This window comes from Pinus tabuliformis, chromosome 9 (genome assembly GCF_031772625.1).
Source record: "Pinus tabuliformis cultivar Carrire ecotype Pingquan chromosome 9, CPIR1, whole genome shotgun sequence".
NCBI classification, from domain to species: Eukaryota; Viridiplantae; Streptophyta; class Pinopsida; order Pinales; family Pinaceae; genus Pinus; species Pinus tabuliformis.
Genome location: NC_142307.1, coordinates 132,824,316 through 132,896,404, shown reverse-complemented (window position 1 = coordinate 132,896,404; position 72,089 = coordinate 132,824,316). Strand labels below are relative to the sequence as shown.

General features: G+C 37.8%; 1 protein-coding gene, 1 long non-coding RNA gene and 1 pseudogene across 7 annotated transcripts; 1 reads left to right on the top strand and 2 right to left on the bottom strand.

Annotated features, from left to right (window-relative positions):
* The first annotated feature begins 44,703 nt into the window (after positions 1-44,703).
* Positions 44,704-48,426, top strand: LOC149147455 (putative pentatricopeptide repeat-containing protein At3g13770, mitochondrial pseudogene; annotated as a pseudogene).
* Positions 48,427-48,816: 390 nt separating this feature from the next.
* On the bottom strand, positions 48,817-54,127 carry LOC149147454 (cold-regulated 413 inner membrane protein 1, chloroplastic-like). Of its 3 annotated transcripts, XM_089445647.1 has the most exons (9): positions 53,972-54,121; positions 53,390-53,831; positions 52,567-52,662; positions 52,397-52,461; positions 52,202-52,271; positions 51,950-52,117; positions 49,695-49,788; positions 49,525-49,589; positions 48,817-49,399 (listed from the first exon to the last, which is right to left on the bottom strand). In XM_089445647.1, exons 2-7 carry the CDS (start codon positions 53,509-53,511, stop codon positions 49,758-49,760), a joined length of 552 nt encoding a protein of 183 aa, XP_089301773.1. In that variant the 5' UTR covers positions 53,512-53,831; positions 53,972-54,121; the 3' UTR covers positions 48,817-49,399; positions 49,525-49,589; positions 49,695-49,757. The 3 variants fall into 3 exon arrangements, with proteins under 3 accessions (XP_089301773.1, XP_089301772.1, XP_089301774.1); XM_089445646.1 differs by having other exon boundaries at positions 49,525-49,788; XM_089445648.1 differs by lacking the exons at positions 49,525-49,589; positions 49,695-49,788; positions 51,950-52,117 and having other exon boundaries at positions 48,817-49,247; positions 49,332-49,355; positions 52,216-52,271; positions 53,972-54,127.
* A 246-nt stretch (positions 54,128-54,373) lies between these two features.
* LOC149147453 (uncharacterized) lies at positions 54,374-58,322 on the bottom strand. 4 transcript variants are annotated; one of them, XR_016263659.1, is made up of 4 exons: positions 57,925-58,322; positions 56,024-56,963; positions 54,640-54,890; positions 54,374-54,443 (listed from the first exon to the last, which is right to left on the bottom strand). It is a non-coding gene; the product is annotated as an uncharacterized LOC149147453 (long non-coding RNA). The 4 variants fall into 4 exon arrangements; XR_016263657.1 differs by having other exon boundaries at positions 56,873-56,963; XR_016263658.1 differs by lacking the exon at positions 57,925-58,322 and adding an exon at positions 57,381-57,918 and having other exon boundaries at positions 56,024-57,220.
* Positions 58,323-72,089: the final 13,767 nt, after the last annotated feature.

Below are 72,089 nucleotides of genomic sequence, written 5' to 3'. Positions count from 1 at the left end.
CTTTTCCCAAGTTGAAGGTCTCCATCTCCAAAGCATTAAGGAGCACTTACTCTAGCAGAAGACTCCAAATTCTTGCTAGATTTGGAAGAGTCTCGAGAATCACACTAAACAGTCCTTTTGTTGGTGGCCTTCCTTAAAACACCACAGGTTGTCGACCTCCCTTCTCTAGGTTTAAGGTCTCCCTCTTCAAAGAATTAGGGCCACTTCCTCTAGTAGAATATTTCAGCTTCTTGCTAGATTTGGAAGAGTTCTGTGAACTTCACTAAGCATTCCTATCTTGGTGGTCATACTTAAACCACCATCAGTTGATACCTTGAGTTCTCCCACCTTATGTTATCATCCCAGAGAGCACATTTGGCTTATTGTTGTCATGCATTCTTGTATTTTTGTGTTAGAGCTCTCTTCTTGGACTTGTATATATCCCTTCAGATTGTGGGTGGGGGGGATGTTGGACACCTAATCCGATAAGGGTTGGTGTGGAATGTGAACAATCACTGAAGTCCAAGATACCACTTGGTATATGAAAACCAAGGGTCACAAGGATGTAATATAAATGTACATCTTTGTTAATAGAAACGTATTCACATTTATCCTATTTGGTTTTCCACATTCCATGTGTGTTTAACACTCTCAATCTATGTGATTGAGATGTTGGACATTAGTGAAAAGGGGTTTTAAAAGAGTGGTGCAAAGTTCGGGAAGGACGAGAGGGGTTGTACATATTTCAGTGATAAATCAATTGGGTTGGATTCTCAAGATACATTTTCTAGATTGTTTGTCAATACTTTTGATATCATGTGGTATATTTGTGTCCCAAGATCTTTCGATTTCTTTACAAGTTCTCAAGGTACCAAGGGAAAGATTAAAATGACCGACAAAGATATTATTGTTAGATCTAAGATTTTTTGTGATCCATAATGTAGATAACAGCTTTTGAATTAAGCACACCGTTAGGATTAGGTCAACGTTTCGAACCAACTAATGTGGTTCATCCTCAGGACAAGGTGAGAAATCATTGGATCTGAAGGAATAAATAGCATGGACGCATCATTGGCTAGAGTTAGCCGCTGAGAACTAGATGTTGGTTAATTTGTTATTGAGTCAAAAACTAGTTGTTATGTGATAATAAAATATTTTATTCCGGTAAATAGATTATTTAATAATATCAAATTTTACGATAATAATTTTATCTAAAAATAATTAATTATAATTTTTTAGGGTTTGACTTATTTAAGTTGAATTTGAAAATATTTTAGATTAAAATACTATTACTTTCTATAATAAGAATTTTATTAGTTAAATTGTTTGATATTTAGTTAGGCATTAGCTGCTATGTAATAATGAATAATTATTTTATTTTATAATAATAATTATATCTAAAGATAATTAATTATAATTTGTTAGGGTTTGACTTATTTAAGATAAAATTGAAAATAATTTAGATTAAAATATTATTACTTTCTATAATAAGAATTTCATTTGTTAAATTCTTTAATATTTAGTTAGGCATTATGTAATAATGGATAATTATTTTATTTCGATATTGTAAATTAATTAGTTTAATAATATTAAATTTTATAATCATTTTATCTTTTAGGGTTTGACTTATCCAAGGTAAATTAGGCCTAGGAATGATTCAGATTAAGGTATTTAGATTCATTATAAGTAAATATTATTGATTTCGTGATCTGGAATTTATCCAGGACAAATAATTAAAGGTATTACAGACTTGTGTGCATCGATGCGCCTATGTTACTTTATGCAACGAATCGATAAGATTGCGAAATACATAGACACTGAAGCAGTTAGAGAAAACATAACATGCAAACATGTAAACGCAACAAGTTTAATAAGGAGTTCACCCAACACTGCTGGGCTACGTCTCCTAGTCCAGCGTTCAGTGGTGGCCTCTCTATTATGTTTTCAAAGCATATTTTTACAATAGTGAGCTCAATTTGAGTCTCACTAAATGGATTTAAATCAGTAGGATTGGACTTGGATACCCCAAGTATCTGGAGTACATAGACTCTCCAACTGAGTTCGACCTCTATTGGTCACAGGGGTATGAGCCCTATCTGAGGCTCATACATGACACGCTATACATAGAGGAGTTCGCTTGAATCTCTCAAGTCTTCTCCAGAGTTCACAGACTCTCTGACCCTCTCTGGCCCTGTCTGACTCGATGTTGCCCTCAGGTCAGCTCGGATTCTTCTGTTCGCCGCTCTCGGCTTTCTGCCTTCACTAACTCTCCTTGCTTGTCTGTCTTTGTCAGTTCATGGCTTTAAATCCATTCTTCTTTCTAACTGTTCATTTCTGCTTCCCAATGTTCTGGTTCTCCTACCTCTCATCCGTTGGAATTCCCCTGTTCGGCGTCATCATCACTATGTAACAACTCACAGGGAGGTGGCCATATGTTTCCTAATGAACTGAGCGTGTCAGATTCCTTGATTCATATTTGAATGGTCGTTATTTCCATTTTCCTCAAGATCGACCGCGAACACAAATATTTTTCCAACTCATCGTCCACGTCGGACTTCAAATCCCTTGTAATCTTGCTTTATAACCTTGCCAAATCTGGTCATTTATCTAGATGTGCCCCCACCGTTGATCTGGGCCCTCCAGATCTTACGGTCATCGTTCATATCGAGCAGGCAAGTTGCGTGATGTTTACCCATCCGGTGTGGGCGGTTTTCTCTCTCATCTTCCGGACGCGTGTCACTCGATGTGTGGCATCAGGTGAGACTCGGTCTAAACCACTTACCACCTCAAGGCCTTCCGATATCCTGTCGGTTTTGTGGAATCCCATGCTACAGAACCGAACGCATTACATTTCCACATTTCACAGTCATTTCGGGTCCCGGTGCTTCAGGGCTTTCCTTCACTAAGGGGGACTCCCTGTGATACGCGATTAGTGCTTTAGCACTACTTGCGTATCAGAATCTACCCCCATTTCTCGAATTGGCCTTCAGTTTTGCCAATTTGTGCTAGCGCGCATCACCATGGGCCAATGGTCTGCACGCTTGACCGAGGGTCCTTGTTGCTCCGCTCTAGCCACAACTGCAACTGTCACAAGCATTCCTTTTGATAATCCGATCCTTTTAAGACTTGAATCTTTTGGCATAATTTGAAACAGCCATGAAAACTTAGAGAGTGCTCTAGGATCCAATTCGGATCACAGCCTTCCAACTGAAAATTATTTTGGACCACCAAAAGTTGGCTTTTAAGCACCAACCAAATGAGGATATTATTTCCTCACCTACTCAATTTCTACCCATCGGGCACTACTTGGTTTTGAACCTTTGAGTCCAATCCTCAGGTACTCAACATCCCCTCTACGAGTAGTTCTCACCTTCCTATCCAGGACTGTATCTTCCTACAACTCATTGAGATATTCAGGTAACAGATCATCAATAGAAGGCAATTGACTCGGCTCTTCGAGATCTTCAATTAATGAAGGTTCAAATAGTCTCAAGCTATAAGCACTGAATAGATGTGCATGTAAGCTGGTAAATCAAGGCGAAAGGCATTCTCACCAATTTTCTCAAGTATCTTGAAAGGTCCATACCTTATTGGTTTTAGCTTCTTACCTTCACCTTGCATTCTGTCTTTGCTGATATACAGCCAGACTTGATCACCAACTTGGAAAATATGCTCAATTCGATGCTTATCATACCTTGCCTTGTACTTGGCTTGGCTCTTTTCCAGTTGTTCCTATACTGCCTGGTGAATCTATTGGATTTGTTCAATGAACTTGGTTGCCTTTTCCACATCACAGTGTCCATCAATTGCTATGTCTTTACCAAAGACAAAATCCAATGGAGACCTTGGTGTGAAACCAAAACAAGTCTCGAAAGGAGATCTTTGTGTAGAATAATGTTAATTAGCTCAGTTGTAAGCATGATGCACATAACACAAATGTTCATCCCAAATCTTGGGATGCTTGCTACAATAGCCTTTGAGCAACTGGATCATTGTCCTGTTGACCACTTCTATTTGGCCATCTATTTGTGGATGAAAAGTTGTGCTCTTCTTTAGTCTGGTGTCCATTAATTCTCATAGACTCGACCAAAATTTCCCAACAAATCGGGAATCTCGATCAGATATAATGGAAGTGGGTAATCCAAAATGAACCCATACATGTTGAAAGAACAACTTGGCAGTTTGTTCAACTATAATTTGTTTGTCACAAGGTATTAAAATACACATTTCACTGAACGTATCCACAACAACATATAAATAGTCATGACCTTTCCTAGATTTAGGCAATCCCCCAACGAAGTCCATGGAAACACTTTCCCAAGGATAAGAGGGTACTGGCAGTGGAGTGTACAAGCCTAGTTTTCTATTGTTGAGCTTGCTTTTAGCACACATGGTACACTCTAGAAATGGTTTCATTCATTTTTGGCCAATAACAAAATCTTCGCAGTTGTGCAACTGTTTTACTTACACCAAAGTGACCTGATATTAGAGAAGTGTGTGCTTCTTGAATTATCTTCACTCTTTCTATTTGAGGAATGCATAACTTTCCCAAATGATACAAGAGTCGGTCCTTTATGTGATAATCCAATTCTTCTACTTGTTTTCCATGACTTAAAGTTGCATATACATCTTTAAAATCTATATCTTGAGCATATTGTTCAATGTAGATTTCGTGCAATACTGTTCAATGTAGCTTTCATGCAATAGTATAGTGGATTCATTTATTATTGGTTTGGACAACATATCTGCAAATTTATTGTGTATGCCCTTTTTATATCTGATGACAAGATGAAATTGTTGTAAAAAACCCATCCACCTATAGTGTCTTGATTGCTACAACTTAGTTTGTAAGTGCAAATATTGAAGTGGTTGATGGTCAGTATGTATAACTATCTCTTTGCCCATTAAATAATGTTTCCACTTTTGCACACTCTATACTAATGCATACAATTCTTTATGATATGTGGGATAATTTACTATTGCAGAATTAAATGTCTCGGAATGATAATATATGGGTTTACTGTGCTGCATCAACACTGCCCCCATGGCATAGTCACTGGCATCTGTTTCAATTTCAAATGGTCTTTGAAGATCGGGCAGTGCTAGTACTGATGCTGTACTAATATTTTCTTTCAAGGTGTCGAAGGCTTTCTGTTGTTTGCCTCCCCACTGAAACACCTTATTCAATCCTGTTAATACATGTAAGGGAGTTGCAATCAAGGAAAAGTTAGCAATAAACTCTCACCAATATTGTGTTGCTCCTAGGAAGCTTTTAACTTCTGTAGTAGATTTGGATTTAGGCCAGTTAACAATGACTGCCACTTTAGAGGGATCTATCTTCAATTCACCACCCCCTACAATATGACCCAAATAATTCAAAGATGTTTTTCCAAATTCACATTTTGAGAGCTTAACATGCAAATTCTCTTTTCTCAAAGCATCTAATGTCTGCTTTACATGCTTCAAATGTTCTTCCCATGTTTTACTAAATACAAGAATATCATCCAAGTATACAATTACAAAATCATCAATAAAAGGTCTGAGTACATCATTCATTACTCTCATGAAAGTAGCAGGAGCATTAGTTAAGCCAAAAGGCATCACTAACCACTCATACAATCCCTGCTTCATTTTGAAAGCAGTCTTCCATGCATCTTGCTCTGCAACTCTGACTTGATGATAGCCACTATGCAAGTCTAATTTGGAAAAATAAATAGCTTCTTTCAATTGATCTAATAGATCATCTATGTGAGGAAGAGGATAACGATTCTTGATCGTTATTTTGTTCAATGCTCGGTAATCAATGCACATTCTCCATGACCCACCTTTCTTTCTCACCAAGGCAATTGGAGACCCACATGGTGATGTGCTAGGCCTTATGAAACCTTTCTTGAGCAGCTCCTGTACCTACCTCTTGATTTCTGCATTCTCTAAAGTGGACAACCTATACATTCTGATGTTAGGCAATGGAGCATCTTGCTGCAAATTAATGTCATGCACTATTTCCTTTTTGGGTGGCAGACCTTTAGGTTCTTGAAATAGTATATCATATTTTGAAACAACCTTTTCTAACTCAGCTTGTTGTTTAGAATTACAGCCCTCAAATATACTGGTTTTATCAGGTTTCTTTTCCTTCACAACCATCAATAAAAATTGTTTGCATGAATTTACAATTCTTTTCATCTACCCTGATTTTATGAGAGTATAATTATTTTTGAGTTTATGAGCTCTTACAAAATATTCGATTCCATCTTTAACGAGTAGATACTTGTTCTCAGCTCTATAGAAAATGGCTTTCCTATCATACAAATAAGGACTTCCTAAAACAATTCCACATTTATCCAAAGGAATGATATCTAACTCAACCTCATCTACAAATGCTGACCCAAAAGAAAACTTAAGTTTACATTGTCTAGTCACTTGTAGCTGTGTTTTATCACATAACCAACCTAATGGATATAGTTTCTTGTGAGGTGTATTTAGTATCCCAGCTTCTTTCCAATTTTTTCATCCCTTGAGTCTAACCCCAAATCCTTTTGAATAGTTGTAGCAGTATTCTTCTTCTTACCATCAAATTTCTTGGGTTTTAGCTCTGGATGCAGAATCCAACAATGTTCATCATCATGCCCATCCTTCTTGTAGTGAGTGCAGGAAGGTTTGGTATTTTGTATAGTATTTGTCTTCCTCTCTTTCCATTTCTATTTTCTTTTTTCCTTATTTTTGCTTGTAGTGGGTTTGGATGATCCCCCAACTTCTGGGTTCACATTCTTCCCTCTAGCTTCTAGATGTGTAGCCTGAACAGATACCTCATCTATGCTAGTGGGATTAAACATGAGAATGGTGTGCTTTAAATAGCTATGTAGACCACCTATATACTTCAACAAAGTTTCAGGTGAGTCTAAAGAAATTCCTAGAATCAAAGCTCTTTTCCTAAATTCTTGAGTGTAGCCTTGTACACTTTGCCCTTTCAATTGGCGAAGAGTTTGCCAGCTCATCATGGCTTGCTGCATATAGGCTAGTGGATAAAATTGCTTTTTGATTGCAGAAACAAATTCACCCCAGACAGAAAGAATTTTACCATGTTTCTTCAAGTCAGCTTGGGTCCTGCCTTCCCACCATACCAAGGCAGTGCCTCCCAGGCGTAGGCTAGCCAGCTGAATCTTGCTACTGTCTGAATCAATATTCTGTACTCTGCAATACACATCAATCTATCTGATCCAGTTATCTAGCTTCTCTGCATTCAACTCTCCATCATAAATAGGCAAATCAAATTTAACATCTAATTTAATCAAGGATGCTTTTCTTTTATTTTCAGGACTTTCAGGAGGAGTGGGCAGTTTTTCTTCTTTCCCCTTGCCTTTAGAATGGTCATGGAAGAAATATTCTTCTGCTTCTTTATCTCATTTTGATGAATCTTCATCTTTACTTTTCTTAAATTCTCTATACATTTCTTCTACCATGGCTCTCATGGTCATGAAGCTTTCTAGGAACTGAGGGTCTGATTCTAGGGGAACTTCTTCTTCCGACATTTTCCTCCTAGTATAGACTCTTCCTATTTCTGGGTTAGCTTCAACCAACTCTCCTTCTCCTAATTTAAGCTTTTATCTAGTTAGCATTCAACAATAAATCCAACACAACTTGTCTAACCTTGATAAAACTTGAGCTTGGATACCACTTGATCTGGAATTTATCCAAAATAAATAATTAGAGGTATTACAGACTTGTGTGCATCGATGTGCCTATGTTACTTTATGCAACAGATCGATAAGATTGTGAAATACATAGACACTAAAGCAGTTAGGGAAAACATGACACGCAAAAAGTAAACGCAATAAGTTTAATAAGGAGTTCACCCAACACTCCTAGGCTACATCTCCTGGTCTGGCTTTCAGTGGTGGCCTCTCTATTATGTTTTCAAAGCAGAGTTTTACACCAGTGAGCTCAATTTGAGTCTTACTAAACATATTTAAATCATTAGGATTGGACTTGTATCCCCCAAGTCTCAGGAGTACACAGACTCTCCTTACTGAGCTCGACCTCTATCAGTCACATGGGTATGAGCCCTATCTGAGACTCATACATGACAGATTATATGTAGAGGAGTTCGCTTGAATCTCTCAAGTCTTCTCCGGAGTTCACAGACTCTCTGACCCTCTCTGGCTCTGTCTGGCTCGATGCTGCCCTCAGGTCATCTCGGCTTCTTCTATTCTCTGCTCTTGGCTTTCTGCCTTCACTAACTCTCCTTCCTTGTCTGTCTCTGTCAATTCATGGCTTTAACGCCACTCTTATTTCTGACTGTTCGTTTCTGCTTCCTGACATTCTAGTTCTCCTGCCTCTCATCCATTGGAATTCCCCTGTTTGGCATCATCATCACTGTGTAATGCCTCACAGGGAGGTGGCCACCTGTTTCCTAACGAACTGAGCATGTCAGATTCCTTGAATCGTATTTGAATGGTCATTATTTCCGTTTACCTCAAGGTCGCCCGTGAACACAAATATTTTTCCAACTCATCGTCCACGTCAGACTTCAAATCCCTTGTAATCTTGCTTTATAACCTTGCCAAATCTAGTCATTTATTGGGATGTGCCCCCGTCGTTGATCTGGGCCCTCTAGATCTGACGGTCATCATTCATATTGGGCAGGCAAGTTGAGTGACATTTACCCGTTTGATGCAGGCAGTTTTCTCTCTCATCCGCCATATGCATGTCACTCGATGTGTGGCATTGGGCAAGACTCAATCTAAACCAATTACTGCCTCGAGGCCTTCCAATATCCTGCTAGTTTTGTGGAATCTCGCGCTACGAAACCGAACGCATTATTTTTCTGCATTTCACAATCATTTCGGGTCTGGGCACTTTGAGGCTTTCCTTCACTGAGGGGGATGCCCTGTGATACGTGATTAGCGCTTTAGCACTAATTGCATATTAGAATCTACCCCCGTTTCTCAAATTGGCCTCCGGTTTTTCCAATTTGCACCAGCACGCGTCACCATGCACCAACGATCTATGCACTTGACTGAGGGTCTTCGTTGCTTTGCTCTAGCTACAACTACAACTGTCATAAGGATTCCTTCCGATAACTTGATCCTTTTAAGACTTGAATCTTTTGGCATAATTTGAAATAGTCATGAAAACTTAGAGAGTGTTCTAGGATCCAATTCAGATCATTTCGATTAATAAGATTTTTGTTAGTATGATCATCATTTGTTTTTAGATTCATTATAAGTTAATATTATTGATATCAATTAATAAGACTATTATTAATATGATCATAATTTGTTTAAATAGGAGGACGGCTAAGATAATTATAAAGGTTAACAAGATTAAAAAAGAATAGGACAGGTTAGATTAACCAATCAGTTCAAAAAAATAATTCTCATGTTAAGCAAAGGGAGATAAAGAAAAGAAACAAGGGGGGCGGGGAATAAAGCCAGACGACGAAAGGGAGAAGCAGAAAAATGAACAAGAGAAAGGAGAGGGAGGGAAGAGTCAAGAGGAGAGAGTTGGAATCTAGATTTTACTTAATTTCCATCCATCATCCCTATTAAGGTTTCTTGCATGCCTCTAAATTTCAATCGCTTCCCAGAGTTTCCTGTGGTGGAAATGATCAACCCGGCTCGTAATGACTTTGGATGTTTCAATGCAGACATGATGCTTCGATTTCTCTGCATATTCGGAAAGGGCTAATGTGTGGGATCAATTGGGTTATGAATGAGACTATATTTCATTGACTTGTTCAAGAAAATAAAATATTTTAGATAAATATCTTACTAACAGAACATAAAAAATAAGTAACTAACCTTGATTATATTTTTTGTTTGTTTGTTGTTGCTTTAACTTTAGACAATAATGACAGAGTTGTATCATCCTGATATGTACTTGGTCTAAAGGGTTGAACTCTGGTCATTAATCTTGCTAAAATATCAAACATAAATAATCAAACCAACAATAAAAATCAGCAGAAAAATGAAGAAAAGACAACCGCGTCAAGGTCAAACAATATAAAATCAAGATAACCAATTAAACAAGGAAATGATCACTTTTTCCCCCAATATTGTCACCAAGAAGGATGATGATGAATTTAGTAAAATTCTACTCTCACAACCCTCAAACCCAAGGTTGGATAGGGAAAGGACATGGGAACAGAGCCTCGTTTAGAGCCAAGTTGTTATAGTACAACTTTGAAGTAAAGACTAGACTTCTCACAATCCTTGTGGCTATCAAAGAAAAATTCATGATATAGTGAATTTCTGGCTTTGGAGCACTCGTGAGGGTTGATTTTTTAATTCAAACTTAGGAAAAATTTTGATTTTTTTCTCTTCATGATGTTTCCAATTGAAAATGTAACCATTGTACATGTTGTTTACTAACTCTGAGCATCTTATTTTGTGTACAAATGAGTGTACCATTTTCTCATAATAACAATTTCCCCCTTATATTTGAGGTTAGAAGCAAACGTATAGTTGAAATACATCATGTTTTTTATTTTTTTGATGACGAGTCTTTCTTACTTCTTGAGAGATAGAGAAACTTGTTGCGGAGATGATTGGGGAAAGATCCTTCACTGAGAACTAAGAGAAAACCCCACTTTGAAGAAATATTGATGCAAATGTGTTTATACGAAATGGGCATGTGCCATGCACATTATGATGACTATGACTAAGTACTACAATCATCAAAGAAAGGCTCTATTAAGTCAGCGCTGATGTGGCTGACGTGCTAATGACTGAAGAAAATAATTTCTTTTGCCCTTAAGGGAATCTCTAACAAATGAACTGAATTAGGTGCCCCCATACATCAAATATAAAGCACTGCTAAATGAGGTGTGATTGGATGCATGGGTCTTCGACTAAATGAGAGAACAACAACAATCATAAAGTATGATACTACTCGAACATGAAAACTTATGCTGGTGTCGAATGTTAGGGAGACCATTGACATGAAAGGGAAATAATGATTCCCATTGTGCCACCCAAGATTGTCCCAAAAGTGGGGAGCAACAAAGGAACTGTTTCGATTATGGAAGATGAGTGTCAATGTCGATAGAAAAAAGCACCAATCGCCCGAAAGATGATTTCGAGAATTCCATATCAAATTGAGGAAGATGTTTGTAATAGTATGAGTCCTTAGACATGATAGCAAGAGCTAACAGTAGAGGAGGGATACAAAAAAAAATTAGTCACAAGTAAGAGGTGGTGAGAGATCAAAGATTCAGATTTATTTTAAAAGTTTTTGTTCTTTTAATTAAAAAAGAAATGTCATATCAATAGAAATTATCATTTTTTAGCATGTGGTATTAGTAAACTATTATATTGGCCCATGATATTCTAACAAAGTCTATGTGTAAGTTAGCAATCTCCATAACAACATTGGAATACATTTCCATAGTATTATGTTTGGTCAAATTGTGATTGTTTGTTTTTTAAAATATGTTTTTAAATGGATAAATAGATTTAGCATTCTAAAAAATCTATGGAATATTATTATACAGAGTTTATACATCAAATTTATGATTTTAACAATTTTTGTCTCAGATAAATTTGATCAAAAAATATACCCAAAACACTTAATAAGTAAGTAAACCAATTATTTATATTATTAGTATTTATCATTATTATTAAAAACTTATTGTTCAATAAAATATTAATTAAAAATAATAATAATCAATAATAAAATAACTAAGACATTGTAAGATCAAAGACTTTTGCGATCTATAATTAAGAGAGATAGTCTTTCGGATTAATCACATCGCAAGGATTGGGTCCACGTTTCGAACCAACTAATGTGGTTCATCCTCAGGACAAGGTGAGAAATTGATTTATCTGAGAAAATAAATAGCAAGGATGCATCACTGCACAGTGTTAGCTGTTCATAGCTAGTTGTTAGTGGAATAATATTATTTAGTTAGAAACTAGCCGTTATATAAAAATAAATTACTTGTTATCCAACGAGTCCCAAATTTTTATTAATAAAATAATAATATAAGCAGGTCAATTAACTAGTCAATATAATAAGTGATTATAATAATATTAGGTAAAAGATTGTTTTTTGATGGTAGAAATATAATATATTTACCAAATTAAATAACTCAAATCTTATAAACTCATATAATAATGTCATATGACTATCATTTAATTAATAAATTTGTGACTTGCTCGATAATAAGTAATTTATTTTTACATAAGGGCTAATTTCTAACTAAATAATATTATTTCGCTAACGACTAACAATGAATAGCTAACACTGTGTAGTGATGCATCCCTGCTATTTATTTTCTAATCAATTTCTTACCTTGTCCTAAGGATGAACCACATTAGTTGGTCTAAAATGTCAACCCAATCCTTGCGATGTGATTAATCCAAAAGTCTATCTCTCTTAACTAAGACACTATGAAAATATATTTTAATATAAAAATATTTATTTTAAATAATATACATTTGTAATAATAATACTATTTTTCCTACCTATTATTATTCAAATGCCTATTATTTTATCTCACGTATTTCTCACGATCTCCCCCTCGTTTGTGCCGGCTCCAGGCTCCTTTTTCTTAAACTTGATTCTCAGCTATCATGGACTAAACAGACCATGATTGTGGGAGTAATAGAGATTCAATGGTAGTAATCATAATGTTGAGATTATAAAAAATTGTTATGAATTATTACGCTGTAAGGCGTTCCCTCTGAGAAAGACATCCCTAAAATGTGACGTGTGCGATCCTGAGCCATTGATTATGTGTGTTAGATGATTGGAGTGTTTTCTGCCGTTCGTTTAATCTGTTTTTTTCTTAGAAAAATGGTTTTTTTCCCATGTTAATGGGCCATGAAAGGCCAAGACTGGCCTGCTGGCAATGAGACTCTTCTGCTGGCGATGAGACTCTTCGCAGAGACTGCTTGCTGGTGATGAGACTCTTCGCAGAGACTGCGACTCTTCATGTCTTTCTTCCCTGCATGCGTAGCCTTGTGCTGTTATATCAATAGCAACCCTGTGCGCATGGAAAAAAAATGACATGACTTGAGTTTGACAGAAACTTGGCTCGCCGTTTTCCAGGCTCGTCCAGATCATTCAAATTATATAATTCATACAATTACGTTGCAAATCGTCTTTAAAAAGTTTTATATTCAAGCACTGTTATTTGCTAAGCGAAACAATTTTGTTATGTTTTCATACGATTTTAAGGCGATTTCAATTCTTGTTCTTGGCAACTGTTTCCATTCCTAGATTTGGGCAGCCCGAGGGTATTACAGAGGTATTTATGGTCTAAACTTGTCAATTTAAGAATCAGAATTTATTTGTCTTCTGTAAATGTAACTTGGTTAACTATACGCTGTCTGAATTAATCTGGGTTTCTTAAGACATTGGGTTAATTTCTCAATACCTCATTGATACAGATAGTTCAGATGCTTCATTGATAATATCAGATTCTGTGTGAACACTGTGATTTCCCATTTCACATTTTTCTAACTTACGTTGAATGCAAAGCAGCAGAGGTGCTCTGGCTTTGTTCCATAGAGCTTTTGGAGTTACCCCTATTTTTGTCTTCAATTTTTATGTATCATTTGTTTCTTTAGTTTGGAAGAATAACATTAACCACCTTGAGCACAAACCCCTTTCATTTCAGATCTTATTTTTCCAGGTTTTTTATTAGGCGAAATGTTTGTTCTTTTAAAGTAGAAATATCATTATACTAAGAGGAATTTAGTCTTAGAAGAATTGTTTAGAGTTTAGCTTCAATAAAAAAGTTCGAAGTCATTAGAATAGAGCTCATCACATCACTTAAAATAATTGAACTTGGATGAGTCCTTTGCATGTTGTTGGTTATAAGAGCCCTATGCACATTGATGATGTACCCCAAGTTGCAAATGTGGAGAGGGCAGGTCATATATACCATAAATTTAGAGATCAGCCAGAGGCCAAATGTCATATTGGTCATTAGCAAAAGGCTCATTAGAAAACGGGAGCTCATACAATTTAGACAAATTTTGGGTCAATTAAATAATCAGCACAAATGAATTCAAAACAAGAGGGCTCCGTTGATTCAGAGAATTCAAGATTAGCGGTTCAGTGAGGCTAAGAAGTGAATTTATACAATGTTCCTTGAGGTTGAAATTAAACGTGAATTCTGCTATGTGATGAACTAGGATTTGGTGCCTATTATATTCATGAAATTTTTGTGTTGAGGGTTACTTTTATTTCAGATCTTCTTTTTCCAGGTTTTTTATTAGGCAAAATGTTTGTTCTTTTAAAGATCGTTATTCACATTTGTAATAACCTAAGATGGTCCTCGTCTTATCTGGTAATCTAACTCAAAATAGTTGGTATCCCTCTCTAAGATAGCTGAGGCAAATGACATTTAAAAGGCCGCAAAGAAGAAGAAACCTTGATGAAGATCAAGCCTGCTAAGTTGCATGTGAAAAAACAACTGTTTAAGATCTTAAGCTGGAACTAATGTACAGACACTTGAGTGACAACTAGAAACATGGAATCTAGCTCAATATCCTTCTCTAGGATAGCATGAGGCAAAGGAATGTTTCAAGACATCTGGAAGTTGGAACCTTAGATTTTTATATCAGAAAGGTCACAAAGAAAAGGAAGAACCTTGATGAATATTAAACCTGCTAAGTTGTATATGAGAAAAACATCTGATTAAGATCTTAAAATGGAACTGTTGCACTTGGGTGACAACTAAAAACATGGAATCTAGCCTTTGACAATTTTAAATTATTCGTTATCAAAACAAGATGAAAGAATGTAGTAAATGATATTTATAGACAATATCCACACTAAAGAATAGTTAGACAGAAAATGAGATGCTAATATATATGTCACATAAAATGTGTAACAAAAATGAAGGTGGCATTGTTTATTTTGGGAAATGCTAATGTATTTACAAGCGTTTCAGGTATTTTATCGACCAGTCCTCTGTGTTCCCAAATAAAGCTTAAGCATAATGACTTTACCAGAATCCGTTCTTAGACATTCCAACATATCAATTGCATGAATTTTTCAATTCTTCATGATGCAACCCTTACCAATGACACTGTGGTAGGTTGGAGTTGTAGCAATAAAGGTAATGTTGGATGCTATGCGTAATTTGGAAAAGGCTTGCAAGGTAACATTCCCCCAATTTTTTTTGAAATCATGGTAATTATTTTGAGATTTGGAGGAGCCATTTACCTTAGGCATTGTGATTGTTTTTGTTCTTAGTGTCACTGCTAATCTAGATAGTATCATAAGGAGAATCCTCACTAGTGCATTGAACAGAGCTGTCTTGTTGTCCGTCACATAGAATTATGTTGGCTTCTTGGAGGCCATCTTCAATAATTAAAGCTGAGAGCACCCTTTGAACTCTCCATATCCTTTGTGTCATTCAAACTTCCAAGCCTCAAGGCCTTGTTATTCACACTTCCATTTGACAATATTTTTTTGCTTGCTTGTAATAATGAGACCAGCCTTCCATTCTGATGGTCTCCACATATATAATTTGTAGATGCATGTATGTCCTCAACCTATTTGATTTGTTCCTTGAGGAGGTCTAGGCCATCCTAAGTGAAGAATGCAAAAAGAGGCTCTAGTTATTCCAAAATGGTCATGAACATGCAGTTTCACTTGCATTGATAGCAGTATTTGCAGCTGCTACGAGTTCTTCACGATCATCATTCGACTCCCAAAATTCCTGTGTTTTATAGAACTTATCAAACTTTCTCAGATTCTGTGTGAACACTGTGATTTCCCATTTCACATTTTTCTAACTTACGTTGAATGCAAAGAAGCAGAGGTGCTCTGGCTTTGTTCCATAGAGCTTTCGGAGTTACCCCTATTTTTGTCTTCAGTTTTTATGTATCATTTGTTTCTTTAGTTTGGAAGAATAACATTAACCACCTTGAGCACAAACCCCTTTCATTTCAGATCTTCTTTTTCCAGGTTTTTTATTAGGCAAAATGTTTGTTCTTTTAAAGTAGAAATATCATTATACTAAGAGGAATTTAGTCTTAGAAAAATTGTTTAGAGTTTAGCTTCAATAACAAAGTTCGAAGTCATTAGAATAGAGCTCATCACATCACTTAAAATAATTGAACTTGGATGAGTCCTTTGCATGTTGTTGGTTGTAAGAGCCCTATGCACATTGATGATGTACCCCAAGTTGCAGATGTGGAGAGGGCAGGTTAGATATACCATAAATTCAGAGATCAGCCAGAGGCCAAATGTCATACTGGTCATTAGCAAAAGGCTCATTAGAAAACGGGAGCTCATACAATTTACACAAATTTTGGGTCAATTAAATAATCAGCACAAATGAATTCAAAACAAGAGGGCTCTGCTGATTCAGAGAATTCAAGATTAGCAGTTCAGTGAGGTTAAGAAGTGAATTTATACAATGTTCCTTGAGGTTGAAATTAAACGTGAATTCTGCTATGTGATGAACTAGGATTTGGTGCCTATTATATTGATGAAATTTTTGTGTTGAGGGTTACTTTTATTTCAGATCTTCTTTTTCCAGGTTTTTTATTAGGCAAAATGTTTGTTCTTTTAATGTTTGTTCTTTTAAAGATTGTTATTCACATTTGTAATAACCTAAGATGGTCCTCGTCTTATCTGGTAATCTAACTCAAAATAGTTGGTATCCCTCTCTAAGATAGCTGAGGCAAATGACATTTAAAAGGCCGCAAAGAAGAAGAAACCTTGATGAAGATCAAGCCTGCTAAGTTGCATGTGGAAAAACAATTGTTTAAGATCTTAAGCTGGAACTAATGTACAGACACTTGAGTGACAACTAGAAACATGGAATCTAGCTCAATATCCTTCTCTAGGATAGCATGAGGCAAAGGAATGTTTCAAGACATCTGGAAGTTGGAACCTTAGATTTTTATATCAGAAAGGTCACAAAGAAAAGGAAGAACCTTGATGAATATTAAACCTGCTAAGTTGTATATGAGAAAAACATCTGATTAAGATCTTAAAATGGAACTGTTGCACTTGGGTGACAACTAAAAACATGGAATCTAGCCTTTGACAATTTTAAATTAGTCGTTATCAAAACAAGATGAAAGAATGTAGTAAATGATATTTATAGACAATATCCACACTAAAGAATAGTTAGACAGAAAATGAGATGCTAATATATATGTCACATAAAATGTGTAACAAAAATGAAGGTGGCATTGTTTATTTTGGGAAATGCTAATGTATTTACAAGCGTTTCAGGTATTTTATCGACCAGTCCTCTGTGTTCCCAAATAAAGCTTAACCATAATGACTTTACCAGAATCCGTTCTTAGACATTCCAACATATCAATTGCATGAATTTTGCAATTCTTCATGATGCAACCCTTACCAATGACACTGTGGTAGGTTGGAGTTGTAGCAATAAAGGTAATGTTGGATGCTATGCGTAATTTGGAAAAGGCTTGCAAGGTAACATTCCCCCAATTTTTTTTGAAATCATGGTATATATTCTGAGATTTGGAGGAGCCATTTACCTTAGGCATTGTGATTGTTTGTGTTCTTAGTGTCACTGCTAATCTAGATAGTATCATAAGGAGAATCCTCACTAGTGCATTGAACAGAGCTGTCTTGTTGTCCGTCACATAGAATTATGCTGGCTTCTTGGAGGCCGTCTTCAATAATTAAAGCTGAGAGCACCCTTTGAACTCTCCATATCCTTTGTGTCATTCAAACTTCCAAGCCTCAAGGCCTTGTTATTCACACTTCCATTTGACAATATTTTTTTGCTTGCTTGTAATAATGAGACCAGCCTTCCATTCTGATGGTCTCCAGATATATAATTTGTAGATGCATGTATGTCCTCCACCTATTTGATTTGTTCCTTGAGGAGGTCTAGGCCATCCTAAGTGAAGAATGCAAAAAGAGGCTCCAGTTATTCCAAAATGGTCATGAACATGCAGTTTCACTTGCATTGATAGCAGTATTTGCAGCTGCTACGAGTTCTTCACGATCATCATTCGACTCCCAAAATTCCTGTGTTTTATAGAACTTATCAAACTTTCTCAGATTCTGTGTGAACACTATGATTTCCCATTTCACATTTTTCTAACTTACATTGAATGCAAAGCAGCAGAGGTGCTCTGGCTTTGTTCCATAGAGCTTTCGGAGTTACCCCTATTTTTGTCTTCAGTTTTTATGTATCATTTGTTTCTTTAGTTTGGAAGAATAACATTAACCACCTTGAGCACAAACCCCTTTCATTTCAGATCTTCTTTTTTCAGGTTTTTTATTAGGCAAAATGTTTGTTCTTTTAAAGTAGAAATATTATTATACTAAGAGGAATTTAGTCTTAGAAGAATTGTTTAGAGTTTAGCTTCAATAACAAAGTTTGAAGTCATTAGAATAGAGCTCATCACATCACTTAAAATAATTGAACTTGGATGAGTCCTTTGCATGTTGTTGGTTATAAGAGCCCTATGCACATTGATGATGTACCCCAAGTTGCAGATGTGGAGAGGGCAGGTCAGATATACCATAAATTCAGAGATCAGCCAGAGGCCATCTCTTCCTATACAGAATCCAGATTGCTGTGGAGACTTGAGGAAGGGATGGAATAACATCAAGAGAAAACTATCAAGATTCAAAACTAGTTTAGATAGACGAAGAAGGACAATAGTTTTGGTGTTGTATCTCAGGGTACAGAAACCAGAATTACAGGAATTAACAACAGATGTGTCTGAGCAAGTTGAAAACTCTAGGAGACAGTTTGTTCTGAATCCTAAAATGACCATGGGGTGGATCTGGAGGAATTTCGTCCCATCCATATAATCAAGACTGTAGATGAATAACCTTATCCAAACTCTCCATCGTTCTTGTACTGAAGCATGTTAAAGGACAGAAAACGGGAGCTCATACAATTTACACAAATTTTGGGTCAATTAAATAATCAGCACAAATGAATTCAAAACAAGAGGGCTCTGCTGATTCAGAGAATTCAAGATTAGCAGTTCAGTGAGGTTAAGAAGTGAATTTATACAATGTTCCTTGAGGTTGAAATTAAACGTGAATTCTGCTATGTGATGAACTAGGATTTGGTGCCTATTATATTGATGAAATTTTTGTGTTGAGGGTTACTTTTATTTCAGATCTTCTTTTTCCAGGTTTTTTATTAGGCAAAATGTTTGTTCTTTTAAAGTAGAAATATCATTATACTAAGAGGAATTTAGTCTTAGAAGAATTGTTTAGAGTTTAGCTTCAATAACAAAGTTCGAAGTCATTAGAATAGAGCTCATCACATCACTTAAAATAATTGAACTTGGATGAGTCCTTTGCATGTTGTTGGTTATAAGAGCCCTATGCACATTGATGATGTACCCCAAGTTGCAGATGTGGAGAGGGCAGGTCAGATATACCATAAATTCAGAGATCAGCCAGAGGCCAAATGTCATACTGGTCATTAGCAAAAGGCTTATTCCTATCTCTCTGGAAGGAAGTACTTTTGACTGCATCCTTAGTAGCACTGGAAACTTGTGGATCATATGTAGGTCCATATTTTATAAGTGCCTTTATTCTGTTTCTAGATGGAAAGAAACAATTTGAAAGTCAAGGCTATGTGCTAGTTTGCGAATTTCTTGTGGCATAGGGTCTTCATCAATCTCAAATTTGAATTTTAGAAGTATCCATTTACTAACAAAGTTCCATTCAGTAAACTCAGGGCTAACACTCGCACTCAGATATATTTTTTTCTTAGGAGACCAAGAAGATCAACTTCTTTTATTTCTTCACTTATGTTAAATCTATTGTTTGCTACAACTTTGTGATTGATATCAAGCAGGGGACAAATCTTGTGAGGTGTGTTTGCACTGAATGCTGGCTGATGTACTGCTTTCCATCATTTTTTATGTATCTTGGGTTGAACCTCCAGTAACGATTCTTGTTATATTTCTCTCTAGTACAATTTCTAAATTTAATGATATCATATTGTACTAAATTTAATGATATCATGTTTGTGACTAAAGAACATCAGGAAGGTTGCTAGTGCTCAGAAACAGGCTTTGCTTTTATCTTTAATGAGTCAAAATTTTCTTGGGCAGAATTTGGCAAAAGAAATTGTAAGATCGAGGCAAGCTATTTAGTGCCTTTATGAGAACAGGGCACAGCTGAATTCGATATCTACGCACCTTGGAGAAAGTGGTGGTAATTTTTTCTTTACTACTTGTTCTCGGATCATCTTGCATGCAGTTTAATCTCTGTTCTGTTATTGAATTTGCAGTTGTTTCTCCCTACCTTTATCTGACAATAGCCATTTTTTACTATATATCAAGCAGTTGCAAGCTAAATATGATATTAACTAATTTGTAGTTGTTGTTCAACTTTCAGCGTTGAAGGACATTTCTGGACGTTCTCTGTATTGCTTCATCTCCGGTAACAACCTTAATCTCCTTTCCGAGTTTTTGCTTCATTTCTATTTCATCCATGGACCATGATAGAAAATCCTCTTCCATCAATTGTACATTAGCCACTGAGCAGCTACAGAGTCTTATAAATTTGATTCAAAATTATTTCCCGATTGAAATGATTCAATTATATATATGCTTTCTTGATAATTTAAATTTTATTCCTTTGTGTTAAACTAATGCAAAGTGGTGCCATCGTGACTGTCTTGTTTCTAGTGAACAGACTCTAGAAATGCCTTACCTGCCCTATCCATGAAATTCAATATGCGTTACAATCTAATATCTATTAGCAAGTGTTTGTTCATTACTCTCATTCTATGAAGAAATGATGTTGTGTTAAGCTGAGTAGAAATAGATGCTTTCAAGCCTGGCTGTAGCTAACCTTAGCATAGAAAAATTAATACAACTTGAGATAAATATAATGCCTCAAATAGACCTATGTCATTCTAGTATCTGATGATTTGGTGTTTTTAACTTGGAAAGATACACCTTCAAAACAAATAGTTGCAAATGCCATCAAATGTATCTGTAACATTGCCTTCACGTGAGAACTTATTGATCTACACTGCCTGCACATGTTTCTAAATGTATTTTTTTCCATATCAATACCACATGAGACTATATGGACTACACCCTGGTTACTCATGGGTTCACCATTCTCTTGATATCGTTTTGCACACCTTTAGATTAGTCATCCATTGGTGTTTCACCAACATTCATTTTAACTAATTCCAGGAGCTTACTTCTCATTGAATCAAAATGTACAGTTTGGGCATAGTCTTGTGCTATAAGCCTTGATCATTGTAAAAGAGGCATCTCTGTTTAGCTGGGAATTTTTTTTGTTTATTTAGTTGTCTACTACCAATGATTCTATTTGCAATTCTTAGACAATAGAGGAGAGTTATGTTCGCCTTCCCATTCCAACCCGCTCAAAGTGCTTACTATCACTAAGTTAATTGTGTGCACACATCAAATACCAATGACTTATAATTCTTGCCACGACTGCAGTTAATAGACTATTGTTCTTCAACGTCACAAGCTGGTTGGAATTCACATCAAGTACAGGCTTTGAATTGGACATTTCAACATATTCTTGACAACTCTTTTTTACTTTGACTTCTAATTCTATTTCTCAATTGACTTTTTCAACTTTACTTACAAGTGTTAGAGATGAGCTTGGTTTGTGCTCCTACTCCAGTGTTAGAACAAAGCCTTTAACACCTGATGTACTTGGACAACAGATTTGTGTTACACATCTTTGATCTTTTCCTTAAAAATCAATTTCTATATGAAATTCTTTCTTATCAATTTGCATGCATATAAATTGTTCAACACTGTCAGCTCACACCGTGTACTTGATCCAACCATGTAGCCAAAGATGAATCCATCAATAAGAACTTTTCTTGCAAGGTGTGCTTCTAGTTAATATAACTTGAATCCCCTGTTGTCAATTAATTTGTTGATTCATTATGGAATCTATCCAACAAATAATTTAAAGGTAAAGGCCTCCAGTATAAGGCGGTAGGCTAAACATATTAAAAACATGAGCCATGGAAATGGCTGATAATATGAAAGGAGAAAAAAGCAACTTACTTGAAAGCAGAAAGTGTTTTTCATATATTTAACATTATGTATATTATAGAAGTAAAAGATGAATCTTTTATCATATTGTTCAAGTTCCTTTGGAGACAATGCTTAATAGTAAGTGGGTATTATGGTATACATTTTTATTTGCTGGGGCACCCACATTTGCCTAGGATTTTATAACATAAGAAAACCTTTAAATCCCTGAAAAACCTTCCTCGTGAGGATTAGATTGTGTGGATTATGTTGGGTTTTCTTCCCGCAAAGACTATTAATTTGCATAGCATTGTGCAGCTTATGTTGGTTACTCACACAGCAATGTTAAATACAGATACTTTGCCTTGGCCTACTCTGTTTTGTCACTGGGCAATTTGACTTTCAGCATTGAGGGACATTTCTGGGCGTTTTCTGTATTGCTTCATCTCCGGTAACAACCTTAATCTCCTTTCCGAGTTTTTGCTTCATTTCTATTTCATCCATGGACCATGATACAAAATCCTCTTCCATCAATTGTACATTAGCCACTGAGCAACTATAGAGTCTTAGAAATTTGATTCAAAATTATTTCCCGATTGAAATGATTCAGTTATATATATGCTTTCTTGATAATTTAAACTTTATTCCTTTGTGTTGAACTAATGCAAAGTGGTGCCATCGTGACTGTCTTGTTTCTAGTGAACAAACTCTAGAAAAGCTTAGATACAAACTTCAATAGCTTTGCTTATGTCTGTTGGAATTCTGGACTAGTCATATCCCTGTATTGATATTATATTCCACTTGGAATTTTTTTGTCATCCACACATTAAGAAAGTGGAAAACAAATACATGCATGTACATTTACATTTAGAATGCATGCGAAAATTGATTTAGGACTTAGTGTGTGCTCTCTGCTCTATGTTGAAACAATTTCACTTCTCTTTCCTTAGTAGCTAGGATTTTCACTGCAAAAAAGAAAGTAAACGACTGTTTATCATCTTAGATTGCATATTTAGGAATAGTATATGTACATCACGCGATCAACCTTAAAGGCAAACTTCTTAAGGAAGATCAACTGTAAAATACATTTCAATAAACATAAAAACGCTTTGGAACCTAACGCACACCATTTAGAAGTCTAGGCTAGAGACGTGTTCCGGCGTCGTAAAGCCTGGTAACTATCACTTTCATCGTAGGTTGGGTGATTCCTCCTCTTTGAAACGACAAGTGCTAGTACGGACTTGTGCTCCCACGTACCGTCGAGTATATATTGGGAGACCACAGTAGGCTATATCCTTTATCCTTAGGAAGCTGTGTCTGCCGCCCTATCGATCGCAATGCACTGAACACAGCATTCGGGAAGATTGACTGTCGTACCATAAAAAGTATTATGCAGTTTTGCGATTGGTTTGGTAATCCCCCTGTCTAGATATCCAGAGTAGTCACTTTCGTTCCTTTTCGGACTCCTTAAAAGAAAAGGACCATCTGAGCACTTGTCACTTCAGGCTCGTTAAAAATCGAAGGCGACTAGAGTCATCTTTAGCTTTTTCTCGACTCTTAAAAATTGAAAAAGCAAATTGTGTCAAAGTGTCATAAAATTTATTTAAATCGGAATAACCTCACTGTTCCCTCATTGGTCTTAGGGTGAGAAAATGGAGTCCACCAATCAAGGATTTCCCCTTGGAGGAATCCTGCTCCCTTTTCCTCTAGGGGAGATGTTGGTGCACCTCATATGGCTACATTGTCCCTTCTAGGGCTTGCAATTGGCCTTCCAGTATGATTTTTCTTGACCTCTACTATTCAAAACACCGTGATTCTTGAACAATCAACTCAGCAACCAGATGATACTAGAGTTACCCAAATCGAAGGCGACTAGAATCATCTTTAGCTTTTTCTCGACTCTTAAAATTTGAAAAAGAAAGTTGTGTCAAAGTGTCATAAAATTTATTCAAATCGGAATAACATCACTGCTCCCTCATTGGTCTCAGTTTGACAAAATGGAGTCCACCAATCAAGATTTTCCCTTGGGGGAATCCTACTCCCTTTTCCTCTAGGGGAGATGTTGGTGTACCTCATATGGCTACATTGTCCCTTCCAAGGCTTGCACTTCGCCTGCTGGTATGGCTTTTCTCGACCTCTAGCGTTCAAAACACCATGATTCTTGGGCAATCAAATCAGCAACCAGATGATACTAGAGTTACCCCCAAACCTTCTATTTCGTTTGTTTCTCCCTCTCCTTCCTCTGCGCTTGGTGGAACTATGCTTAAAAAAAAAATGATCATATAAAAGTTGTTGTAATAAATATCTTTCTTCATTATGTTTACAAGCTTAGATGCCCACTCATTTAGAAAAAAACTGAACATGCTTCTTTCCCTTTAATTCATATTTTTTCAAGTAATGTTGTAGGAATGTAATGAATTTTAAACATCTTACGTGAAGAAAATAACATTTTTGTGTTTTGTTTTGTACCAGAAAATGACAACAAACCTTACTGAAAATGCAATTTCCTGAATGTTATCTGGATCAACTCATATTCAGCCATACCTACAAATTGGTGAACTTGAGCCAATACAATCAATGCAAAATTCAACTCCACGATATCATACTGCAATTTCAGACGGAACACATAAGAAACACATCATGCTTCCAAAAGATTTCAATGATCTCGTAGCAATAGGCTTGCTACAAAAGGGTTCTATTATATATGTTAAAAGTTGGACTACCTCAGCTATTGGTCCTTCAACGTAAGTTTGTTATAAATTTCTTATTTCAAATTTAACATTTTTTATTTATAACACAACCGCTTCTAACAATTATCCCTTTGACTCTCATTTGTCGTGTAGGTCTATAAATCTAATAGACTTTGAAATATCTACTTCATTTGCACCCTTAATTGGCAATCCAAAAACTATGAGTATCCCCATCACATCTGATGAAAACACTCCATCCTCATCGGATCCACATCCTTCATCAAAAATACACTGTCCTCTTCCAACTACTCCAACTCCGTCCGTTCTACCATTTCAAATTCCCATCAAATCGTTAAACCCTTACCACTCAAACTGGTGCATAAAAGGATACGTCCAAATGAAAACAGCTCTTCGACAGTTTCAGAATCAATACGGACCCGGTAAAGTGTTTGGTTTTGACCTGTTCGATACAGAGGGTGGAGAAATACATATTACATGTTTCAACAATGTCGTAGATTATTTTTTCGACAAAATCCAAAATGAAAATGTCTACATTGTCTCTAAAGGGAATGTAAAAATGGCTAATAAGCAATACAACCACTTGAACAATGACTGGGAAATTTTGTTAAATGCAACATCTACCATAGAACATGTTGCCAACGAAAAAAAACATAAACCAATAGTGCGATTCAATATAAAATCAATTGATGATATCAGAACAACAAACGTCAACTCCATTTTTGATATTCTTGGTGTTGTCACAGACATTTCCAGTGTATGCACTATACGTAGAAAAGACAGCTATGAAGTCAATAAACAAACAGTACAGCTTCGAGACATGTCAGGGTATAGCATAGATGCAATCTTTTGGGGAGATAATTTTAATGTCGTGTCACAGGAAATCTCCTCCCTATGTGCTACAGGAAATAACCCCATCATTGCAATCAAATCTGCACGTGTTGGAGAATTTAATGGAAAAAATATCGGCACTACAACGAGATCCATTGTTCTTGTAGATCCTGACATTGAAGAGGCCCATGCGCTAAAGTCGTGGTTTAAAAAAGAAGGTTCGACTGCAGCTTCTACATCTTTGACAACAAGATCTCCTTTTGGCCACCAACAAAAAAAAATAACAATTGCTGACATTTACAGTATGGATTCCTTAGAGAAACCAACATTTTTCCAATTAAAGGGCACAATAACAAAAATTGGGATGGATAGTTTTTACTACATTTCTTGCCCGTCGATTGTTGGTGGGAAAAAATGCATGAAAAAACTTATTCCACAAAATACAGGGATGTGGTTCTGTCCAAAATGCAACGCTGAAGTAAGCGACTGTGATTACAGATACTTATTGAAAATCGACATACAAGATCACACTGGTGAATTGGCTTCAACTGTTTCTTTCGAAGACGCGGGCTCTACAATTCTTGGAAATAGTGCCAAAGACTTCTATCTATTATCTTCAAATCCAGAACTGATCAAGGAAATTGTCTCTAGAGCTCTATGGACAGATCATATCTTCACACTATCGATGAAGACAGAAACTTTTAAAGAAGTCACACTATCGGTGACGACAGAATGCAACAACATCCTTCGAGAAATTCAGAACATCTTGACATTGTAGATAAATATTGCAAAATGTATTCCTTGCTTTTTGGCAATTCCTATTGTCCAATTTTATAAATACAACTTTACAAGATATATTGTTGCATGTCTTCTTATGAAATTTTCTTATATACCATTGAAATAAATATTCGTTCTCCATTGTATCTAGCATTATGTGAGTAGACAAAATCACATTTTTTTTTCCTTTTATCAGCTTTACACATGAAACTACCTACATGTATGCAGAAAAAATACTAATACGTTCTTTCAAAAACATTTCTCAAATAAAAAAATTCACATAGCACTGTTCAGAACTTAGATTTTTTTCCCTTCTTTCGCTTTCGCTTGCATTTTTTACCCTTCTTTCGCTTTCATACAATAACATGGTTGTTGTCTCCAAATAACATTCTTCTTTTCCCCTCTCTTGCTTATAGGTACCATAAATTTTGCGAATGGCTTCTTCTTTTAATAATGAACGTGCTCGAAGATACTATGCAACAAATAAAGAACGAATAAATGCACGACGCCGTGAGCTTTACCAAGAAAAAAAAAACATCATAGAATGTCAAAAACACAAAAAACAAAAGGGTGACCAACCTTCCTCGTCTGAAATGGCCCACCCTAAAAACAATCCTCCCTTGCAATTATCAGACTCTTTATCTTCTCAGCAAACCTCTCAAACAAATACATCCATGCCTCATTGCCCTAACCCCTCCTTCGCACATGCTTTCAACAACGTTTATATTGATCAAGCACATCGATATTTCCATTCAAAGATTGATAAACTTCCACCTAAATGCCCATGCTCCATTTTTCTTGAATCATATCCTGGAATACATATCCGCAATTCCAACCACATGTATTGCTGCTCCAGATGCGTCTCTGAAACAAAGGGTCATCGCTTCTCATTATCAAACAACATGGACCCTGGCCCTCAACCAACTACCCTTACGTCTCTTTCACAAATAGAAGAAATGCTCATTGCTAGGGTTAACCCTATACTGCAGGTAACACATGCACGTGGTGACCAGTGTAAATACAGTGGCCACACAATTTTTTTTCCTCAAGACATTACAAAAATCGCAAACATGTTGCCGCGACGTGTTGAACACTTGGACATCCTAATTGTCACACGTCATAGTAATGACCATAAGGCTTATGATTTCATTGTCAGTAGACATCGCGTTCTCGCTGCATTGGAATACAAATTGGCAAATGACCCATACTATAAGAATGTTCGTATTGATTCCAATGCACTGGCATCCTTACCAGCAATCCCCACCGATGTCTCCTCCTCCCTTCACCATTCCAATACTACAGAAACCACTGTCCGCCTTCCACTTGAACCACCCCATGAGCTCACCGAAGATTTCACAGACCCATCCGCTAACCAAACATCATCGTTCGTACCCATCATACCTAATACAAATATAGAAATCCAAGAAATCCGCCATTATTTGCATGCTTACAACCACCAATCTGATACTACAATTGAGTGGCCAACAATTGGTTTATCGCCAGTCAATGAATACAACACAGAAGGTCTACTCTATATGGCTTTCCCCGCCCTTTTCCCGACAAGCGTTGCAATGCCAAATCAACCAAGAATGAAAGCAGTGCAGTTACATGAATATGCACTTCATCTCATACGTTACTACGATAACAGATTTGGAAGCCACCCACGCTTTCGTTATTACATATATAATCTCATGATGCGGCATCTCAGTCACGCAACAGCGTCGATTTTTGTGAAAAAAAACATCATTGATAACTTTCCAATATCTATTCAAGATCTGAACATTCAATTAGAACAATTTCCAGTTGAGCAATTGGCAGAGCAAGTCATGCGATTCGGTAGCTCTTTACGTGGAACAAGGTCATTTTGGCACAAAGCTAAAAATGAACTAACGGACATGATATCTCAACTCGGTTGCCTGACATTCTTCTTCACATTAAGTGCAGCTGATACAAAATGGCCTGATCTTCATGCAGTCATGCCCGGATGTCTTCCTTCTGATATTGCAAAACAACAAAAGTGGAGAAATGATAACATTATCTCTAACCCACATTTAACATCACTATACATGCACCATAGATTCACAGCATTTCGTGAGATTATCTTAGAGAAACACTTGAATACAAAAGATTACTGGTACAGGTACGCATTCTACCGCATTTTTTTTCTCCAAGAACTCTAAACAACATTCCTCACCTATTGCAAAATTATCTTACAAAAACGCATACTTGATAGGTATGAATGGCAACATAGGGGATCTGCGCACATCCATGGTTTCCTTTGGATAGAAAATGCACCTGATATGGAGAATCTCAATTGGGAAGACATAGAAGCAGTCGATATTACAAGGCAGTGCTTCGACAAATATATTTCCGCTTGGAACCCTCGTGCTCCTTCGACTTCAAACGAACCAAATGCTTGGACAAATCCCGAAGACCCTTGCCTATTGTCCACATCGCAAATCTTCAGAACCAATCCTTTCAGTGACTATGAACAGCTCGTCAATTGTGTTGAACGTCACACAAAATGCTCAGAAAGCACGTGCCTAAGAAAAAATGGATCCTCACTCCAATGTCGTTATAAAGCACCGTGGGAATTACATCCAAAATCGGCCTTATTCATTGATTCCAATGGCCAAAAAACATACACCCCTACTCACAACAACGATCGACTCAATAGCCATAACCCTACCATCCTATCTATTTGGCGTGCAAATGTTGACTGCCAACCAGTACTCTCCATACACGCTGTACAAAAATATATCTCCAAATATGCATCCAAAGCAGAAAAGAAATCTGAAAGCTTCCACCACATGCTACGTAGAATTGTCCTGGCTTCACCCATTGTTGACCCAGCAACATCCGCATTTCGAAAATTTCTTGCAGAAACCCTTGTTGATCGTGACATTGGAGCACAAGAAACCTGCCATATGCTGCAAAAATTACCATTAACATTATGTAGTCGGCCATTCATTTCTTTAAATGTAAACCAAAAAATTCTTATGCGCCTTCCACAAACGAACACCACCTTGTTGTTGGGAAAAGTATCTACTCAGAACGCCCCTATCCCACTCTAAGGTGTGACATTGCCTTAGCAACAAACAAGGAAAACTACTTTCGTATTCTTCTTTATGAAATGTAAACGAAGAGGAAGGATGAACTAACCTGTATCTTGCGCTAGTTTGTTGATCCAATCGCTCTCCTCTTTGACAGCTTCCAGCTACCTGCTCCCTTACTTGCCCAGCTTCACCAAGTTCCTGCAAGATCACAGAAGAGGAAAACTACACAAAGACATAGATTTACATTCATAAATAGCTTAGGATCAGATTTAAGCTAAACATGCAAATATAACAAAACATCATTGATACACAAGCATGTAGGAGAAACTCAAATAGTTTTATTGATAAAACAAGAAGATTCAGGAGGAGATACAACCAAGTGAGTCTCGATCCAGCATCTACCTCCCAGCAAAGGAATCCCTTCTTCACCTCCAACAAAGCATAAATCACCCAATGCACTAATCTCAATCTCAAAACCAACAGCAATTCTCTGCAAAGTACAAAATTCCAGCCTCTGGATCTCTGGGATGAGGGATCCATATATAGATGTAAGCAGAGAGGATGAGTCAGCTTATGTTTTGACTTGTGGCTTCTCTCTGTCAGTTCTTGCTTCCACTTGGAGGCTGAGAGCCTCTTACTCATCCTTGGTCGAACTCAGTGAGGCAAGTGTCATTGAGGAAGATTCTAGAAGCTTCCATTGTCTGTCCACCTCGCGGAATGACACTGCCATTTGGCATTTCTCGCTCATCGCACCCTGGTAGTGCATTTAGGTGCGTTGCAACGCACCTAGCTAGTGTACTGGGGTGCTATGCAACGCAGGTAGCTAGTGGAGCATTTGAAATGATCCTGATTTGACTGATTCTGAGTAGTTTCTGGTGGAGAACTTCTGGGAGAAGCTGTAATTGGTTGACCTTGTTCCTCTAGGGGTAGGAACAACACTTTTAGGGACTTTGGATCCCTTGTATTATGGACATTTCATGCTTAGAGCTGTAAGGCACAAAAATGTCTATAACAGTTGCCCCCTAAAGTATGAGGCCGTTTATCAGGTGAAATGCTTTATTAGGAGGATCCGAAGTTCTTTCAATGCTGGGAGGAGACCTGTAATAAGATACAATACAATACATTATTTTCATACTGTTTTCATGATCTAGCTGAGGCGGGCATTCCCATGCTCAGCTTTATAAATTCATTTTTATGTACACAGGACAGACAATCGTCTGATGGTAGACTGATGATTTTGATGAAGTCATCATCCTTTTGGTAGGATGATTATCTGTGCTGCAATGTTGTACATGTCAATGTCTTTATTTTTCCTGAATATATATCGCAGCCCGGATGGATGAAACTAGATCCGGGGTCTTCAATCTCGTCCGATCTTCACTCGAAGTACAAGTCGATCCATGTGAAAAATGTTTTGAAGTCGAACATGGAAAGACATCGCTTGATTACCAGTCAATGATGTAAATTGTTAACAAGCGCGAGAGGAATCACCGATAAGGATGATGACCCTCAAGGTACTGCAGTACAATTCACGTGGTGTGAATAAAGGACTTGGCGTCGAACACCACGCAAAATCTTTCGGTCGAAGGTCATTGATGTATACCTGTCGCCGGAAGTGAGAAACTTGCCATTGAGGTATGCAAGCTTCAAAGTACTGAATGGGGTGTTCCTAGATCAACTTCTTGGATAATGAGCTGATGTCGACAAGAAGCGATCCGTCAAAGGAGGGCCTTGATGAATCCCACATCAATGACACGGAACGGAGCAAATGATTTTGATGGAGGTGAAAACAATCTGATGATATATGGTTCAGGGTGGCGGTCATGAAAGAATGAAGTATAATGTATGGTAGTTGATGGGACACGGGTGACTTCTCTGGATGACTTCTCTTGAACATGTCGGCGACACTTATGTGATGGATCGGTAGCATTTACCCCAAATGTGGATGGTATGGCGAGACCATGGTGATGTGACCGGTGAATGAAACAACCCAACCCGACTCAGGCACGGAGTGGAAGTGTCATGTTCAAGAGCGACTTGCTACCAATAAAGATTCTTTGAGTTTCTTCCCAATTTTTCCCCAGTCATTGCTGACCAGTACCTCTTTATTTTTGTCAAGCTTGAGGAGGATAACATATGCTTGTTCTATAATTTGCCCTTCGGGCAAACCCATCGCTATGTTTTAACGAGCCTAGCGATAGTGAAACTCGTTCTCGTCTAAAGACAAGTTTGTCGCTATTAATGTTTTTAACGAGTTTAACGACAAAGATAACTCGGTCCTTTTCATTTTTAGAGAGTCTGAAAAGGTACGTAAAGGTAACTCCGAAATTCCTTTTTCGTCATCTAATCCCTTAAGTCCGAAAAAGTATAAAACAATACAGAAGGGATGAATTTTCGATAGTTTTAACGAGCGGAACAAAACAAGCGCTCGATCTTTTTGTGCAATAATCCCTCAGGTCCAAAAAGATTAAAATCTAGAGGAGGGATAGCACTTCCGGTCGCTTTAACGAGCTGGAAGGCCAAAACTCGGCAATCTTTTCATATTTTACGAGTCAGATGAAAAGAGCTTAAAGAAGACTCGTCTTTTGAGGAACGAGTGATAAAATGGGTAGCAGCTGATTCCAGGTAAGGGGTGGAATTTTCCAAGCACGGCAGTGTCACAAGGATGGCTAGTGAAATCACTCTTCGCAGTTGTTCCTCAAAATGGGTAAACAATCAAATGGAGGTGAATGATCGGCCAATGGAAAAGTGGAGGTGACGGTGAAAACACGACCAAGGCTTTAATGGCTGATAATGTTACATTCACGGTGGTTATTTACCGGAGGATAGTTCATTTTTTAACGAGCTTAAACGCGGATTGAAACACTTGCTTGGTCTTATGTTTATTTTTTAACGAGCATGAACTATGTGCTAAAACTACTCGATAATCCAGTCATATGATAAGAATGTCTCATATAAAACGGCAACATTTAGATTTTTGCCCCACATCCTTTCTTCATGCAAGTTAGGAAACGACTAATCCTACGAGTTTAAAGGGTTAGCCTACGGGTTTAAAGGGAGGACCTAAAAATTTAAAAAATAAATAGCCTCCCCTTGCTTGCACTCCAAAAGGTTTGCATCCCCCCAGGTATAAAATACGATTTCAAGGTTACCCCTCAATTTGCAGACAAAACATTTGTTCTATCTTGAAAGGCCTACCTCTTTCAGGTTACCAAAGATTGCTCGATTCGTGGTGCAAACAAAACACTTCTTCGGCGATGTCTACCGAGATAAACAAAGGTGATTGACTCAGTTCTGTCAACTCACATAACTTTGACAAGAGAATTTTATTCTAGAATAACCCCTCTTCCACCGACGGACGGGGTACAGACTAGTCATATTCTCCCGCGGAAACGTACCCTATACCCGAAGTTTTCCTGCCGAAGCAGACCAGGATGCATGCCCCCTGGGTTCCAGTCATATCCCTCCGAATCACTCGCGCTCATCGGGAGGACGGACCGTGGGTTGAGACATTTCTTGCGTGAAGAGACCATTTAGGGATGGTATATGACTATTTGCGATGCGTGATCCGAGAAATGAAAGCTGGTCCACGAGCTTGACCACTCTTCCTTCGTGCGGAAAACACATTACTCTAAAGAGTGGGGAGACGATGGCTCCCATGCAATAAATATAGTCTCGCCCAAGGAGTAGATTGTAATCTAAGGGTCCTTGGACTACCATTACGTTCATTTGAACTTTCTTCCCTCTCAATGTTATGGGCACATTGGGAAGGATCCCTAAAGGTCGACTGATTCCTTTATCAAAGCCTGTCAGATTTCTCATCTCAAGCAAAAGCGATGGCGAACCAAGCGCTTTCCAAGCAGTAGAGGAAAGGATACTCACAGAAGCCCCCTCATCTATGATGGTAATAGCCATGACCATTCTATATATTTGGACGATAATTCTGAATGGTATGCTTGCTGGTAAACGGGGTCTGCCTAGTTGATTCCAGTCGAAGGAGACAACTAGGTTGCTTGGAGGTGGGACCGAGTAGACGGCCGGGTACGGCTCTGACGAGCTTCCTTCCTGTGGTAAAGGAATGGGTAGGTTTCCCCCGTGTTCGTCTGAGTCTGTGTTGATGAAGAGAATTTGGACGGTGTCATCCTTGTTCTCTCCAATGACTGTGTCATTCGAAGATAAAACCTCTGAAGGCAAGACCGGGTCAACTGCCGCCTCGACCTTTTGACTTTCGTCGGGTATGGATTCAACTGGTTCATCTTCAATGACAGGCGCTTCAGCTGACCACTTGAGCGGGCCAGCTGGATTCTCAACTAACGAAGGACTCGGCAAGAGTTTTTTATATCCAGGAGGAAGTCGTAACGGTGAAACCGGACAATCATCCAAAACTCTTTTAGCTTCGTCTAAGAAGGGACAACGGTGGATGGCGTGATCGCCTTCGCACAGTTTACAGGGAGATCTAGCTCTCCCTTTTTGTCCTGGGACTTCACTTTCGCTAGTTGACGGTGTGCTTTCAACATGGCAATCAGAGGTTGACGACACCGGATTGTGCAAACGGGGAGACCAGTCCCTTAGTATCCGAGGGATGCAAGGACAATCTCTGTGAAAGTGGTCTCCCTTGCAAATGACACATGGCGATTTAGGCCTGGTCAGTGCAGTGTGTGGATTTTCGTTAGACGACACTCGTTTGCCCCCATTCGTTTTTGGCTCCTTCTTCTTCTTCTCTTTCTTCTTCTTTTCTTTCTTCTCCTTAGGAACTTGACTTTTGGCTTTGACAGCCCCATCAAGCGAAGAGGAAGGAGGAGAGGAAGAATTAGAGGAAGTAGAAGGTTGGTGGGTAACCCTGGACTGGTCTAACTGCTGATTCGATTGTTCAGGAATAGTGGTGTTCTGAACGACCTTGGTTGAGAAGAGCCAGACTGGCAAGCCAATTGTCAGTCCTGGAAGCGACAATGTGGCCATATGGGGTGCACCAACATCTCCCCAAGAGGAGAAGGGACCAGGATTTCCACCAAGGGGAATTCCTTGGTTGGTAGACTCCATTTTCTCAACCTAAGATCAACGTAGGAAAAGGGTATGAATATTCCGTTTAAAATAAATTTTACGATGCTTGGACACAACTTGTTTTTTCAATTTTAAAGAGTCGAGAAAAAACAAAAGATGACTCTAGTCTCCTTCGATTTTTAATGAGCCTGAAGTGACAAGTGCTCAGATGGACCTTTTCCGTTAAGGAGTCTGAAAAGGAACGAAAGGGACTGCTCTGGAGATCTAGGTAGAGGGTGTGCCAAACCAATCACAAAACTACAGAATACGTTTTACGGTACGGCAGTCAATCTTCCCGTATGCTGTGTTCGGTGCATTGCGATCAGTAGGGCGGCCGACACGGCTTCCTATGGATAACAGGTTTTAAGCCTATAGGGGTCTCCCAATATATACTCGACGGTACGTGGGAGCACAATCCGTACTGGCACTTATCGTCTCACAGTGGAGGAATCACCCAACCATCAGTGAGGACAACAGTTACCAGGCTTTACGACGCCGGAACACGTCTCTATCCTAGACCTCTATGTTGTGCGTTAAGTTCCAATGCGTTGTTAGATTCATTCAATTTATTTTAAGTTGATATTTTTTAGAAGTTTGCTTTTTTGGATCACCACGAGATGTAGATGTAATTCCTAAATGTAATCTAAAGATGATAAGTAAGCTTTTATCTCTTTTCAACAATGAAAATCCTAGCTACAAGGGGAAAAGAAAGACACAATCTTTTCTCAAAGAGCACACTGTAAATGCACTTTTCCTAAATCAAACCATACAAACTATCAATATGCAAATGCACATATGCATGTATTTGTTTTCACTTTCTTAATATTGATGCCTAAAAAGAAAGTTGATGTACAAATTTGAATTTGCTTTCAAGTGAAAAACACAAACAAGCTTCTTTTTCGAAATCAAAAAGGTAGAGAAGATTACGACACTTTATGATTTTGAAATAAACACTCGTTTCGACACTAGAAAGAGACAAATTCAAACCAAAGGTAAAAGTAAAAGTATAATCAACTATCAACAGTAAAGAAACTTTCTCCTAAGATCAAAATCGACACTTTCGACAGATCTAAATCTAAGGACGACAGTATGACTATTCTACTCTTTCAATGGAAAACTGTAAATGATGTAACAAACACACAAAGAACATCTACAGTCTTTTTGTACAAAGGAGGTGGAATTAACGCAAAGAAAAGGGGTTTTCAGACAGGTACACACACTGATAACAGGCTGCAAAAATCAGAGATAAAACTGAACAAAATGAAGCAAAGAACCTCAGCTGCACAGGGCAAGGGTTGATCAGCGCACCTGTCGCACAGAGAAACTGAATTGCAGTGCAGGTAGCCCTCTCGGGACCTGCGTTGATATGCAGAACCTCTTCACAGAGCCTGCGCTAGGGCAGAAACGAGACTTCTATCTGGGTTCTGGGTTACGGTTTGCAGTTTAATCTATGGATTTTGGCCGAGTAAAAGCAATCAGTAAGGTACAATCAGAGGGATGATTTAAAGGAGGACTAAGAGCTATCACAAAGGGCAATCAGATCATTTGTGGATCAGCTGTTCAAATCATAAACAAATCCAGTGGGTGGATTGAAGTAGCAGCTACTTTGCATTTGATAATGGCAAATGCAGTTCGATTGCTACTTCTGTGTTTATGAAGCAAACAACAAGAGAAACACAAACAAACTAACTAGACACGATCCCCAGTGGAGTCACCATTTTGTTGTTGGGAAAAGTATCTACTCAGAACGCCCCTATCCCACTCTAAGATGTGACAGTGCCTTAGCAACAAACAAGGAAAACTACTTTCGTATTCTTCTTTATGAAATGTAAACGAAGAGGAAGGATGAACTAACCTGTGTCTTGCGCTAGTTTGTTGATCCAATCGCTCTCCTCTTTGACAGCTTCCAGCTACCTGCTCCCTTACTTGCCCAGCTTCACCAAGTTCCTGCAAGATCACAGAAGAGGAAAACTACACAAAGACATAGATTTACATTCATAAATAGCTTAGGATCAGATTTAAGCTAAACATACAAATATAACAAAACATCATTGATACACAAGCATGTAGGAGAAACTCAAATAGTTTTATTGATAAAACAAGAAGATTCAGGAGGAGATACAACCAAGTGAGTCTCGATCCAGCATCTACCTCCCAGCAAAGGAATCCCTTCTTCACCTCCAACAAAGCATAAATCACCCAATGCACTAATCTCAATCTCAAAACCAACAGCAATTCTCTGCAAAGTACAAAATTCCAGCCTCTGGATCTCTGGGATGAGGGATCCATATATAGATGTAAGCAGAGAGGATGAGTCAGCTTATGTTTTGACTTGTGGCTTCTCTCTGTCAGTTCTTGCTTCCACTTGGAGGCTGAGAGCCTCTTACTCATCCTTGGTCGAACTCAGTGAGGCAAGTGTCATTGAGGAAGATTCTAGAAGCTTCCATTGTCTGTCCACCTCACAGAATGACACTGCCATTTGGCATTTCTCGCTCAGCGCACCCTGGTAGTGCATTTAGGTGCGTTGCAATGCACCTAGCTAGTGTACTGGGGTGCTATGCAACGCAGGTAGCTAGTGGAGCATCTGAAATGATCCTGATTTAACTGATTCTGAGTAGTTTCTGGTGGAGAACTTCTGGGAGAAGCTGTAATTGGTTGACCTTGTTCCTCTAGGGGTAGGAACAACACTTTTAGGGACTTTGGATCCCTTGGATTATGGACATTTCATGCTTAGAGTTGTAAGGCACAAAAATGTCTATAACACACCTCCACTACATCTCCGCACTTCATAGATACATATATCCAGCGCCCTTCTACCCTAGAGTCCACATCACTAATAGAATTGGCAAGATCCTAGTCATATGATCCTTGTCGCAAAACAAACAAATGGAAACAAAGGCCTACAAAAGCAATTGTTCGGGTCATACCACGTTACTCCTCCATACCATCCACAACAAAACCTTGCTACGCTGACTTTTGCAGGGTTGAACTTATGCTATACAAACCTTTTCGCCATATCGTACAAGATATAGGAGATTCTGCTGCAGAATTCATCGCAAATTGGCAAACATTTCGTCCATTCTACAATCCTTGGCATCAACACCGCACACTATCTGATATTGAATCTGTCACAAATGATACCTCAACAATAAATGAAGCCAATCCAACAGACACCATGGAAATAAATGAATGGGAATTACTTTCCCAATTTCACCCTACAAATGAGCTTCTCATAAACGACCTTGACATGCTTGGTCTTCGTGGCTTTGATGACACCCATAACTGGAATCATACCACTATCCCATTGGATCTACAAAATAATGCAATACAATTCATTGAGAATAGCTGCTCCATCCACCGCATTCTTCAAACACATCAACATACCATGCCGACCCTTACTACATTATCTCCAATGCAAAGAAAAGCTCTAAATATTATTTTTAATCATTTTGCTAGGAAGGATTATTTACCCGCTCTCAGAATGATAATACAAGGCACTGCTGGTACGGGAAAACCCCTCCTTATTAATTGCATCAAAGATATGCTCATAGGCCTTGCAAGCCTAGAACCTTCACCGATCATGCTCCTCGCCCCTACAGGGGTTGCTGCCTTCAACATACAAACATTCTACAATCCATTCTGCTTTACACCTTCCTATAAAGGATCTTATGCCCTTAGAAGGTAATGCTCTTGCAAAATTCCAAGAAGAACTCAGGCATATAAGATACATACTAATCGATGAAATGAGCTTCACTGGGCCAAAGCTTCTCAGCCATATTGATGAACGTCTTCGCGAGGCATTTCCCCACCAAAGAAACACTCCTTTCGGTGGTTGTTCCATAATATTGGTTGGTGATCTCGATCAGCTACCTCCCGTCAAAGACATACCTCTATATGCAAGGACGAGCCACGGAAGCGCACTATGGAACACCTTCAACACAGTCATCACATTAGACACAATATTTCGTCAACAAGGCGACGACATCGCACAGGTTACTTTCAGGAACATTCTCCAAAACATTAGAGATGCAAATCCAACAATCGACGACTACAATGTACTCATGTCGCGCACAGATTCCTTTTTATCAGAAGAAGAGATATGTTCATTCCATGATTCCATGCATCTATTTCCAACAAATGCTCAAACAATGGTCCATAATAAGCAAATGATGAAATCTCTAAACACTCCTATCGCACGATCCATTGCTGAAGATGACAACACATATTCCAGTGTTTCCTATGAAGATGAGCAACTTGAGCGAATTGTATTGCTATGCAATGGCGAAAAAGTTATGTTGACTTCCAACCTTTGGGTTTCAGCCGGTCTTGTTAATGGTTCCCTTGGAAAAATTGTAACCATCTTTTACAAAGAATCAACTGCACCACCACAAATTCCAACATTTGTTGTCGTAGATTTTCCCAAGTACATTGGGCCTCATTGGGATGAAAGAAACCCCACTCACTTGCCTATTCCAGCAGTAAAAAGAAATGGTCGTGCACAAATTCCACTGAAGATGGCTTGGGCTTTAACCATACATAAATCTCAAGGTATGACACTTCCAAAAGCAACAATTGACATTGGAAATACAGAACGTCAAGGTCTCACATTCACAGCTATTTCAAGAGTGCCTTCTCTACAAGATCTCCGAATTAACCCCGCATTCAGTTTCGATCGTTATAGTAAAATGAAGGACAACAAAAACATTGCTCGCAGAAAACACGCAGAAGAAATTCTCCGTTCAATGCCGCCTCCAGATAATCTGTTCCAACCCATACTTTGACATCAAAAAAAGGTTTCCTCCATTTATTTACCTCATTCTATTTCATAACATACTTTTCATATCTTTCAACAACAACCAACTTTAATCAATATTAGTAAATAAGCAAATATTAGAATGTCTTTATATTATCTGTACATCTCATTCTAACCTTTTCTTTCTTTTGCAACAGGCCACATGGGCTCAGAAATAACATACCTGCACAACTACATGTAGATTGGCAAGCAAAAAAACTGCATCTCCAGCTGCGCATTAACCTCCAATGGTGTTCAATATGCCATTATTCACCATGCATCTTCCACTAACAATATATAAATCCCCATAGCAAAGGTAACTTCATTACCATTCATTCCAGATTCATTTTAACACAACTCACCTACAAAGTATTACTAATAAATTTCTGTAGTTGATTTACATATTACTAATTCTAACAAAATATACATTTTGCAGGTCCATTACTGCTTCTTCAGGTCTTCGCTACCTCCACCATGTTTTCGTACAACTTCAAATATGGAATGACAAGCACAATGTTCTTTAGACTATTATATTCCTTCTCGAACCTCTTTTGTTACAATTCACTGTTTGTATTTTCCATTTCAAACTTGAAAAAGGATGTTTCAAGATCAAATACCGTTTTCATGGTTTGTTTCCTCACAACTATTTGTGTTTTCCATTTCAAACTTTAAAAAGGATGTTACAACACACTATTTGTATTTTCCATTTCAAACTTTAAAAAGGATGTTACAATACACTATTTGTATTTTCCATCTCACACTTAAAAAAGGATGTTTCAACATCAAATACCATTTCGATAGTTTATGTCCTCACAACTATTTGTGTTTCCCATTTCAAACTTAAAAAGGGATGTTTCAAGATCAATACCATTTTGATAGTTTATGTCCTCACAACCAATTCATTGTCAATGGGTTTTAACATATTTTGTTGACAAAATCAATTGATTTTAATGATTATAATACATGTTTTCAATATATCTTCATATTAATTTAATTTTCCATTTGAATAATGATTTCTTAAATAGCCCTTTCCAAATCAATATGTTTGCCCGGTTGTTGTTCGCATATTAATTTAATTTCCCATTTGAATAATGATTTCTTAAATAGCCCTTTCCAAATCAATATGGTTGCCCGGTTGTTGTTCGCATGGATTCATTCATTTATCTTCACCTTTAACTCCACAATTTTTACCAACTACAAACAAAGGTCTCTAAACAGGTTCAATGCATATTTATGGCTACTTGCATTCCATTTCAACGGTTTTAGGCATCGCTCCCTCAAATTAAAACTCGAATTCATCGACCCTTGCTTTCAAAAAAGCCCGCAAAAGCCTATTCACATTTCAATATTCTTCCACACACTATGCCTTACGGCGTTTCCTTTGCAACATTAGGTGCAAATGCTAGTTATTTTTAAATAAATCTCGACAATCTAATTTTATCTACATTAATTTTATAGGTAAAAAAATAAAAGTAAAAAGTACTTATACGTAGTGAAAGTCAAGTTGACATAAACTTAACTTTGATCCTGTGTGTAGAGAAATGCAAAAGTAGATATTATTTCTTCACAAATATCAACCGTCACTGTTTAGTGGTATATGCGACAAAACTAATAAAAAAAGAATCTTTCATGTCCAATTAAATTTAACAATCTCCTTAACAAACAAAATATTCACTTAAATACAAACTCTACCTCACGTAGATATATTTCATAACCTTGTTAAAAATAGTTATAAATTAAACTACCACTTAACTAGCATTTGCACCTGACGTTGCAAAGGAAACGTCGTAAGGCATAGAGTGTGGAAGAATAGGGACATGTGAATGGGCATTGTTGAAAGCAAGGGTGGATGATAAATAGTTGCAATTGAAATTGTTAGTTATGTGTACGCTGAATATAGATATTTTATAAATAATAGTGTGTAGAAAAATAGTGACATGTGAATGGACATTGTTGAACGCAAGGGTGGATGATATTGAGTTACACTTGAAACTATTAGTTATGTGTGTTTTGAATATGGATAAGTAATAGTAGTGTGTGGAAGAATAGCAACATGTGAATGGACATTCTTGAAAGCAAGGGTGGATGATAATGAGTTATAGTTAATGTCATATAGAGGTTATCCATTATTCATGTAGCAGTTGTTGTTTATGTGAACATATTTTTGTACATTATTTTAAGTTTTTTTTGTATTTGGAGATTTTGTTTTTCCATATGTTACATATTTAAGAATGAATTGTCACTTTTAAAGAGGGCACACAAGGTTGCTAGCTGTCACAAACCATTGTGAGAGTAAAAATTAAATGTCCTTTTCCTACTACATGGTTCTGTCAACTAGGTGTTTCGAAAAATACAAGTGAAAGCCATCAAACTCCTTGATGAAATCAAACTCTCTGGTGAACTTTTCATAAATATAGGGATGCACAAATTCCTTAACTTGCCAGAACTCTATTAAAATGACATTATTCACTACTAACTTCATATGAGATGTCATGAACTTTCTTTTGGATAAAACCTCGAATGTGTTTTTAATATCCCAATTCAACTCTCGGTGAAATTTTCGTAGATATAGGGATGCACAAATTCCTTAACTTGCCAGAACTCTATTAAAATGACATTTTTCACTACTAAGTTCATATGAGATGTCAATTAAACTGTTTTATTATTATTATTTTAATTTAATGTTTCATTATGCATACTAAATCTTTTTTTCATATAAAACTAAATTTAAATGTTTACTCATTTACAAATACTACAACACATACCCCTTTTTCGGATTGATGTTTATGAGTAGTAGGCCAAAACTTGCCAAATGCTTAAATTTATTTTCCAAAATTTCAGAGATGCCCATTTGAAAACCCTGGATATATTAGTGTTTGATACGAACAAGTTTCGAGCACACTGGTTGTTGGGGTACAGAGTTTTCTGTAAATTGCTACCAAGCAAGGAAGAAGTCAAAAGAGGATTGGTATTAAAACCATGGCCGCAACTCAAGGACTTGTGTTCTTGTCCCCAAATAAGACACTGCAACTGACATATGAGGGTGAGTTTTATGAGGTACTCATAGCAAGAGCCCAGCTCTCTGCCATAGCAGACAAAGGGGGCATACCCTCATCTACAGATACTGTAAAGCAACTGTAGCCACATTTTGAATATTGCTACAACGGCTTAGAGCATACTATATTGTAGGCTGTAAAGACTCCACATTCAAAACAAAATGGAAAGATAAGATGAGAAACATATTGGATCATAAAGCAATAGAGAGTATAGTGGAAGCATGGGATCCTTATAATTATCGTTGGTCCTCCTTAAGCCTTGCTAGGATTGGTGGCTTAGGCAAGAAGAGTGATTTTCTAGGTATCATTTTCATTTTGTTGCTCCTATGGGGCTTCTTAGATTCAAAATTTGAAGGGACCCAACATGGGAAAAGTGTTGTTTGGTGGCTTGGGCCTGTAACACATAGACTGTACTCATATTGGGCTATGCATTTATATACACCCTTTGGCTCTAGTTTTCCAACCATAAATCTCTCTGACAAAAGCATTGTCTTGACTGGAACCCTTCTTATGGTGACAATGACAAGAACTTCATGCAGAGACCCCACATTCTTTACATAATTCTCAATAATCAGTGGTAAGCCGGAAATAAGGTCACTGCAGAAGAAACAAATTCTTGGTACACGTGAATTCACCCTGGCAAGCAATCCATTCAAACCTTCTATGCCGAGTTTTCTCCGTGCTAAATATTTATACTTTTCTGCCTTCCATAGTTCCAAGAGAACATTATGGTCAGAAAAATTGTTGCAATTAGGAAGGGACACCAACCTCCCTGTGGTACCTTATTCAATACAAATGATAGATAAACGCCTTCAGAGATAGCAAAAAACAAAGTGAAGGGTAGTATAAGCAAAATATTTTGTGTAAACGATGTCCCGTGCACTATTTATCATAGATTATCCTTCTAATATTCTCACCAGTGAAGGAAACAAGCTTTTCCAAGTCCCAAAAGTCAATAAAAACAACATATTATCAATACAACAATGCAAAGGTTTCTATCTTCCTATATTTTACATTACAATTGAGCATCAAGGGTCGGCACTTCCAAAGGAGCGTGATCAATTCTTCTTAAAATTCGCCGCAACCAAAACAACACCATCAAGACCAGTAATAATATAAGTAAGAAAAATAAAATATCTAACCATATATATGCTATTATTCTCTGCTGGTAATCCATAAGTGGTGACGTTTCAAGAGCTGATGCAGATTCAAGCAGCAAGCTAGCCAATGTTGTCAATTTGTTGTAAAACATTTGGTAGACAAACTTTGAATCTCAAATTCACCAAACAATGAGCAGGATTAAATAGCTCTAATTATCTCCATATAGCCCAGCTCACATGTCCACTATCAAAACTGAAGTAAATTGAAAATGCTCTCAAAACCTTTACCTCTTCCAAGACATAATTTAAAAGCACATTGTGACATCTTGTCCATCTTTTACCTATCTAATGACAACCTAAAAATCACAGAACTTTGGTAATATTCTTCTACAATGCCAAGATTTCAAATCATGATTCATACGTATGGTCTATATAGACTCAAAGGTCATGCATGCTCATTACTCTCCCTAGATTAATGAGCAACATGTCTGCTAAATAAAAGCATAGATAATCTACCATAAATTTAAAAATGAATGCATATATAAAACATGGTAAATGCTTAGAATTTTCATTATATATTGAATTTCAGTACATTATGATATGAAATAAGGCAACATTTTTCATCCCTGTGGTGGAAAATAAGCTCGAGGGAAGCAGCTAAGAGCCATGGACTGTTTTATGATTGAGAATGTTGTTGTAATCAATGCTTGACTGGCTACAATGGCTGCTAAAGTGGCAACAATGAACATTGACTAATACATAGGCTGTGGTATTGCTTTGTAAAATGTAGAGCCTATGTCCCCTGGGTTTTTTATCAAATAAGCCGCTTGTCTCGTATATGTGATAAGCAGAGATGGGTAAACCAACACACAGAAAGCAAGCTGCAACAAACAACCCAAATTTCTCATTACGGTACTAAAACTTAAGGAGGATGAAGCATGCAGGTATGATGAAATACTAATAATTCTATCCTTGACATATAGCTTGGACCTGGATTGATTTCCTGTTGAAATGGCCCAAGTCTACAAACATGGCCTCGGCACCTGGATCCAGTCAGAACAAAGCACTGATGTTAGTGTTTCTATTTGTATAGCTTTAACATAAATAATTGGGATGAAGTTATGAATTTTGTTTGAGAAAATCATTGGTATGGATTTATCAATTGAGTTAGAAAACAGTTCCAAGTATACTATATGATAAAATGAGACACATATCATCATGTGAATAATCAATACCTGTTATACATAAGGCTACACCTCCAAGCATCACCCATCCTTATTAGTGAAATTCATGAAAGTAATAGTATATATAATATGGGTTGAATGCCTTGAATGCTCCAGGATAATATTTCACAATATTATACTATCCTATCATGATGTTGGTCACGAACCAGGCAATCATTATGGGTGAGAACATGAAGCTAACTTTACTTGTACCGAGTACCTACACTCTAGATGAAACACCAATGTATTCAAAATGCTTCTCTGAGTATGATGATGGTGTCCGAGCTGTTTTAAATAGGTGAAATTCTGATAAGATGAATGGCACTGAGTGCTATGAATTAGATGAATGGCACTGAGTGCTATGAATTTCACCTGTTTAAAACAGCTCGGACACCATCATCATACTCAGAGAAGCATTTTGAATATAATGGTGTTTCATCTAGAGTGTAGGTACTAGGTGAATAAGCGGAGAGAGTTTGGTTATGCTCTCAAAGATTATCCCAAAGAAGAACAGGGAAGTAGCCATGATATAGGTGTTCAGAATTCTACATATTGCAGGTTTGTTCAGGTGGATCCTAATATTTATGTTCGTCGCTTGCTGGAGTGCGGAAATAGCAGAGCCCTAGCAGAGGGCAAGACGGTTCATGGCCATATGGTTAAAACCGGCTTTGAGCCAAGCATCTATTTGTGGAATTGTATGATTGACATGTATGTCAAGTGTGGGAGAATTAAGGATGCATGCCAAGTGTTTGACACAACAACTGAATGAGATGCCTGTTCATGGACTACGATTCTTACAGGTTATGCAAAATATGGGTATGTGGAAAATGCACAGTGTCTGTTTGACAAAATGCATGAACGTAGCATAGTTTCCTGGAATGCAATGATTGCGGCATATGCCTAATGTGGTGATCAGGTTGAAGCCATGGATTTATATGGCCAGATGCAATGGATGGGCATGAAACCTGATGAGTTCACCTTAGCCAGCGTTGTAAGTGCATGTGCAAGCATGGTGGATTTAGGATATGGGAGGAAAATTCATGGACCGTTTGTTAAGCTTGGATTTGAGTCAAATGTATTTGTTGGGACTACTCTTGTTGATATGTATGCTAAATGTGGGAGAGTAGATGGTGCACGCCAAATGTTTTATTTAATGTCGGTTCAAAATATTGTTTCTTGGACTGCCATGGTTGCAGGATATGCCCAAAATGGACAAGCAGACGAGGCCACAAGATTTTTTAATCAAATTCACCAGACCGATATAGTTGACATTTGTCAGTGTCGTCAATGCGTGTGCTATTCTCATTGATTTGAGGTTAGGCAGACAGGTCCATGCGTACATTATCAGAAGTGGATTCCAGTCCCAAGTTTCCATGTGCAATGCTATTGTTACAATGTATGCCAAAACTCAAACCATAGAAGATGCACTATGTGTGTTTGATAAAATGCAGGAACGAGACTTAATCTCATGGAATGCAATTATTGCAGGATATGCACATAATGGCCATTATCAGGAGGCCTTAAAGCTTAGTTTCCAAATGAAACAGATAGGTGTGAAACTGAATCAATTCACTTATGCAAGCATTCTCAGTGTAAGTTCCAGCTTACCTACTTTTGAAGAAGGTAAACAACTTCACGGTCACATTATCCAGACTGGTTTTGACTCAAATATGTTCATTGGAAGTGCTCTTGTAGACATGTATGCTAAATCTGGCAGCCTACAATATGCCCGTCAAGTGTTAGACAAAATGCCTGAACAAGATGTGATCTCCTGCAATGCAATGATTGCAGGGTATGTGCAGCATGGGTATAGTGAAGAGGCTCTAAAACTCTTTTGTCAAATGCAACACACTGGTTTGAAGCCAGATGAGGCAACTTTTGCTAGCATTGTTAGTGTGTGTGCCAACCTAGCAGTTCTTGAGCATGGAAGACACATCCATGCCCACATTTTTTGTATGGGGTTTGAGTCACCCATGTCTGTGGTCAACGCCCTGGTTACTATGTATGCCAAATGTGGAGGCATAAAAGATGCACGGAAAGTTTTCGAGAAGATGATTGAGCGTGATGTTGTCTCATGGAATGCAATGATTGTTGGTCATGCTCAGCATGGGGATGGGGTGGAAACCTTGAGACTTTTTGAGCAAATGCTACTGACAAGCATTAGGCCAGATGCCATAACCTTCCTTGGTGTTCTCTCTGCTTGCAGCCATACAGGTCTAGTAGATCGAGGACATTATTACTTTCATTCCATGAGGCATGAACATAACATCACACCAAGAATGGATCATCATGCCTGCATGATTGACCTTCTTGGTCGTGTTGGTCGTCTAGACAAGGCAGAAGATTTCATCAATAAGATGCCATTTGAACCTGATGTCAGTATCTGGGTGGCACTGCTCAGTGCTTGCAGAGTTCACGGCAATATAGAAATAGGAAAGCGTGTCGCACAATTGCTTTTCGATTTGGAGCCGCAAAATACTTCTGCATATGTGCTGCTTTCAAATATCTATTTTGCAGCTGGCAGGTGGGATGATGCAGCCAAGGTTAGAAAAATGATGAAAGACAGAGATGCAAAAAAGAAGCCAGGGTTCAGCTGGATTGAGGTCAAGAATAGAGTACATGCATTCATGTCAGAAGATAGATCACACCCACAAATAGAAGAAGTTCATGCAATGTTGAATACATTGGCCGGGCCAATGGAGGAGGCAGGTTATGTACCGAACACAAACTTTGTCCTCCATGATATGGAGGATGAACATAAGGAACATGTCCTCTACCATCACAGTGAGAAGCTAGCCATTGCATTTGGGCTTATGAGCACACCTCCTGGGGCCCCTATTCGAATAATAAAGAACCTTCGTGTATGTGGTGACTGTCACAATGCTGTCAAGTTTATTTCTAAGATTGTTGGACGTGAAATTGTAGTAAGGGACATTATACGTTTTCACCATTTTAGGATGGAACGTGCTCTTGTCAGGATTATTGGTAATACAAGATGAAGTTTGAGCACTATTTGGGAGTGGCTTGAATGCTTCTCTATACTATCCTCTATTGGTCTAGAAGTTGCCTCTTGTGACATGCGGAAATAAGGAGAAACATGCTGAGAATATGTCAGTTGTCTCGTAGCTTCTTCATGTGGAGCAGGCTCACCTCTGGTAAGTTTCATACAAGATTCTGTATTGCTTTGATAGCATGAATGGATGCGTTAAAAGTTTAGTATGTTAAGCTTGATTATTGACAAGACGGTTCTGATCTTGTTGCATGACACATAAGACACTTTCTTTTATAGTACTCATTTTTAACATTTTTGGTTGTCTTTATAGCTGCACCAGTTTGGCAAATTGTCAAAATTTCCCTTTGGAGAAATGTTAGGAACATCACTTTCTAAAGAGAACAAAAGCATGGGCGAGAAGCAACATTACAAAACATATGTTTTTTCACAATTCTGCTTTTTATATGTTGAAGTGCTAATTCGGTCATTTATCATTATTGAGTTGCTCAGAAGGAGGGATGCAATCGATCTTTCTTGATCAGGAAACCAACTTGAACTTTTGAATGGAAGGGAACAAATGGCATGTTGATTAATGTCAAACATTGAGGAATCCCAACTTTGGAACGGCACGACATTGTTTATGTAAGCCCCCATCATTGTAAGTCAGGTTTATACTAATTTTATATTATTTCAGAATAAAGTTTTGATTTAATTTAATTACAATTTTAAGCTAGTAAAACATCAAGTACCCTAGAATGTTTCCCACTGCTAGACGTTTTTTGTTGAAATTGCTTTACACACCCCAAAAATGCTTTGCAGCTAGGCCTTCCAATTGATATCATTTTTCTGCAATTCCAGATGTCAAGTTTCTATTCTAGAGTGATGGAGATGCAGCATTGCGTGTTGGTGGGAACAGAAAACAGATAAAAAATATCAAAAAATTGAAAATAAATATTGTGCACAGGAGCTCAACAATATTTGTGAATAATGGATAACCTTGTGTGATCATGCCACGCATGCATAAAAGCCAAAGAAATAAGTTATTTAACCTGAATTTTAAAACCCTCCAACTCAGTATACTCTCATAATATAGAGGATCCTTTATTTTTTTAAAGCAGACGAATATCAATGCATGTATGGTATCTGCAACTTTGAATAAAAGGCATGGTTTGACCACTGAAAAAAACCTTGTGTTCTTTAAAATATTATTCATACAGTTTTTGTCTCCATGGACAAAAATAGTGCTTTCAACAAGTTAGCCAACCAGCTACCCTTGCAAAGGACAGAGGAGGTTCAAACATATCCAGAAAGAGCCGATCTAATTTTCTCAACCAATCTCTCATGCAATCCAAATTGACATGATTTGCCAAGAAGACAAGGCTCCCAAGGAGTCAATCATGCAGCTTGTTGGACTTATTTATATACTAGATCTTTATTACACACCACCTTACATGTACTATTTTCCACAATAATAATTTGAAAGTTTTAAGTAGGGAGTCAAGATGGCTTTACAAAAATGGCACTGTTTAGGCCTGACACCTGGTTAAATTAAAATATATACCCTTTAACGAGGAATATAAACGGCACACAGATAAGGCACGCAGCAGCAATGGTGGGTACAACAACTCCTCAATCAAAAGCCTTTCTAATACCCCCTGTCCTGGTGACGTGTTGATAGATCAAGTATGCAGAAGCCGCTATGGAAATGACCATTCCAGCTTGGGTTCCTCTGCAAATCAACAACATCCCATAAACTACCATCCACATTTCCAAACACCAATTCAATCATTTGTTAAGGAAAACAACAACTTTCCTCAGGTTCATGGCTTGATAAGGAGCAATAATCACCAGTAACACAAATAAAAATGGCAGTTCCAATTCCCCTGTTCCCAACAAATTAAGTTTGTCAAACACTACAGTTCTGTCATGCAATTCAACTCAATATACTGTGCAGGAAAGAACGACCAAGTAAGTAAAATAGGATGGCATTTGGGTTCTTGTGACTCACCAGGAATGTAGTAAAATAGTCTAACAAGGAAGACCAGAAAGGCAGTCCACAAACCATAATCACCTCTGTAATAATGTAGACAAACAAATCCAAATGTGGGGTGAAGTTTAAACTCTCAGTTCACTTCACTGGAATTTGTCTAATTTTGCAACTGGGAATAACCTGGTCACCTGATCCAAGAAATGACATCTCCAGGTGCCTCTAGGGCCAACAGTGGAACAAGGAAAGATTTGTCAATGGCTGTGCTTTGATAACATCAAAACCCTGCAACACCATAATTGAATCATTTTTTGCCTCAACAACTACTTGAGTCCCAAAAATAGAAGTTGAATTATGACTCAAAAAAGCCTAATGCCTTTTTTAGAGTACTGACCTTTGGAAACGGGCAAAAGCAAAAGCAAATAAAACTTGAGAGTCGAGACATTTGTGTATAAAGATCTAAAGCTGAAATATAAATTAAATTATGAACCCCAAGAGAGCCTTTGAGGTATTCCATTTTCTGAGAGGAATATATTGACAATTGGAAACAGCCAGAAAGCAAAAGCTAAAAAGCTCAACAGATTGTTGTAGTAGAAAAATCTAGTAAATTGAGGTTGCCTATCCCAAATTAGTTAGCATTCTGAAGGAGCCCCTTGTCTCAACAGTAGGCTTGAGAGAGATTGTCCTTAACAAAGTTATCCTTAGCAGAGTTTTGAACTTGAGAGAGATTGTCCTTAACAAAGTTATCCTTAGCAGAGTTTTGAGCTGATCTTTAGAGGGGGGGATTGTATAGCTGGAAAACCAATCCGAGATGCTCTAAGAGAGATTGTCATTAACAAATTTATCCTTGGCAGAGTTTTGAGCTGATCTTTAGAGAGGGGATTGTATAGCTGTAAAACCAATCCAGGATGCTCTAAGAAAGGCTTATCTAATCATTGTTTTACACAAATTCTGCACAAAAAGAAAGATGACCGAGAAAGCAATCATACTCACTTAACCGATCAACCATTAAGTTAGTAGGAGACACCACTTCATTGACAATACCACTCTGTTATCCATATCATTATGTTAGTAAGAAACACCACTTCATTATAACTAAACTTTAAACTGTATCCTATCTCAGTAAAAACTAATAATAATTATTTGTTTTTCAAAATTAAACATTACATAATTACATTGTTCAATAAGTCAATAAGCTTTTTATATTGTAAAGTCCTACCTCAGTAAAAACTAATAATAATCCAATTACTATAAGAAAATAGATCCTTATATCATAAACAAATTATCTTTATACTAATTCAATATTTAACTTCACCATAATATTATATATAAACTTAATATATGTTCTTTCTCAATAAAGAAAGAAAAAATTACTTGTTTTATATGGAAAATCATTTAGAATTGAAGTCACAGAGGCTTAGAAACAAAAATGGGATATTGCCTAAAACAGCCTGCATATCTTGACAATTGTGAGTTATATAATCCGTGGTATTATCTTGTTTTAAGAAGACAGAAGGCTCAGAAACAAAAATGGGATATTGCCTAAAACAGCCTGCATATCTCGACTTATTGCGAGTTATATAATCCGTGGTATTATCTTGTTTTAAGAAGACAGAAGGTGTACTGGAGCAACAATATCATATAATGGATTGAAAATAGAATGTGTTGTAATCAGATCGAATAACGGATTGAAAATATCAAAATTAGCAGAATGAAAGTAGATTCTGTATCCAGTAACAAATTTGGCATCAAAATAGAAAGGATGCCAGATTAAGCGACATAAAAAAATTGACAGAAAACAGATAGAAAATATCAAAAAATTGAAAATAAATACTGTGCACAGGAGCTCCACAATATTTCAGAACTGTGAATAATGGATAACCTTGTGTGATCATGCCTCGCATGCATAAAAGGCAAAGAAATAAGTTATTTAACCTGAATTTTAAAACCCTCCAACTCAGTATACTCTCATAATATAGAGGATCCTTTATTTTTTAAAAGCAGAGGAATATCAATGCATGTATGGTATCTGCAACTTTGAATAAAAGGCATGGTTTGACCACTGAAAAAAACTTGTGTTCTTTAAAATATTATTCATACAGTTTTTGTCTCCATGGACAAAAATAGTGCTTTCAACAAGTCAGCCAACCAGCTACCCTTGCAAAGGACAGAGGAGGTTCAAACATATCCAGAAAGAGCCGATCTAATTTTCTCAACCAATCTCTCATGCAATCCAAATTGACATGATTTGCCAAGAAGACAAGGCTCCCAAGGAGTCAATCATGCAGCTTGTTGGACTTATTTATATACTAGATCTTTATTACACACCACCTTACATGTACTATTTTCCACAATAATAATTTGAAAATTTTAAGTAGGGAGTCAAGATGGCTTTACAAATATGGCACTGTTTAGGCCTGACACCTGGTTAAATTAAAATATATACCCTTTAACGGGGAATATGAACGGCACACAGATAAGGCACACAGCAGCAATGGTGGGTACAACAACTCCCTGATCAAAAGCCTTTCTAATACCCCCTGTCCTGGTGACGTGTTGATAGATCAAGTATGCAGAAGCCGCTATGGAAATGACTATTCCAGCTTGGGTTCCTCTGCAAATCAACAACATCCCATAAACTACCATCCACATTTCCAAACACCAATTCAATCATTTGTTAAGGAAAACAACAACTTGCCTCAGGTTCATGGCTTGATAAGGAGCAATAATCACCAGTAACACAAATAAAAATGGCAGTTCCAATTCCCCTGTTCCCAACAAATTAAGTTTGTCAAACACTACAGTTCTGTCATGCAATTCAACTCAATATACTGTGTAGGAAAGAACGACCAAGTAAGTAAAATAGGATGGCATTTGAGTTCTTGTGACTCACCAGGAATGTAGTAAAATAGTCTAACAAGGAAGACCAAAAAGGCAGTCCACAAACCATAATCACCTCTGTAATAATGTAGACAAACAAATCCAAATGTGGGGTGAAGTTTAAACTCTCAGTTCACTTCACTGGAATTTGTCTAATTTTGCAACTGGGAAGAACCTGGTCACCTGATCCAAGAAATGACATCTCCAGGTGCCTCTAGGGCCAACAGTGGAACAAGGAAAGATTTGTCGATGGCTGTGTGCTTTGATAACATCAAAACCCTGCAACACCATAATTGAATCATTTTTTGCCTCAACAACTACTTGAGTCCCAAAAATAAAAGTTGAATTATGACTCAAAAAAGCCTAATGCCTTTTTTAGAGTACTGACCTTTGGAAACGGGCAAAAGCAAAAGCAAATAAAACTTGAGACATTTGTGTATAAAGATCTAAAGCTGAAATAAAAATTAAATTATGAACCCCAAGAGAGCCTTTGAGGTATTCCATTTTCTGAGAGGAATATATTGACAATTGGAAACAGCCAGAAAGCAAAAGCTAAAAAGCTCAACAGATTGTTGTAGTAGAAAAATCTAGTAAATTGAGGTTGCCTATCCCAAATTAGTTAGCATTCTGAAGGAGCCCCTTGTCTCAACAGTAGGCTTGAGAGAGATTGTCCTTAACAAAGTTATCCTTAGCATAGTTTTGAACTTGAGAGAGATTGTCCTTAACAAAGTTATCCTTAGAAGAGTTTTGAGCTGTTCTTTAGAGGGGGGGATTGTATAGCTGGAAAACCAATCTGAGATGCTCTAAGAGAGATTGTCATTAACAAATTTATCCTTGGCAGAGTTTTGAGCTGATCTTTAGAGAGGGGATTGTATAGCTGTAAAACCAATCCAGGATGTGGAGCAACAATATCATATAATGGATTGAAAATAGAATGTGTTGTAATCGGATCGAATAACGGATTGAAAATATCAAAATTAGCAGAATGAAAGTAGAAATCACTCACCAGCCCACCATAAAATCATTTGCTCTTTGAGTAGCAGCCACATCTGTGGATTTATTGGTAAGAGGTATCATCCAATGTACTAAAATTACTAATCCAATCCAGCCCTTTTGCTTTTCCTGCATTCATCGAGAAATTTATAAAATCTCATAGAATGAATGGAGATGAACATAGATCAGAGAGGAAAAGAACCCGATAGGTTTTCCTGTACAGCTCCACAGCAGCTATATGTGATAGCAAAACATGGTGACCAACAATATATGGCTCAACAGTTGAGTTTCCAGCAGTACAATTTCCAAATGGTTGGGAACATCTTTGAGGTGGGAAAACGCCGTCATCATATCCTGCAGTGCCAAAAACATTGGGCTCATTGAAAGTGGACCAATATTTCACTCGATCACCAAACTCTCTGAAACACACATCTGCATAACCTTTAAAATCCTCCCTGCATAAGATCGAAGTAGATTAGAGAACTCTGCTTCTCTAACCATAAGGTTATTAATGCACCATAAATTGATGCTTTGACTTGTGTGTCAACCCACATGGGAAGAAAAACAAGAACAGGAGATGACATAAGATGTTTACACAATCTGTGGATTTAAGAAACCTCCATAGGAATCTTACAGAGCTTGGGGCAGATCAAAGTGGTACAATGTCACATGTGGTTGAATGCCTGAGACATGCATTGTGAAACGATTAACAGTTTTGAGGATGATAGTCACAGGAATAAAAACAAAGTAGAGAGACAAGTTTGTCAATAAATACTACCATGGGACAAAAGCTCATTTATGAGGTTATTATACTACTCAACGCCTTTTGGGTTGATGGGTCCTTCGCCATCTGCATCAGTATATGTGAAATAGTTATTTCCTACCATTGTCCATCAATATATGTGAAATAGTTATTTCCTACCATTGTCCATTGAGTGTTTACTAAATTCTCAGGATTAAACATGTGGTCAAAGCTCAAATAGAAATATACCAGGAATAAGCCTGGGCCATGAGATTGAAAATCTAGAGGCATCTACTCCCATCGCAGACATTAGATCAATATCCTCCTTCAAAACCCACATGAAATTTTGCATCAGGTTGATACCCAAATCATCTAGGAGTTTAACTATTGATACATTAGTATGAAAACAACAATAATGGGGTTGGACATGCACATAAAGCTTGAGGATGGCTTACAAGTAGCCACTGCATATAGGTTGTCCTAGTGACATTTATTGTTCTTAGATTTGCAGATAATAATACCTTGTAACGATGGTATTGATCAACAGCTACATCTCCATTACCTCCATCCACAGTAATCCCTGACAATACAGTTAAAACAAACAACAGCTCACTTCCAGCCTTGGCCTTGAAAGTCCCAAAGTAAAGTAAGGAACTGGGTAGAATGCAAATGAAGGGATGAATGAAGATATGTGATGAAACAGACCTTCCCTGTGAGTGAAAGTGTCAAAGATGCTTCGCTTCCGGCCATCTTCTGCTGTAGCTCCTTCATACTGCAGAAAACCAAATGTTATTTTGCAAAGAAACACGCTGGACAGTATTCCATATGGGCACAAACTGGAATTGAGTTTGCCATGGCAGAATTAGCACTACCGGGCAATTTCGAAGTCCTGGAGACAAAAAGAGTTCAGAGGGCATGAGGAGGGGTTCGTAAGGAGAGAGGTGACCACCTAGAGAAACAGAGTGTGAATACTGTGTTGCCTTGGGGAAGGTTATCTGGGGCTGCCTTGGGGAAGGTTATCTGGAGCTGGCTTGGTGCCAGTGGAAACCTCCCTGCCAGATAGAAAATCTGACTTTTCCAGGCTGGACTACGGTTTTGAGCCCTGAGAAGTAACCTGTGAGAGTTTACTCTCAACAACTGTAACGGAAGGAGGAAGCTCGGGGGGAACTTGGACGTGATTGCCATTGCCAGTTCCATAGGCTGGGAGGTGTGGTCCTGTCCCGAATTCACTTTCTTGGAAAATTGTGAACGCATCAGATAAGTAATTATGTTTATGATATGCTTCTGAGAATCCAACAGATAAGAATAAGTAATTCCGTTTAGGTTATGCTTCTGAGAATGCATCAGATAAGAAAAAGTAGTTCTGTTTATGTTATGAGAATGCATTAGATAAGCCAAATAATACTGCTTATGATATGTTGCTGAGAGCGCAATAGATAAGTAAAGAATACAGCTTAAGTAAGAAAAGACTGCTTTTGTTATGTACCTATGAATTAAACATGTAACTGGGACAACAAGTGGTATATGTAAGACTTACACAGTACTTATTTGAGTATGCATTCTTGGACAAATAAATTGTGCAATAGATAAGTAAAGAATACAGCTTAAGTAAGAAAAGACTGCTTTTATTATGTACCTATGAATTAAACATGTAACTGGGACAACAAGTGGTATATGTAAGAATTACACAGTACTTATTTGAGTATGCATTCTTGGACAAATAAATTGTACAAATTGATAGAGCATACTGTGAGATATACCTGTCTAACAGGATTGAAATGGTAATGTTATTCAACCCATAATCAACAAAGACACTGTGACTGATAAACCAAAGTAAAGGGAGTAAATGAACCATGTTCATAGTGCCAATACACTGGTCTGAGGGTAAGTGAGGTATTAAAATACCTATCTTCCAGCCAGGGTAACCTGTTCAGGTAGATTGACCCTCTTGGGGAAGAAACCCCAATTTCAAAGAAAGAGCTCCATTGGGGAAACTGGGAAATCTCCGCTGTAGAAATGATACACAGCGAGCAAATGCAAATAACAGTAACAGTATTCGTCAAAACGATAAGAATGAAACCCATAACCCTGTTTATTTATAGAATGAACTGTAAAGAGAGATATCAGCAATCTTATTCATTAACTGGAAATGAGTAAAACTGTGAAACACCGAGGAGATGTAACAGCATGACTACCCCATTTCTTCCAGACATAAATACATTTTTTTAAAAAGACTAATACAATTGCTGAAAGGGCGAAAAGATGCTCCAGAACTTAATTAGGCATTGAACTGAATGAATATTATTACTATGCTGGGAGTGATCTTGAGGGACAGAAATAATTTCGGCATACCTCTTGGTCGCTGAAATGCAACAGTCATAACGAATACAGAGTATCATCAGCCTAAACCAAATTTGAATGTGTCAAACTGTTTAAATTACATTGCAGAAAATAAATAGTCATAGTAGATCTTATACAGCGAAACAACCGTGCTGTCAGTTGTGAACCATTAAACTATATTCTGGGCCGAGGATCCCCAAACCAGAGATTAAGGCTGATTTTCTTCCAAACATTCATAGGGGCGGTAGCTTCAGGAAGCCCTAGGATACCGCAGGCAAGTTCCGGTTGTACAATAACTCATTTCACTATCAAACCCTCTGCTGGAAGAGGAATAACCAGACATGTTCCACAGTAATAAAGCCTACAGAGCTTCAAAGGAAATCGCAAGACAAGCCTTAGGCTGAGCTCGCCAACCTGAGTGAGAGAAGCTGTTCCTGCACTTCCGGAGTTCTTGACAGCCGACAGCACCAACCCCACTTGGAGTTTGTTGGGGTTTGTTGCTGGCCTGCAAAAACAACCCATGAAAACAAGTAAAAACCTGGTATTGGAAAAGGTGAGCTTGAAATCATGTATTCTGCTAATGGTCTCAACATTCTTTTCTGCATATCAAATTTACAAAGTTGCAGTTTCTTCTGCTTTGTTAGGCTTATGACACATAGCTCTTTTCATGCTCTGCAATACAAAGGGGATCAAACAACTCGTCGCCTAGAATGATTGGCTCCCACCACGCTTCTTCTTTAGAGTCAAATACCAACACCATATCTGAAACGTCCAAGAATAGGGCACCATCCATCAACCAACACAGAAAACGGCCATCAACCAACACAGAAAACGGCCATTCACAGATAGAGCATTAGCATTTAAAGGGAAACCAATTTTAACTTTAGTAGTAAGTTCATTGAATTCCCTCATCTTTGTCCACCTTTTCTCTTTGAAGTTGTAAATAGAAGTCATCCTTGTAACATTACACACGAACGGATCGAAATACCCGCACAAGACAAGCTTGCAAGCACCTTTTTTTCTGATCGAAGATGATTCAGAAATCTCTGTCCCATCGCGGTCAGTGACAAGTGGAGTCAAAGTCCAACGATTGACAGGTAGACTCATAGTGAAACTCTGGCCTTTCCCGGTTGGTTTCCCCTTAAATGCTAATGCTTTATCTGTGAATGGCCGTTTTCTGTGTTGGTTGATGGATGGTGTCCCATTCTTGGACGTTCCAGATATGGTGTTGGTATTTGACTATGAAAAGTAACCGTGGTTGGAGCCAATCATTCTAGGCGACGAGTTGTTTGATCCCTGATCCCTTTGTATTGCAGAGCATGAAAATGAGCTATGTGTCATAAGCCTGACAAAACAGAAGAAACTGCAACTTTGGAAATTTCATATGCAGAAAAGAATGTTGATCTTGTTTCATATTCAGAAAAGAATGTTGAGATCATTAGCAGAATACATGATTTCAAGCCCACCTTTTCCAATACCCATACCGTGTTATCTCAACGGAGGAGGTCGGGGTGTTGTGCACCTCATTTGCTCCCAGGGATGTAACCGGGTTTTGGTGAAAGAGTGTTTATGGGTTTATGACATGTCACGTCATTCCTGGAAAAATTTAGGCACCTTCTCAGCTACACCAACTGATCGAGAGGAGAATGGCAATGGCGGAGAAATAGAGAGTGGTATAGGGACGTTTTTTGAACCCACCCTCTTCAGAATCAGTGAGACCTCCCATTGATTGGCAGCGCCTTTTCTTATTACTCATTCGGTTTGAACGAAGGCCATTCTGGTATTGTTTCTCTTTCAACGAAGGCCATCTACTCACAGTTTTTGGTGAAATACTTCCTTCCCAGTGTCGTTTTCGGTTTTGTTGGGCGTACATTATGTTTTTTTGTTACTTTCTCGGTCATTAGAGTAGATATTTATCAATGTCACATTTTGTAATTTCTTCCTAGCAACGTAATTTACCTGTTATTACTTTTGATTTTTAAGGTAATTTACAGGTTATTACCTTCGATTTTTAAGTGGTAGTTTAATTTAGAACCATTTTTAACAAGGTTATGAAATATATCTATGTGAGGTAGAGTTTGTATTTAAATGAATATTTTGTTTGTTAAGGAGATTGTTAAATTTAATTGGACATGAAAGATTCATTTTTTATTAGTTTTGTCACATATACCACTAAACAGTGACGGTTGATATTTGTGAAGAAATAATATCTACTTTCGCATTTCTCTACACACAGGATCAAAGTTAAGCTTATGTAAACTTGACTTTCACTACTCCTTAGAAGACAAGGCATGGACCAACGGATTGAGAATGAGGATTGCATGGAAAATAGATGGGATAAACTCCGTGGCGATGCGCAATTGATGGTTTTGAAAAGGCTTTCCCCCATGGATTTACGGAGACTGCAATTGTCATGTAAATATTTTGAGTCTCATTTGTGGTCAAACTTGGAATTTGTGATTGACTATGATCAGAGGAACCGCCCTTCTGATCCCCAGGTGGTTTCCATTCTTGGATCCTTTTGTTATCACCGACTCTTGCCGGACGTTATTCCGCATCTTTACTTTTGGGAGGAAGGACAGCGTGCGATGGGCATTTGTAACAACCATTTCTGTAAGTTGCAGGGATTATCGTGGAGGCTCACTACTTACGGGGAAGGCTTCTTGTGCTTCCAGATGTACACAAAAGTTTTTTATCGTGGGGACAAGACGTTTCTGGTGTTCAATCCTCTCTTTTTTTAACTTTAGTAATAAGTTCATTGAATTCCCTATGGGTGGGGAAGGCGAGAGTTTCACTATGAGTCTGCCTGTCACTAATCGTTGGACTTTGAGTCCCCCTATCACTGACCGCGATGGGACAGAGATTTCTAGAATCATCTTCGATCGGAAAAAAGGTGCTTGCAAGCTTGTCTTGTGCGGGTATTTCGATAAGGGAATTCAATGAACTTACTACTAAAGTTAAAAAAAGAGAGGATTGAACACCAGAAACTTCCTGTCCCCACGATAAAAACCTTTTGTGTACATCTGGAAGCACAAGAAGTTGTCCCCGTAAGTAGTGAGCCTCCACGATAATCCTTGCCACTTACAGAAATGGTTGTTACAAATGCCCATCGCATGCTTTCCTTCCTCCCAAAAGTAAAGATACAGAATAACGTCCGACAGGAGTCGGTGATAACAAAAGGATCCAAGAATGGAAACCACCTGGTGATCAGAAGGGCGGTTCTTCTGATCATAGTCAATCATAAATTCCAAGTTTGACCACAAATGAAACTCAAAATATTTACATGACAATTGCAGTCTCCATAAATCCATGGGGGAAAGCCTTTTCAAAACCATCAATTGTGCATCGCCAGGAAGTTTATCCCATGTATTTTCCATGCACTCCTCTTTCTCAATCCGCTGCTCCATGCTCTTTCTTCTAAATCAAGATTCTCACTCCCCTCTGTGTACTGAATTAAAAAACAACAACATACCAGAATAGATTTGGTTACCTTTCCGAAGACTAGAATATAAACTTTTCCTCTTTGCCTATTTAAAGCTCCGAAGCTTTTCCTATTAGTTAGAATCTACTTTATATTTATTAGTTAAAAGATTGTATTTTCCTATTTTAACAAATTAATTCACTTCATTACATTATAATAATATTTATGTTATTTATATGATAAAATCAAAATATTTTAATATGTTTTTAAATTTTGATGGGTTAAAGAAATATATTTATACAATAAAAATAAAATATTTAATGATATATTATGAAATCTAATTATGAAACCCTAATATTATCTAATTTAAGAGTGGATCAAAATGGTTTTTTTAATAAGATTTAAATTATTATATTGATTTTAGAATTAATTTTGAAATTATTAATTTGAATTTTAAATAAAATTTAAAATTATTAATTTTGAAATAAAATTTTAAATTATTTTTTATTAATTAAGACAGATTTAGTTTTTTTAATAATATGGAATTAATCATTTTAAATAATATGATTTTGTTATCATTGTTTTTATTATCTATTTACAACCAAATTATAATAAATCTAATAATCATTTTAAAAAAGTATAAATAAAAAATAAATTTCTTAATTAAATATGCTTTCTATTTTTATAGATTATTTACTCCTTATATATTTTATGCATGTCATAGTAGTTCACATATCAATAGTTTCTCTTTGATAAGAAATGTTACATTTATTACCAAACACCATAATTACTATGCTTTCTATTTTTATAGATTATTTACTCCTCATATATTTTATGCATGTCATGGTAGTTCACATATCAATAGTTTCTCTTTTATAAGAAATGTTTCATTTATTACCAAACACCATCATCATTAATAATATATAGAATTTAATGTATACATAGAATTTATTAAATTAAGGTTTTTTTTTCCCTTACCTATAAAGTTGTAAAGTTTAATTACAACCCGTAACGATATTTAGTTTCATGGATGAGATTCTAACTTTAAAGTCAAAATTATATTTTTAATCTTAGAGTTAAAACTTATAACTAAACTTATTTTGAAATAAGCATTAAAATTGATTATTTTAAAATAATATTCAAATTAATTTTAATTAATTGAAAAAATATATTATTGAAAAAATACATTTTTTAAATAATATGAATTTCTTTAAATAAATAATTTTGAATAAATATTTCCATTATTTATTAACCTTTAAGGTTAAATAAATTTAATCGCTATCCAAATATAAATAAATAAATAATAAAAAATTTAAGATATATTTTTAAAATTTTAAATCTTTATATAAATACAATTCTTATTTGTGACATTGCTCCACCTTCCTTGCCATTTCACAGATATCTTTTCTAGGGGATAGGTATTTGTGACACTGCTCCACCTTCCCCGCCATTTCACAAGTATCTCTTATAGGGATAGGTATTTGTGACACTGCTCCACCTTCCCCGCCATTTCACAAGTATCTCTTCTAGGGGATAGGTATTTGTGACACTACTCCACCTTCACTGCCATTTCACGAGTATCTCTTCTAGGGGATACGTTGACTTTACTGTGAAAAATGATAATGGGGAAGCAACCTTGAATTTGAAGTTTTGGTATTTGAGTTGCCCATCATAAATTTTAATGGTGGTTTTAATAGAGGTCAAGTTAGTTAATCTTATTAGTTATAACTCCTATTTCTTGTCATAGTGTTGGACACCATTAACATATATTTCATAAACAACTTTATTGTGTTATAGAGCTAGACTAATGAGCTATTGTGCTTTTTTCTTTGCAGGACAACTACCTTCAAGCCTATCTCTCAATTCTTATAAAGAATTTGCATATAACCACACACAAAAAAATTGATCCTCATGAATATACGTAAAACGTAAAGCTACAGGCTATGGAGATGAGTTGGTGGTTTCAGATCAGATCTTGAACTACACTACATTTTTAAAGTTTCAAGTACCAAGGCCAAATGTCGACTAACAGTATATTTTGCAGCATACCCCAACTTGTCAATGATGTTTGGACTATCGAAATGTAGGGAATTTTCATACAAGTTACAAACTATTGATTCCTCAATAGGACTCCCATAAAGGAATCCACCAGTTAAAAAAAATTCTCTTGTTTCTAGCAAGCAACAGATCTCAATATTGGGAAAGAGGCTCAAACAGATTATGTATATTGAATCATACCGATGTATGTCATAGTTCGACATACCGAATAAGAGTTTAGAAATTGGTTGTGAACAAAGTCACAAGCCCGAACGCTGACAACCGATATGTTTAGTAAATTTGACTTTGGGAAAGAGTCAAAGTTGATTGGGTCAATAGTAGTGGTTTTGGGCCCATGGATTTTTGGATTCCCATGGTTTTTTTTTCTTATGGATCACATTAAAGGTTGGGAGAAACTCTATCATAATGGGCTAGGGAGGTGAGTGGTAGAGGCTCACTTGGTCGGCTTAGCCAAGTTTAGGCCAAGGATCTAATGGAATTATATTAGCTAGGTTTCTCCTTAGGGTTGGGGTTTTCCCAACATAAACATTGATTACATTGTGTTTAAGTTTCATGATTTTTTTGGTTTATTGTTAATTGTCTCACTAGTTTTTATTTCCTCTCTAGTGAAATTTCTACATTTGGTATCAAAGCCAAGAATTGGCTTAGGGGGATGCCTCTGTTACCAAGGGTATATTTTGACTTGGTAGTTGAGAGAGGCAAATGAGTATGACAAATTTTGGATCTAGTAGTTAACTCAAATATCATGAAGTTGGGAGCATGAAGGAAGATTTGTCACATTGAACCAAAAAGAGATTTACTAGATCTTGCACATGGTGAAAGCATCAAAGCAACAAGGAAAAAATGGTCATGGAGCTAGGAAGGGGTTCACTCTAAGAAAATAAGTGGCATAGAAATACAAGTTTCAGAATTCGAGGGATTAAGGAGGCGACTTAGGTGCTCATGGACACCTTGGAGGAGAACAAGGCCCTACAACTCGTTGTTCAGAAAGTTACCTAACTCATTTAGAGCAACCGTGATGAGTTAGTTTTGGTTTATAGTACCCGTGTGAAAATATGATTATAGTTAGCCCATCCATGTCAAAGATCGTCTACTAATAGATAAAGCTCTTGTGGTGGAATACACCCTAAGACAAAAAGGAAGAATTGGTAGAGGACAACAATAAGAAGGAATTTGTTGGTAGTGGATGAGTGAGTAGGGATAGCAATGAAGATTTTCTCAAATGCTTCAGGTAGGGCTTCACATGATCTAGGTGGATATTGGTGGCCACCCGCCTATTCCACCTAGACCCCCCATTCAGTTTCATATGTTTCCTTGTTCATTTCAGCATTTACTATTTTTAGTAGTTTTTTGGGTCTTGAACTTCTGGAGCAGTTTTAATGCCCAAAACGACGTTTTTTGGGGTCCACGGCAAGCTTGTTGTCATACATAAGGGTCTGAGGTGAAGCCAATAGTACTCGAAGAGGCCTTTCCAACAAGGTATCGTACACGCTAAACAAAGATAATATGACCAAGTTACAAACCATGGAAGTTGGTTGTCCAACTAACCCCAACGAGGCCCACGAACACTTGGTGTTACATCTCTTAGGGTTAGGGTTTTGGTTACTTACAGTTTTCTCATGTTTTCCAATAATAAATAGGCCCTCGAGCCTCATTGTAACACAGTTCAGAGGCATGTAGCTGCCACATCTCTTCTTAGAGATAAGCTACCATCGCCCGAGATATCTTATTTCCATAATATTTGTAAGCACAGTTCAATATTTTTCTATTAATGAAATGAAGTGTTTTTGTGTTGCATCTATGTGTTTATGATTATATATGTAAGTTGTTGCATTGTTGTTTAAGTTCATATTAGTGGTATTAGAGTGACCTACTCTTTCTGTGTTTTTCTTTTCATGTCCCCAACGAGGTCAGGATATAAGGAGTTAGGGCTTGATCTGGTTGAACCATTGCAAGATCAACCTCAGAAAACCTAATGACTTCCCATGGCGGAAGAAAATAAAGATGACGTGGTAGGAGATCCTTTCCAAATTTTGCTCGAGGAAGCCCTCGAGTGACAGAGAGACGCGACGATGGACAAATTTGCCCAGATCCTTCGACGACTACCCATAGGCAATGCAACTTCTTCCAGCGACCACGTTGGAGGCGCCACTCCTTTTAAGGTACACGTTAACTTCGATTTTCCCATATTCGAAGGCCTGATAGATGCAAACGTCGTAGATAAATGGTTAAATCTATTGGAAGGATATTTTTTAGTTCATGACTTTTCCAATAGGGAAAATATTACTCTTTTACTTCTCAAAGCTGCCCCACACGTCAAGGACTGGTGGGAAACCTATTGTGAACAAAAGGATGAGAGTGAACCCTCACTATTTTCTTCCACACCCACTTGGAATTTTCTGAGATGCCATCAAGGAACAATACCTTGTTGGGAGCTATGAAGACAAATACATAAAGTGGACCACGCTACGGGAGGGAAGGGACCAAGATGTGCCACAGTTCACAAATATTTTCCATACCCTTCGCACAAAGCTGGGTATCAAGGATACTGAATGACATTTGCTGCTCAAGTACCGCGGCTGTCTACAAAAGTACATCTAGGATGAGATGGAGTTCTTGGAAATTTCCTTGCTCAGCACTGTGTATCGGTATGTTATCAAGATTGAGCAGAAGTTAAAAAAAAAAATAAGCGGGACTTTAGATCTAAGAATCCAACGTAAGGAGAAGGCACCCCCAAACCACAGAACAAACGACTAAGCCAAGGCAGGGCTACCTAGGATAGCCCACCGAAGCCTCAAGCAAAGAACAACACCACGAAGATGAAGAAGGACACGGGAAAATGGTGTGAGTTCCATAAGAGATCCACTCACAATACAAGTGAGTGTTGGGCCAAGCAGTCACTGGTGGATGAGCTGAAGACTTCCAAATTAGACACAGGTTCTAACTCTAAATCAGAACCCGATAAGGGAAATGAAAAAGGGAAGCAGATCATTTATGTGGAGCCCAGTGCTATCGTGGCCACCACAAAGATCTAGAATATTGAGCCTGAAGATCCAGAGGAGAGGGAACACTTCTTCCACTAAAAGACGTGGGTGAAGGGTTCTCCGCTACAATTCATTGTCAACAACAAGAGAAAAAAGAACCTCATTTTAGCAGAGGTCGTGAAGCAATTGGACCTAAGTACTATAGCACATCCACAACCATACACCATCGGGTGGCTTCAGTAAGGACGAGATCTTCATGTCAGCCAGCAATGTTGCCTTCCAAACAACATCAAGCCCTTCACGGATGAGGTACAGTGTAACGTTGCTCCGCTTGAAGTTTGTGATGTATTGTTAGGAAAATCATACTTGTGGAAGCAACATGATGTATATGAGTCTAGACCTTGCTCTGAAATTATTACTTTGGCTAATAAATTTTACAGGATACTGAAGATAGCCCCACCTACCACCATCTCTTTGATCACTGGAAATAAATGTAGTAAGATCATTTCCCAAACTAGGAAATGTGTTTTCCTTATGATTCGCCCCCAGGGAAAGAAGAAGGTTGTGGCCATGGCTTCTAGGAAGGGCTCCTTTTCACAACAACAACATATGGACAAGGTCATGGAGGAGTACAGGGATATTTTTGCCTCACCCACAGAGGTACCTCTACACTTTCAGGTCAAACACTCCATTGATATGACCCTGGGCGCGTCGCTGCCCAATGGAATGATCTATCGACGCTCTGTTCTGGAGAACGATGAGATCAAGAGGAAGATTTAGAAACTATTGTAGAAAGGGCACATCAGGCGAATCTCATCACCTTGGGACCTAGAGGCTCTGTATTGACTGTTAGGAACTGAACAAGATCACTATCTGGAATAGGTACCCAATTGTGTGGATTGATGGCCTTCTGGACCAACTCAAGGAAGCCAAATATTTCAGCAAGATTGACTTGAAGTCAAGTTATCACCAGGTGCCTATTGGACCCTACGATGTGTGGAATACTGGCTTGAAATCCAAGTAGGGCCTTTTTGAATGGTTGGTCATGTCATTCGGATTGACGAATGCCCCTCCAACCTTCATGAGACTGATGGACAACATCTTGCGACCCTTCACCAATGCATTCGTGGTGATGTATTTAGATGACATATTGATCTTCAACCAGAGTTTGGAAGAGCACCTCCACCATATTTGACAGGTCCTTCAAACCATGCGACAACACAAGTTGTTTGCTAACTTAGATAAATGCACCTTTAGCCTGACCTAGGTTCAATATATGGGGTACATCATTGATGAGTAGGGTGTACATGTGGACCCATCCAAGATACAAGTCATTCGGGATTGGCCATCCCCAACCACTCTAACAGAGCTCCACAACTTTTTGGGTCTTGCCAATTTCTACCGTAGGTTCATGTTGGGGTTCTCTCATATCACTTGGCCTTTAAGTCCAGTCACCAAGGGTGGAGTGAAAGAAAAGCTATTTTGGTCAGAAACCCAACAACAGGCATTCTCTGAGTTGAAGAACCACCTTTGTTCTACACCAGTGCTCACATTACCAGACCTGCAACAACCATTTGAGATTAAGATAGATGTCTTCGACTATGCTATTGATGCAGTTCTTACTCGACATGGGCATGTAGTGGCTTACCACATTGAGACAATTTCAGACACAGTCTAAAAGTATCCCACTTGTGGGAAAGAAATGTATTCCATTGTGTAGGTCTAGTGTCAATGGAAGAATTACATTATGGGGAAGGAAACAATCATCCACATAGACCACCGACCTCTACATTTCATGCAAACACAAGGGAAGTTGCAGAATGATCACCACCTGAAATGATCCACCTATTTGCAACATTTCCATTTGAACATTAAGTATAAGAAGGGAAACACCAATAATGTCTCTAATTGTCTCAACTGACCACCGGTCATGGCGCTAATAACTGTGCTCAACTCCTGTGCGAACGAGACATCGGGGTCGCCACATATTTACAAGAGCAATTAAGAATTTGACAGCATATACTAAACAGTCCTGGAAGAGAAGCAAGTTCCAAATTTTCACCTTTAGGATGCAATGTTATGCCACCTGGGACACATCTGTGTTCCTTCAAGTGAGCGCACCAAGATGATTTTGGGGGCACACTATAGTCAAGTCGCTGGACATTATGGAGTAGATCAAATAATGTCGTTGCTGCAGAAGTATTTTTATTGACCAAAACTTCGTCAGGATGTTGGGAAGTACATTAGATCATGTGTTATAGACATATTTGGGCACTACAACCCCAATCACATATGTCGATAAACCAAGGGCTCTTAAACCCCTAAAAGTGTTGTTTCATACCCTAAAATATTAAGGTCAACTGATTACATCGTTTCCCGGAAGTTCTCCCTGAAAAACTACTCAGAACTGATCAAAACTGGACCATACAGACTGCTCCATGTTGAGGGTGCGATGCATCTCACCTATTACACACGGGTGTTGTGATGCATACTGAAAAGCCCTTCTGTAGGGTGTGATGAGCAAGAGTAGACAAATGGCAAAGGAAGTTTGCTAGGTGGAAACTCAGAGAATCTTCTAGAAACTGCTCATTTGACACTTGCCTCTCTAAATTTGCCCAAGGATGAGTAAGATATCATGAAATCTCCAAGTGGAACCAAGAACTATCAGAGAAATGACACTAATCAAAAACCCCGAAGCTGACTCACCCCCTTGCAAATATCTATATATGGATCCATCATCCCAGAGATCTAGAGGCTGGAATTTTGTAATTTGTAAGGAAGTGTTGTTGGTTTCTCTTTGAGACATTATATTGTTGGGTGATCTTGCTTTTCATGAGGTGAAGAGGGCTTTCATGCTGGGAGGATGATGCTAGATCAGATAGCTGGGTTGTAATCCTCTCTTCTACTTCTACTATCAATAAAGCTATTTGAGTTTTCCTCCATATGCCTATGTACTTGTGAATCTTGTATTTGTGTATGCAATTGTATGGTTAATGTACTTCTGATTTTGCGTTGTTTATGGTATCATAGATCTCTATGATTTGATGGTATTTTGCTGCTTTGCCTCTACATGTGTTCTTTGAAGCGGGACAAGTGAGAAAGGAGTGGTGAAGCTCTATCAAAGGAGAGAGGAAACAAGCAAGGAGCCAAGCAAAAGACTAAGGTTGGTGCTCTCTGCTTCTCTCTTATCTATCGTATATAAAGGAAAACACAAGTTACTTTGAATTGTTTGTTTCTAAGATGGCTACCCGTCTTAGTGGGACTAGTAGTTCTTAATAGGCACTAATTTTCCCGGAAACAAAATGGCGACTCCACTGGGGAGCAAATTGTTTGTTTATTTGTTACTGTTGTTTGTTTTATAAACTATAGACGGAGCCTGGAGTTAAGCCAGTTAGCCTTCAAACTTCTTTTGCTATGCAACTGCAAAGTAGATCAACGCTGCTTCAGTCAATCTCCGGGTTGGTTTATGAACTGAAGATCTGACTTGCAAACATCCTAAGTGCCCTGTTGGTAGCTTAATAACCTCATAAGATCATACCCCTATACTTTGTGTTTACTGTCCATCATAAGCTCAACCTAAATCACTGAACTTAGCTGCAAATTGTGAGTGAAAACCAAGCTTAGTCTCATCCTTGGACCATCACACTGTCTCTCATTGGCAGTCTAGATGCATCGCACCTCCCGTGTGCTGCAGGTGAGATGCATCCCTGTTTCCCTGTGTTACAGGTGCGATGATTGAATGAGACTGTTTCCCTCTTTGGAATTTGGTTTTTCCTTCATTGTTTTCAGCTCTATTCAGTAGTTTTGTTGTTCATGATCAGTATATCATTGTTGAAGCCTTGTTCCTTTACATTATTCAGCCTCCATCAGTTAGGAATTGTAAATGTTTTTTTTATGTATTTTTCATCATTTACAGTCCTCCTTTGCAAAAAGTAGCTTAATCAAATTGTCATCTTTTGATTCGAAAGTGTCGCAACTGTCATTTTGAGTCAAGAAAAGAGTGTCGTAAAGTCTTCCTCTTTTAGATAGTCGATTGTACTTTTACCATTGTATTTGATTTGAATTGTCAATATTTGAAGTGTCGAAAGCAGTTTTCCTTTCGAAATTGAAAGTGTCGTCTTAGTCTTCCTTTCGTTTTGAAAAGAAATTGTTAAAGTGTCACTTTGAAGAAAATAGTTCAAATCTGTACTTAGTTTCCTTTTTGGCATTCACACATTAAGGAAGCAGAAAAACAAATACATGCATGTGCATTTGCATTTTGACTGCATGCGGAATTTGATTTAGGAAAGTGCATTTAGTGTGTGCTTTATGCTCTCTGCTGAAAGAAAAATCATAATCTTCTTTCCTTTGTAGCTAGGATTTTCATTGCCAAAAGAACATAAACAACTATTTATCATTTTAGATTGCACATTTAGGAATTTTACATCTACATCACATGGTGAACCTTGAAAGGAAAACTTCTTACGAAATATCAACTATAAAATAAACCTCAATGAACATAAAAATGCTTTGGAACCTAATGCACAAGATCTAAAAGTATAGACTAGAGACGTATTATGGCGTCGTAAAGCCTGGTAACTATAGTTTTCATCATAGGTTGGGTGATTCCTCGTCTTTGATACGACAAGTGTCAGTACGAACTTGTGCTCCCACATGCCGTCGAGTATATATTGGGAGACCACAATAGGCTGATATCCTTTATCCTTAGGAAGTCGTGTCTGTCACCCTATCGATCACAATGCACTGAACACAGCATTTGGGAAGATTGACTGCCGTACGTAAAGTCCTCGGTAATTTCTCTTTAATTTACCACCGAGGTGTATATTGCAGTTTTGCAATTGGTTTGGTAATCCCTCTGTCTAGATTTCTAGAGTAGTCACTTTCATTCCTTTTTGACTCCTTAAAAGGAAAGGTCCATCTGAGCACTTGTCACTTTGGACTCATTAAAAATCGAAGGCGACTAGAGTCACCTTTAGCTTTTTCTCGACTCTTAAAAATTGAAAAAGAAAGTTGTGTCAAAGCGTCATAAAATTTGATTAATTCGGAATAACATCATTGTTCCCTCGTTGATCTTAGGTTGAGATAATGGATTCCACCAATCAAGGATTTCCCCTTGGGGAAATCCTAGTCCTTTCTCTTCTTGGGGAGATATTGGTGCTCCACACATGGCTACATTGTCCCTTCCAGGACTCACAATTGGCCTTCCAGTTTGGCTATTCTCGACCTCTGTCGTTCAAAACACCATAATTCCTCAGTAATCAAATTAGAAACCAGATGATACTGGAGTTGCTCCCCCACCTTCTACTTTGTTTGTTTCTCCCTCTCCTTCTTCCTCTTCTCTTGGTGAAACTAGTGACACTAAAAACCAAGTAGCTGAGAAGAAGAAGAAAGGGAAGGAGAAGAAGAAGAAGAAGCCAACCATGCAAGGGGGCAACCATGCATCATCCGACAAAAATCCACACACTGCACCTTCCAAACCCAAATCTCCATGTGTCATTTGCAAAGGAAACCACTATCATCGAGATTGTCCTTGCATCCTACAGATCTTGAGAGACTGGTCTCCCCGCTTGCACAATCCGATGTCTTCAACCTCTGTCGATCATGTTGAGAGTACACCATCAACTAGTGAAAATGAAGTCAATGGACAAAAAGGAAGATCTAAATTTCCTTGTAGGTTGTGTGAAGGCGATCATGCCCTCCACCATTGTCCTTTTCTGGATGAAGCTAAAAGAGTCTTGGATAACTGTCCTGCTTCACCACAACGACTTCCACCTGGATATAAGAAACTCTTGCCAAGTCCATCGCTAGTTGAAAATATGATTGACATACCTCTGTTGTTGGTTGAAATGCCTATCATTGAAAATAAACCCTCTGAGTGGCCCTTGGACTACCATCACGTTCAAATGAATGGTTTTTCTTCTCAAAGTTATAGGCAAATTTGGAAGGATTCCTAACGGTCAATTGGTTCCTTTATTGAAGCCTGACAAATTTCGGATTTCAAGTAGAAGCGATGGCGAGCCAAGCGCTTTCTAAGTAGTTGAGGAAAGGATACTCATGGAAGCCCCTTCATCTATGATAGTGCCAGCCATGATCATTCTGTAAGCTTGTACTATGATTCGGAATGGTACATTAGATGGAAGGCGGGGTCCCGCTAGTAGATTCCAATCAAAGGAAACAACTAGATTTCTTGGAGGAGGGACCAAATAAACGGCCGAATGAATCCCTTGAAATGGGGAACTTCCCTCCTGTGGTAAAGGAACAGGTAGATTGCCCCCATGCTCATCAGACTCTGTGTTAACAAAAAGAATTCGAACGGTGTCATTCTCATTCTCTTCGGGGACTATATCATCTGAAGGTGGACCTTCTGAAGACAAGACTGGGTCGATTGCTGTCTCGACTTGTTGACTTTGGTCCGATGTGGACTAGATTACAATCTACTCCTTGGGCGTTACTACATTTACAGCATGGGAGCTATTGTTTCCTCACTCTTTCGGGTGATGTGTTTCCCGTATGAAGGCAGAATGGTACAGGTTGTTAACCAGCTTTCATTCCCCGGTTCAAACATGGCTACTAGTCAAACACCATCCCTAAATCGTCTCTTTGCACAAGGAATGTCTCTTCAACCTCCAGTTCATCCACCTAATGAACGTGAGTGATTCGGTGAATGTAACGAAACCCAGGGGGCATGCACCCTGGTCTGCTTCGGCAGACAAACCCAGATGAAAAGATAGATTTCCTCATAGGATATATGACCAGTCTAACACACCCGTCTATTTAGGATATGGGATCAGTCTGGAACAGGATCTCCTCGTCATAGGTTATATGATTGGTCTGAAATTCCATTTCCGTATAGGATATGGGATCAGTCTGAAACAGGATCTCCTCAAAGGTTATGTGAATGGTCCAAAACACCATTTCCTTATAGGTTATGTGATTGGAAGTGCCGACCCACACCATTCACCTTTGTCTATTTCGATGGACTAAGCCAAGGAAGTGTTTTGTCTGCTATGTAGATGAAACAATCTTACTTAAAAGCAAGGACTTCCATATGGTAACCTGGAAAATCTACTTTTATTTATACTGGGGGCATGCAAACCTTTTCTATGCAAGTGAAAAGCAACCAGCATAACTCTAACCTTGTAGTATTTTACTAACTTCAACTACTTAG

Coding starts and splice junctions, on each gene's coding strand:
- LOC149147454 (XM_089445646.1), bottom strand. CDS start 53,511: ATGCAGGAAAAGCAAAAGGGCTGGATTGGATTAGTAATTTTAGTACAT. Junction 52,272..52,396: donor ACTATTTTACTACATTCCTG/GTGAGTCACAAG, acceptor TGTTGGGAACAG/GGGAATTGGAACTGCCATTT. Junction 49,789..51,949: donor TTCATATTCCCCGTTAAAGG/GTATATATTTTA, acceptor ATGGTGTTGCAG/GGTTTTGATGTTATCAAAGC.